The 61,735-nt window shown below is 46.4% G+C and overlaps 2 protein-coding genes across 5 annotated transcripts in view; one reads left to right on the top strand and one right to left on the bottom strand.

Annotated features, from left to right (window-relative positions):
• Positions 1 to 1,143: 1,143 nt before the first annotated feature.
• On the bottom strand, positions 1,144 to 40,293 carry LOC105697567 (RNA-binding protein fusilli). 2 transcript variants are annotated; one of them, XM_012420973.2, is made up of 12 exons: positions 39,771 to 40,285; positions 27,254 to 27,448; positions 25,888 to 26,116; positions 20,320 to 20,409; positions 18,154 to 18,208; positions 17,663 to 17,773; positions 15,804 to 16,074; positions 15,302 to 15,517; positions 14,975 to 15,199; positions 14,676 to 14,877; positions 4,568 to 4,800; positions 1,144 to 4,083 (listed from the first exon to the last, which is right to left on the bottom strand). In XM_012420973.2, exons 1-12 carry the CDS (start codon positions 39,918 to 39,920, stop codon positions 3,940 to 3,942), a joined length of 2,121 nt encoding a protein of 706 aa, XP_012276396.1. In that variant the 5' UTR covers positions 39,921 to 40,285; the 3' UTR covers positions 1,144 to 3,939. The 2 variants fall into 2 exon arrangements, with proteins under 2 accessions (XP_012276396.1, XP_023288059.1); XM_023432291.1 differs by lacking the exons at positions 1,144 to 4,083; positions 4,568 to 4,800 and having other exon boundaries at positions 8,828 to 14,877; positions 39,771 to 40,293.
• Positions 40,294 to 55,746: 15,453 nt separating this feature from the next.
• The window catches only part of LOC105697651, a 9,228-nt gene continuing 3,239 nt past the window's right edge, over positions 55,747 to 61,735 (top strand). Inside the window, exons 1-4 of one of the 3 annotated variants that reach the window (XM_012421158.2) lie at positions 55,747 to 56,334; positions 56,410 to 59,401; positions 59,636 to 60,992; positions 61,321 to 61,735. The exon at positions 61,321 to 61,735 is cut by the window's right edge and continues 3,239 nt beyond it. In XM_012421158.2, coding sequence (XP_012276581.1) covers positions 56,570 to 59,401; positions 59,636 to 60,992; positions 61,321 to 61,735 — 4,604 coding nt within the window. In that variant the 5' untranslated portion in view covers positions 55,747 to 56,334; positions 56,410 to 56,569. Of the gene's footprint in view, positions 56,335 to 56,409; positions 60,993 to 61,320 lie in introns of all 3 variants that reach the window. The other 2 variants (XM_012421157.2, XM_012421156.2) reach the window with 2 other exon arrangements.

Genomic DNA, 61,735 nt, shown 5'->3' with positions numbered 1-61,735 from the left:
GGACCAGAAGATAAATCAATGTAGTCACGTGTATACTCTAATTACAGGAATTTCCCGTGGTACTTGCCGCAATTACCAATAGTTCTATTTTGCATCTCTGGTACTTGATGGGTGTATATTGTCAATCGTGATCCTGCCCGTGAGCAATCTCCCAACTCATCTCTGTTACAGCCGCGCTTTCACGAACTATCCTCTCTACCTTCGCGTTATATCGGCATATAAACACGAGATATAATTACCTATAGACCATTTCTAATGTTTAATTATGTTATGCCAATATTAATATTAATATATTAAATATTGTTTTGAAAATCGCAAGCCACGAGGCTTATCTGAATTACCCACTGACTTCCACTACTGTTAATCTCTTTACCGAATTACAAGAAAGNATTTTTATTAAATAGCGCGATATTGTCACGTATTTGAAATTAGACCAGGTCTGCGAAAATTGCCAATTTATTTTAGCTAACTACACTCGCTACGAAATATATTAATATATGCGTGTATATTATTTTTTTTTTATGTATAACCGCATACACGTGTGTATGCTCATTATGTATTTTTGGCCGGACACGACAATCAAGAAGACACCTTGCTAAGACTTGACGGACCCTGACGTCTAACGGTGACGATACAATTCATTTTTTTAATTAGAACATTTTTATGTAAAAAACAAAATCATTCGGAGCATTCTCTAAATTTTAGAAAGGTATCGTCCCAATGCACTTTGACAACGGCAACAATCGGCCATTCTGGTTTACCACGATACACGTAGATAAACGTAGAACGATCAGAGCTCTTATCTCTTCTAGATTCTTGAATTTACAGTTTTCATAAGTATGCAAATGTCATTTGTTATCCAAGATTCATATCCTACAAAGACTCTGTAGACACAGTTTGGCTGGCAGTTATGTGTGATAGCACAAGGTACACAAATAAGTCGAACATTGCTAAAAATCCAATATTCCGATTAACATTGTTGCCGCCACGAGCGAAAACTATTTCACTTCATTTTCTCATTCACATATTGTTTAAAACAAGAAAAAAAAACACCTATATATACATTTTATCTGTATACCGTATTACACGTCTCATTGCAGTGACTTTAAAACAGTCTTACTTTCGTTTTCCAAAACAAAGTAATTACTTTCTTAAAATGTTTTAATTCGTAATTTGGTTTGAACTGGCGTAAACCATTGACTAATAAATATTTAGTTTGAACTAAGTTAAGCTAAAACCACGATATGAAGGATTCGGTTGGAAAACGTATCTGTACGTAGTAATAGAGAATATGCATAAAGACCTTATTGTTAAATCGTGAAACTGAAGTGCAATGGTATTAAAAAAAAAAAAAAAAGGAACACGTAAGTAGCGCCGACAATTCGAGGATATAAAAAAAAATGTCGATGATAAGCCAATTGGCTCTAAATCAACGGCACCAATAAGGAACTGAATTCTTTAGGCCATACCATGAAGAGTCTTGAAATTTATGAAATATATAATTATATGAAATATCGGTTGTGACCTATCGGTAGATTTTTATGGAATGGCAATATAGTTTCACAAGAGTGGTTGTAAGCTAGATAACAGCTATATTCCGAAAACACTTTAGCAACGCTCTCTGTAGGCAGTTTGTATAATGGTCATCGAACATATGTCGAAGAGTTCTGCTATTAAGAAATTGTAAAATTCTTCGGAACACTGAAACCTTCTACGTAACTAACGCGGCACATCGAGGCATTTTTCGCCTGATTCCTTTTATTGCACGGGTCGTTATTACACGATTGCATATTGCACCTATCGGCTGCGATTGCGTTAAACAGAACAAACTATGATAGAGCTATGACAACCCGGTGATAAAACGATCATCGCAATTGTCGCGATTCATCGGAATCCAGGATCGCTGTTAACACGTTTGCTTTTTTTTTTTCCTTAGAAACGTTAAAGTAAAGGTCCTAAACTTTATGGTAAACGTTTAGATACATGCATGTATATGTATAAGATTAATTTACTGTAACAACTAGGAAATCACGGATCTCGTAAACGAGCAAGCACGCATGCGCACATTCGCACTAAGTATGCACTGTGTTGCATTTAGAGTACTTAGGATCTGCATCGTCTTAATTGCACTTCAGTAGGGACCGTATTAATAATTAACAAGAGTCGTAAAATAAGTACAGTTGCGTCGTCCTTGTCTTACCGCATGTTCCCGTTTACTTCTCAATTCCGAAGAAAATGGCAGAGAGAATTGAATATATTTTCAAATCGAGAACTCGCGGTGAGATAAGAGCATAGAAAACGTAAAATAAACGTTCGTAAGCTCTCGATTGGACTGGATACGATTCGAGAACAATTCAGAGAGAAACGGTCAGAGTAAATTTTTAACAATAGAGAAGTTCAATTAACCGTTCACGGTCTTCCGATAAAATTCGTTGCACGTTGCTCAGCGACGTAATTATTAACGTAGTATACAAGGTATCCTAACGATATGTTTAATTAGCTCGAAATAGAAGGGTCCTATTACGGAACGGAGGAATGCACGGAAGACTTTCGTAATATTTGCTGTTTCAAAGTATCTGCCTCTAAACATCTAAATTATACATAGTAACTCGTTATTATGCCTTTAGCAAGAGAAAGGGGGAAAAAAGGGAAGAATTGCTCGCGATCACTCTTACGATTAAGATAGAAGAGACAAGGGGCTAAAATATCGCAACAATCATCTGCGACAGTCGAGTACGTGCTTTGCCTTTGGCCTTATACAAGTCAATGTACGGGCCGACAATCAAAGGTGAATAGTACCGTCGAAGTATGTATATGAATATATATATTATCTCTTTCACGCCTATTCGATTCAATTAAATAAAACTAACGAAGATTCGTTAAAACATGCTCAACTTTCACACGTACTATTAACAATAAGTGAAATAGTTCCTACGTGCGTATATAATAATATATTACTACTATTAGAATCTGTTAGAACTGACGGCACGAGGCCGCTCTATGTATAGTACTTGAACTTTGGAGACATTTTGTCTTTCTACATTAATGCAAAAAGTGCACGATAAAAAAAGCCTCGACCGCAGCTTGAACGTTTCCCAAAGCGTACTCCCGCTAAGTACTCGAAAAATCTCCTACATAATAGTGGTATCGGCTCAACTTGACTAAAACCCACGTCGAGTCATTTTTTACCGTGCCCTCTTGGTATTCCTTAGGCCCTACTTTCGCTCTCTTCATTCCCATCGATCACTCTAATTCTAAAAGCAAAATATCACTTGTGCTTCCACATCGCAAAAATTCACAAAAATTTCCTTCAATAAGTCAAAAAAAAATCCGGGCTACACTTGTGAAGCAATTTGTCATATGTAAAAAAAGGAGTCGCAGGGACACCGCGTCGTCTCAACGGCGATCCGTTATTGGAGCACGACGTCCATCGTGTTATCGAGAGCGTTAACCACGCTGTAAACATCCTAAATTGGTCCTAGATCGACGGGAAACGCAAAACGGCACTTCGTTCGTTAGAGAACAACAGCGTCGACTTCGAGACTTGCGATTTGGCTCTGTGTCTCAAGACTAGAAGAACGCGACGTGGCACGTCGAAGACAACGAGTGTTCCCATCGGATGACGAAGAGCGGCTCTGCTTTCTCTTTTGCGAGAGAAAAATAATAATAATATTAATAATAATAAAAAAACAACAAGGATCGACGAGGAAGACTCCACGTGGCCGATCAGCTGATCGACGTTTGACAGCTCGCCGACCTACTGGGCGATCAGCTGATCGCCGCTTCCGAGTCTTCCGCAGGGCGCGAATCGAGTCCGCTAGACCGCGCGAGAGGAGGAAATAAATATCACTTGAGGTTTCTATTTCAGGCGAGGCAAGGTTATTCGCTCGGGAAATTAAGAGACCCGACATGAGGCCGAAGTTCAGGGATCCGCTGGGCTCAGACCATGAAGAGTTCGACGAATTGGTTGCAGGGCGCCTGTATGGCCGGCAGTGGCATCCTCTTGTCAACCTCTGCACGAGGAACGAGTCCATCGATTCGAGGTTCTGGCAATGCGAGCTGCAGGCACTCCGGTGGGGTCAACTATGAAATATGCAAAACGCAGGAGTAAATAAAAACACAGCTATACTCAGCAGATAAATCGCATGCGTGTTTTCACCTAAGTCAACGTTAGTGGTCCTTCCAACGTGATATAACAACATATACATATAAAACGTAAAGACATTTATAAAACTTCAGTACGTGATTATGAAGGCCCTAAGGAAGAACATGGTGCTCATGAAATTTCATTAAAAAAAGGAAATATGTATTCTTGGTTCTAGTCTGGGACAAAGAAAATTTTTAATCAAACATGAAATCTCATGAACACTACGTTCTCTTTTAGGGCCTCCATAATCATATGCTGCAGTTTCGATCGATTCGGTGCATCTAGTTTGGGGAAAAGTTATATAAATATTTTTACGGCTTATATATGTGGAATGACTCTTTCATATCACCTTAATATAGGAACGAAAGGAGTATCGCTAATTTTAAGTAGACGTTAATTTCTATTTTGCAGCAAGTGTACCTTAAACGTGCCGTCTTCGAAACTGACCAGGGCGGCCTGCTGGGGCATCGGCGTCATTCCTCCCACATTGGCAGGACTGTAATAATTCGTAGGGCTGACAGGCGGTGACGGATAATGCCAATAAAATATCGGCGGGTATGCAGGGGCAAATTGGGGCGGTCCTCTTGGCAGCATCGTCGGAGGTGGCGGGAACATGGCTCCCGAGCCGAAGGGCGGCGGCATCATGGTGCTCCCTAAGGAAAGAGACCGTCGTTAGAAAACCCATCGGGGAAGATCCTTCCGTTCGGTCGGGTCCTTCGTGCAAGAGCTAAGAGTTCCTTAACGACAAGGAGTCTTCGCGGTCTCGAAAATTCGAATCCCAGCGAAGCCGGAGGATCGCGTTAAAACAAATCCAGAAGCGATGTCTCGTTATTTTCTAGTTACACAGAAATAATTCGGTAACGTTGCAATCGATGAAACGTCAAGAAAATCTCCAGATTCGTATTTAAATAATTTCAAGTGGTTTATCAAAAGAGATTGTCAATGAGAGTAATTTTCTTCCGGGAGAAATTTGACCCTTGCATCTCTGAAATTTAACAATTCCGTGCGATCGAGCAGCTTCAATGGAATCCGAGTTTTTTGAATCCGCGAAGTTTCCTTGAGCTAGCTGGATGCCTTCCAAAAAAAAAAAAAAACAAACAAACACAAATCAAAAGTTCAAACTACACCGAGGCCTCTCGTCGAGACGGAGGAAGGACGTCTTCGTGAATCTTTAGCTAGCAAAAAAAGAGAGGGAGAGTTCGGTTAGAACAAACGGGAAGAAAGGGAAGAAGCCAGGACGCAGGTCCTCTTCTTTCCTTTCTCGCCCGGTGGGAAGCATTTGCAGAAAAGACACCGCGGCTCTTCCCGATGGATCCTCCAGAATGAAACGTGAAAACCCCACGCTAATGTATCGCTCGGCCATCCCGCAGAAAGCTAATCCTTTGCATATACGTGTGAAGACCATCAGCCAATTAACCGATGTCACCCCAAATGATATCTATGTACAAATAAAACAAAAAAGGTCTACTCGCTATGCTAAAATGCCACCATGGCTCTGCGAACTCGCGCTGCGGTTTCGATTCGAGGCTTGTTCCTTAAAAAAATGTATACCCAACATTTTCGAAAGAGCCATCGCGTCCTTAACCATTTCTTTTTTTTTTCAATGAAAAATTCACATTTCCTTTTTTAGGGGAGTTTATAAACTTTTTTCTTTTTAATATTTCCCCTGAAATCGTCCTTCGCAACGAGACTTCGCAGATCCGGCGTCAGTGCACAATTGTCCGAAAATGGATTGTCTCTTCGATGGTTTTTCTTTAGATTGAAGTGGACAAAACGAGCTCCTTTCAGATTAGGTCCGAATCGTTGACGATTTCATAGAGAATCGTGCACCAACGTCGGTATAGGAATAATGATTGGACTTGGCCTACCTGGAAGCACAGAAGTTAGTATTGTACGTAGGTCCCGCTACCATACCACGATCGACACTGCACCATATTGTAAACATAATAAATAATAATACTCCGTATGCACCGCACCACTTATGCGATTCCGCCCCCTCATCCGCCAAGTCACCATGTGATAAAGACCACTGTTACACACACCCTCGTCCATTCGCTCCTTCTCTTTCTCACCGTAATCGACCTCGCACATCAGAGTTGGACCTCGTCCGATCAAATTTGCATTTCCCCTCATACTTAAAAAAAAAAAAAAATTCAAATTGAAATGCTCGAGGCTAAAAAAAGAGATGTTAACCCTGGAACGCTCCAAAATATTAAAATTCCTCGTTGAAAATTCTGCCCAATCGGAGTAACGTCATTAAAAAAAAATTGTACTTAAAAATAGTCAAATTGAAGTTGTCGATTATGAAAAAATAAATAAATAAATAAAAAGTCAGTTCCGGAGTACTCCAGGGTTTCAGAGTTCGTCAAGGAAAATTTCGAAAATATATTAAACGTATTTGAACCTCGAAAATGATTAATTTTCAATTTTAGTCCGAATTACTAGACTTCATTACAATTAATGGTCCAACTCTGTCTTACATACATACTCGCACACTCGCTCTCTTTCTTTCTCTCTCTTTCCCTTTCTCTCGGCGTGATGTCACAGTAAGCTTGTCCAAAAAGTGTGTATCAGCATGTAACAGCCCCTAGTTCTTTTTCTCGTCCGGGTTACTAGCAGACCAGTGGTACCATCGTACCACTGCGGTGTCCATGGAACATACTCTCAACGTCCTCTTCGTCGTCGTCTTACAGGACTTCTCTGCGTTAATCGACTGCAGTGGTACGTCGGGGTATCGTTAATTTCGTGCTGGGAGGTTTTTCGAACTAGGAACACACTGGGGTTATTAAGTCGTATTTCCATTAACCAGGCACACACCAGAAATCCCGAGTATGTGAGGAGAGGAAAAGGCCATCGAGACAACGAGGCTGTCGGAATCGACCTCGGATTCGTTCGCATCGCTTCTACGCTGCAAACTCAAAGGTACAAAGCTTAAAAAAAAAAAAGAAAAAAAAAAGAATCCCAAAGAAATTGCATTCGTTCACTCGCAGCGAGTACACTTTAAATGTTTCCATTGATATCGAATAATTCCAGGGAGAATTTCATCGCCACGTTAGTCAGTATTAAATTGGATGTATTGTAGAAGCTACACGAACGGAGCTATCTTCTGGAGAACGCAGCATTAATGGATAACCATGAGTTAGCAAATGCGCAAAAGAAAATGGCAAAATGCGAATGAGGCTGCCTCGATAACGAAGCAATCGACATCGGCCAGAAATTCGTTCGTATCGCTTTCACATAATGACCAGCATATATCAAGGAATTAAAGAGCCGCAATTAGCACGTGATTTTTTTTATAAACTTTTAAGTGTACTCGTCGAGTGAGATTGATCACTAATTGCCGATAACGATTCGTATCCCGGTTTAAATTTCATTATCAACGTTCATTTTTGCACCTTTCGCCGCAGAAGCGAGACGGGCGAAATTGTCCCTTGGTGGGTGTAGCATGACTAGATAATTATTAATTACCAAATGGCTCGTAAAAATGAATACTCTCTATGAAAGTCTGTCCCGAACTTGGCATGCCGTCCTGATTGACCGGGGGTTTAAAAAGGGGAAAAAAAAAAGAAAAAAAAAAGTGGTGAGAGAACCTAATTATCTCGCATGACCCGAAAATAATTTCCGACGTGCCGCCTTTTAAGACCACCTCCCCACCTTCGGTAATTCGCTAAGTTATTCCTCGGGGCGGTGTAATTATTAGAGGTAAAAAGAGTAAAAAAGGTGTACGTTTCATTATAAAGCTCCAGGTGTCCTGGGCACATCTATGGATGGCGATGCCACAAAATGTGTCTCATTACGTGTAAGTGGGCTAAAAGGTAACAGAAAAGATAGAGGGAGATATTAACCACCAGACACGAGGAGCGTTACACGAATTCTCGTGAGCTTGCTGCGATTACTGCCAAGCCGGTGGGGGTCCGGTTAAAAATTACTAAAAAATTACGCTAAAGGTTCGGACCAGAGGCGAAGGAACACTTCCGGTTCCTTCGTCCCCGTCAGATCGCTAAATCAATCCCATCGTTTGCAGTTAAACGATGAGACACCCATTAGCTTCGATTTTATACTCCAAGCATCGACGCGGGTATCTCTGGGCTCTTGAGAACATTTTTCTTTCCCGACAATTGGTTATCAATAATTTTTTTTTATAATAAGGCAAGGAACGTGAAGATGTCCAAAGAGGTGGAAACGACAAAGGAAGGATCTCGGTTGACTGCGCTCAATTGCAATTCATATTTTTGTATGATTTTAGTAATGCTGGGTAATAAACGATAATTTGACAAGACATTTTTTACATCGCTATTTCTATTTGTATATCAGTAGTTGCGAATTAAAATGAATACCAAATAAATCCAAAAAAAGAAAACCGCTAAAGTACTTCGATCTCACGTGTGAAGATTCTCGATTTTCTGCTTCAACTAGTCGGTCATACCGTAAAAGGATATATTACTTTTTAACGACGTAACGGTTGGCAATTAAAGGCAGACAATACTTTAAGTGAAACTTTTCCATTAAATTTACGGTTATCCATTCCCGATTTTGTACGGCCCGTAACTCGTTACGTTATCACCGACCGCCTCTAACGAAATCCCTGAAAGTCACATACTTCAAAATTAGACTGCAAATAATCATCTCAGTGTAAATTACCGAGAGGCGAATACAAAACGCGAATAAGTAGGTGTGAAGGAGTCCGAAAATGTTTGAAGGAGGAAAAACGGAATTTCGAATGCATGAAATAATGCAAAAGAGTACAGCGCAACGAGAACTCATCCAATTCGCTTACGATTTGTTTTCTTATTAATGAGCAATGATTCTAAATAAAAAAAAAAAAGAAGACGGGCGAATTACAAGACGGAAAGAGAAAGGAGAGAGAACGCAATTAGAGAGTTAAGAGCCACGACACACAGGATGTTTCCACGCATCTCTTCTCGCTTATTATTTTTTTTTCTTATCACTCGCACCAAAGATACCAACGAGATGCGCAGAGTAAGAACTCGCGAAGGACATATAGAGACAAGGATGTTGCGATGACCGTACTTTTTGTAATAAGCTCCTTGCCGAGACGACACTCGTCATCATCGTCGATCAATCTAGGATTATCGACTCGAAGAATATCAAACCCGACAGACGTTCGGGTAAAAAAAAGTAACGAGGCTAAAGGTAATACAAAACACGAGGCATGCACTTAACAAAAAAACGTGAAAAGCCAGTACACTTCCGTATCCGGTATGTACCGAGTCCCATGCAGTAAAAACCTCTCATTAGATCCCGAGGATCCCCATCGCAACGTATGTGCAACGTGTCCGATCGATCTCACCGAATGATAGAACTGAATGATAAGAGAGAAAGCGAGGGAAGAGAGAGGGAAACGACAAAGAGAGATCATGGCAAAAAGTACGACCACCGTGCGTAGGTAATATCAGGGTATACGTGTACAAGACGATTCGCAAAACCCGATGAATTTGGATACCTCTAAATACACCGAATACTTTGATAGAACGTTCAATTAATAATAATAAAAGAAATTAATTAAAATCCGTCGCGTGATACAAGAAAAATGAATGTGAGCCCCTTCGACAGGGAATCAGGTGCAGTTACAAAATTATTCTTCCGGAATGTTCATGGTAAACACGTTAACTATAGAAAACCTTGTTTAGTTAAATGACAGAAATGTTGATAATTAACGTCCAAATTCGAGATAATGCGAGTCGTCCCGTCCACGTACGAGTCCACCAAACCCAACAAGCGCAAAAGATCTCCACTAGACACGAGTACATTTATTAAACATGATTATTGAATATTAATATAAATCATCATCATCCTACGATATACAGGTAGTATACTGCGATAAAAAAATAAGGTATGCATGTGAGGGTATACACCCGGCGTGTGTGTATGCACGAGTACCACTGTCCCCCTCTTTTTCATTACGATTTTTTTTTTTCCATTATCCGTTCGTTCACTAGTTTCGGAGCACTAATGGAGGCGTCCCTAATTCCTAGTAACGATCGCATCGAGGAGCATTTTACGAGGAAATACTAATGTCAGAGACGGGAGGGGGGTAAATGCAAGAAGTACAAATGTAAATGCAGGAAACCGTACCATAATCACGCATCGTGTACTTTTCTCGGTTAACTTTCGCTTGCACAGTGGGTAGAAATAAACGGGGGAAAAAAAAAAGAAGAAAATTAGGCCTTGAGGGTACAGAAGAGAAGGAGACGTCGAGTTCCACGATTAACGAAGTAATTTGAGAAAATGTGGGATTCGGGGAAACCGTGGAGTCTCGTGTGAAACTCTCTTGTAAGAGAGATAACCGAGAATCGAGCTGAATTTTTCGGAGCACAACCAGCGAGATACAACTAAACGTAACGAGGTAATTACTAAGCGAGAGACATTATCACTAGATGTAATGAGCTGCTACATTGTTTTAAGTTGTTAGCCACCGTATAAAAAAAAAAACAAAGCGACGAGAAACGTGAAGTCTTAATGGGTTTTTAATGCCATTAAAATTTAGGACTACAGAAGCGACTATTGCATGTAGAGCCTAATCGGAGACTTATGTAAACGCTAATGTAAACCCTAATTTTATTGCCAAATGGCAGATCTTTTTGTTTAGTAAAAAAAAAAAAAAAAAGAAAAAACAGATATAGTTTCTGAGAGAGGACTGAGAAAAAATAGCTAACGAAAAGTAACCGTGTTTTTTTTCTTCTTATCAGGTTTAACGTTATTTCGTGGCACAGCGAAAGTCAACTCGATGCACTTTGCATCGAACACGCTCGATTAGGGTAATCGATAATTATTGTCTTAGCGTGTTTATATACACTGTGAGTAATTTGTGCGCAGTACTTAGCGGTGATTTTGCGCCTGGGTTAAGTAACAGGTTGCTTCGCGAAGAAACGAGTGATCACTCCGAAAAAAAACTCGGCTAAAGTTCAAGTACTCTCTTACAGCCATTTCGACGCAGTTTCTTCAAATTTGCGCAACGATCATTGCTAATATTGATCCAAAATATCTGGCGATTAATGCCGATTGCATTTGGCAAAAAGAAAAAAAAAAAGAAATGAGACAATCGGAATGCTGTAATGTTCGACAAAAGGAACATGAACGTTTTTTATTTTCACCTAGTTCAACGAAATGAAATTCCTCATTTTGAGCGGATTTTATAGATTATGTATTTGCCTATGTGCATCCCTCTAATCGGAATTGTGAGACTGTAAAGTGTCGACACAAATTCTCTCTTCCGTCTAAGGCACGTACTTTGAGCAATTAATAATGATATGTTAAAAACTGAGTACTTCGCAGCAGCGACCACGAAAAGTGGATAAGTCGATCACTGGTTACTATTTATAATTTAAACAGGAGCCAACTTTGTAAAGTGGTTGACTGATCGATATTGAAGTGTTATTCACATTTAAACGTTACTTCGCTGGAAGACATCACTCTAAAGTATGAATTTTTCTCGAATGGAGGGTTATTCGGTACTTGCAAGAAAGAATTAAGGGATACATGGTACACTCGCAAGAAAGTTAATAACATTTAAGTAACGATGTCTACTAAAGAGACAAAAAAAAATTAAATAAACCACTATTAATGGAGAATAATTCCTTGAACGTAACTACAATTGATATCGTGTGTTTCTCAACGAACAACCGCGTGTAAAGGTCTACTACAACTTTCCTAAAAAGCAACGCCAATTATTTTGACATTAGAACAAGTGAGAACTATAATCAGAAAATCACAGCTGACACTTTTTACCCGTGCTTTCCTGATCTCTTAAATCATAGAATAATCCAAAATTCACCAGAAAAAGAAAAAAGAAAAAATGGCAAGAACTGAAAATCTCTGTAATTGTTTTGCGTTCAATCGTTCGGTATCTTTGCTCGATTAATTAACTTGCGTTGCGTTACTTAGCAGGAAACAATATAATGGGCGAGGTCAAGGTATGCAAAAGAGCGGCGATTTTCGGGAGGAGACGACACCAGGGACGGAGTAAGAAAATCGTGGCACTAGGCTTAAAAAGAGAGCCAAAAACTCGACCACTGAGCGACATAAGTGGGTCGCATCCTTTCCCCTATTTTCTCGCGCGTTTTCCTGCAACCTTGGTCCATCGATCTCGCCGACACGTCTGGATATTAATCACAACCCCAAGAAATAGCGACATTCGTTAAGAATAAAAAGAAGGAGAAATAAAATAAAAGTAGGGTTACTCGCATCAGGTGCTCGTAAAAGAGGTGACTTAATTTCCACAACTTTCGGGTCTAATCATCACGATTAAGTCAAGAAGTCTCGAAAGAGTCGCACTATAGCTGTCGAATTAAGCGAATTAAGTATCGGAGCACTGCAGAAAATATACCGATTGAAAAAAGTGAAAAAGAAAGTATCCGCAAAATATTGCCGAGTCCTGTCGATCGAAACGTACGCGCAATCAAAAGCGACGTTATCGCTTCGTCCTCGTCACAGGGAATGCGGCAAATCGAGGGAGGAATGTTCCGAAGATCGAACGTTAATTCCCGTGGACTCGCAATTCTGCGGCTAATAAAAAAACGGGAAGAGAACCGTCCACGAAGACAGAGTCGACTGGAAGAATTCGAATTCTCGGAGCTTTAGACCCGCCGATAGTCACCGAGCCTAACAACATCGATAAACTGGATGGAATTTCCACGACTTAACGCTACTAAAATATATATATATCTATATATATATATAATATGTATATACGCCTAGCAAAATATATAAATCATTTTATGAAAACTCTCTCGGTATATATCATAATTATTATTTACACCGTTAACTAACGCGGGAAGTCGGGGACCGCGAATATAAATCGGCCCGGACTTCCAAGGCACTTTCGGCGCTGTCAATTAGTCCCATTGTAACGTCTTCTCATCGACGATGATCGAACGATGTCCATAAAAATTGGTCCGTCGCGATAAGTCGAAGAGGACACGAGCGCTCGTACATTCTATATTACAAGTTACATGATTTGCGGTAAAAGTCCGTTTTACTCGTGTATGGATTACAAAAAAAAAAAAGAAGAAAAACAGTAGTACCTTTGTCTACAGTTACTGGACTGTCAACAATGTAACAATCGGTCCTAAGTACTTTTCTCTATCACCGCGGCAAATTAGTTTCGAGGCAGAAACTCAAAGGCACTGGCCCAATGGCGGGCAAAGGGTAGAAAAAATAACCAAGGATGTAAACGAAGAACATTGGTTCCTCCTAGAGACAACTATGGAATGTACGATGAATCGATCCCGTCGCACCCTATCAACGGAGCGTCGCCATTTCGGAATCCCTGGATCACTTTAACGAAAGCCGAAGCACGCCCATCACGAATCGCTTTCCACTCGAAGACTTTCGCAAACCGCCTGTTCCCTTAGCACTCTGCAAACTACTAGAAACGTCATATGATATACAAACTGCCAGTCAAAGAAATCATCCCTGATCAGCAAGCTGCGCAACGAAGGTACCAAGATCAGCGCGTTAACCAATTCCCACGAGTCCGCCAAACAACCCGATCGACGGTATCCACCATGAACGGGTTACCCCTCGGAACTCTAAACGCCATATCGTTACAGTCTAATTTCTATACAACAATGCCGAATCCCCGGACACGAGTGTGGGTTCCTTAAGAGACCTTGAATTTTCCCATGAGGCACTAGAGGTGTAGGCAGTGAACTCGTGAAAGAGATGACCCCACAAGCGAGCGCCCTCGACAGTCCACGAAAGCGAAGGAATTCCCCGGAAAGGGTCCTCCGATCGGGAAGCTACATCCACGGGTTCTCTCTCGGGACCCTCGAAACGCTCAGTGGAAGCGAAAGGCACCATGGGTCCGATCACATTTGGGGATAGAACTGGGCCGGATAGGGCAGGCCGGGAGTGGCGGCCTGGCCGGTGGGAAAGGCGGCAGGAGTTTGCCAGGCGGGCCGCTTGGGAGCGCTGCCGGCGGCCTCCGCAGGGAAGGCGCCGTTCCAGGTGCGTTTGAGGCCCATCAGGGTGGCCGGGTTGAGAGGGGCCTGCACCAGCGGTGGGAGCAGGGCGTGGGGCGGGGGCGCCCTCAGGATGGGGATCCGCGAGGGCATGTTGAAGAGGAGGAAGGGTGCGGAGGTGGCCTGGGCGTGGTGGTGGTGGTGGAGGGCCGCGGCGGCGGCGGCGGCTGCGGCACCCGGGGGGGCCTGGACCGTATACGCGGCGGATAACTGCTGAGGAGACGCGGACGGCAACGCGAGGGCCTTGCTGGTGGCCCCGGCATTCGGGGAGGTCGGAGAGGTCGCGGTCGGTGCGGCCCCGGAGGCCAGCGCCATGAGCCAGAAATCCTGATTCCTGATGGCCTGGGCCTGGGCCTGGGCCTGGACCAGCGCGTGGATGTCCCAGAGGGGCTGCTGCACCGCCGGGACCGCGACGGGCGCGACGGGGGCCGCGGCCGGCGGCGCATGCGCGGCCTGGGCCGCGTGGGCCGCTTGGGCCGCGTGAGCCGCGTGGGCCGCGTGGGCCGCGTGGGCCAAAGCCGCTGGCGTTTGCGTGGTCAACGTACCGGGTGAGTGGAGCGATTTCGTCGCCGGCGGCACCACCGCCCCCGTCATCACCAGGTTCATGTCTTCGCCGCTGCACTGGAACACCTCGATGTACCGATGCTTCTTCCCGAAGATCATGTACCGGTGGTGCCGCTGCGACGCGCACGCGCCCGCCGACGCCTCGCTGTTCATCTGGATGAACGCTTCGCCCGACGGTTGACCCTGAAAAACGACGAATTCGTTAGAATTCTTCAATTACCGACCAGACATGGGGGAGGATGTCGTTTATGAATGGCATTACCAGGGCTTGGATACCGACCTGAGCGTTGTACACCATGTGGACCCCCTGATACACGATGTTCTTCGAGTGCTCGCCCATGAAGTCCAGGATGTGCTCGACCAGCGCCTCGTAGGGCAGCCCGCGTAACCGCACGCAGTCTTTGCGGGTGCCGGACATGATCACGTGCTGAGGGAGCATCGGAAGAGGCAAGGGTGGGTGCGCCGGGGGCGGATGTTCCACGACCACCATGGACCTGTTCAAGACCTGGAAGACGACGTACTCTCGATAGTCGCATCCCTTCAGCCTTAAGAAATACTCCTTCGGCCGTGGTAACTTAGCAAAACGTCGGAGATAAACGAAACCTACCTGCTGCACCTCGGCCGTCGTGCTGCGGAAGAGTTCGATGTACCGGCTGCCGATGCAGTCGCGATGCTTGCTGAGCGCCTTCATCGCGTCGTCGTCCTTTGCAAAGAGGACGAAGGCATCCCCTGTGGCTCTGCCGTCCGGTTTCTTCACAAAGAGGACTCCGTCTTCGCCGTCCAACACGTGACACGGCGAGTCGCCGGACAGGAAGAAATCAAGCTGCAACGTGCAAAATCATCGAATCACCATGGTGAAAAAAAAAAAAGAAAAATCCGAAACCTCTTCCCCTCCTCTCGAACAATGAAACGGACGTGGAGCAACGGTGCGGGGTCTATAATTATAGCTAGAAAAAAATCGGAACAGACGCTTGCGGACTCGGCACTATCTAAAGCGGGGGTCTGCAAGGCGTCTACGCCCGAGAGATATCTCTCGTCTGGTCGCGTTTACAAAGTGCACAATCAATAAGGAGGTCTCTGTGTGTCAGTTAACAACAAAAGCAACCGACCACTTGCTTGGCGACGCAGTCGTAAGGGAGTCCTCGCATCCTGACGATGACTTGGGCCCCTCTCGAGAGGAAGGCCTGAGCTTCCCCGCTGGTGCCACCGGCGACGTTGATGAAGTCCTTGCCGGAAGCTTTGTAGACCTCGATGTACCGGGCCCCGATGTGGTGCTTATGCCTCGCCAAAGCCATGTCTCTGTGTTCCTTGCTGACGAAACGCACTAATGCCTCGCCGTTACGCCTGCCCATCGGGCTCAAACACAGCGCCACGCCTCCCCTGCGAAACAACGGCAACCAGGACCGAACGACGTGTCATTACGTTTTCATACAACTCTTGGAGACATTTTTTCCAGCTACTTAGACCCTAGCTACCAGGAAAACGCGCCGCTATCGCCGTGGCCCCGCGTGTCCTCGACTATGTAGGAGATATACCGCGAACAAGAAGCGTGCAACAATTATCTGCGGTCGTGGAAAATTCATGAACGGGAGCTTTCGCGGTAACGGCGCCGATAATAAAAAAGGGGAGCTCGCGAAGCTTTAAGGCGACGCGAAAGTGGCATCCGGGGATCGTTAACCGTTCGCGAAACTTTTCTCCGAGTTAGGTGTACCGAATCGTTTCAGACTTCACTACGCGAATACGCGAAGTTTCGAACAGAGTTGACATTTCACGGGGGTCGGGGCCTTTGTTATAGTCTTTGTATTTAGGTTGTAAAGTTTGAAACCATTCGGCACACTCAGTTTGGAGTTTCGCGAGCGAGATATCTCTTCGACCTACGCTTTCGCGTCGTCTTGAGGTTCTTCATTTCCCGGGTCAAGTTTTAAGGCGCGTCTCGCGTTCTCGTAGGGCGACCAGGATGTTGAATTCTCGCCGGGTTCCCGAGTCCCGTGGAACCTTCGGGGGGTTTCCACGTTGTCTTTAAGGTTTCGTATAATGACGCCTTATTAAGGTTCCGGTCCCAGGCTCGAGCGATCGAGGCGTGAGAGACCGACGAGCCCGGAGATAGGGAGCTTCTCCGCTCGCGAAGAAAGCTGCGAGCGTCGAATTCCAGCCAATCGAGCGACACCCCGAGGTTCGTTCCATGACCCTAGATAGCGCCTATCACCGCGGCCCGGAGCGATGACGGCCTCGCTTTGCCAAGACGTCCTAGGAAAACTTCTCGAAATGGTGTTTACACCCGGCCACTTGTTTCCAGGCGGCTTTATGCGGGGATATCGAGCGTTACGTCACTTCAACATTAATATGACGGTGCACGAGGAAACGACGTAAAATCCCGTAAAAGGAATCGGCTCGATAGCGGAGACCATTAAGAGGAAAATCGATAACGGAATCACCTGCTTGAACATTAGTCCATATTCTAAAATTCTTAATATTCCTAATATAAGTCCATGGAGACGTTTTATGTCCGTCAGTGCACGAATGCGTCACGGACGCGGCACGGAGGTGTCCGAAGCGACCGTTTACAGAACCGACGACACTCGATCTCGACATCTGAAGTACCGATAAAGAGCTTATTTTTCTTTTCTTTTTCTTTTCTCACTGCAATCGCGTTCACGACGTTCGAGGTCGTAAGCGGGGTTTCACCGATTTTTCTCTTTCCGCACGGAAACTCGGGCCGGCGGTATCGCGCTACTCCGATAAGGCGAAGTAACCCTGCCCGGTTTGGAGTTTCCACCACGTGTCGCCGCTTCTGTTCGCCAAATCCGGAACTGGGTTTACTCAGGTGGTCGGCAAGCCATTACCTCGTGCACACCGGGGACCAAGTAACGTGGGCACGAGTACCAATTGGATTAGTACCGGGCACTCGAAGGCGTACGAATGGGCACGGTAAATCACGACGAACAAGGCCGAGGGGCCCTCTACTCACTTGACGACATTCAGTCCTCGGAAAAACTTGGCGATGTCCTGGTCGGACGACTGCCAAGGAAGCCCGCGAGCCCTCACTACGCAGTCATTGTCCACTTCCTCGTCCTTCGAGCTGGAAGTGACAAAAATCTCTGATTATTCGACTTATCGCGCCAACGGTAGAAAAAGGATCGGTACAGATATAAATGACATCTATTACAGGGCGGAGACCCCGGAGGATTTTTTTTTTTACCTCGCCGCGATCCTCCAGATAATGTCTATATCTCTACTGCAGGGAATAATTGCATGTCCAGGAAATCTTGTCAGACATCTATTGATAAAGGAAGACTAAAGGTCGCGGTTTGACTCCTGCTATACAAGCAATGGGTGAGCTTAGATTTTCCGTTGCATCGCTTATCTTACGTTTGAGATTAGACATGGAATAAAAAAGCCCCCTTTTCGGCATCTCCATTTTTTTCAAGCTTTCAGTTTCCATAAATAAGTTAGACTCACCATATCCCCGGCTCCAAGACGAGATTTACGACTTCCGGATTTTGGAAAATGTGACCTGAAACACAAAACCAAGGAGAATTGAGCGTCTCCCCGCAATCCGCAATATTTGGAAGTCATCGGCGGGAGATCGAAGTTTATACAAATTATCGTTTCCTCCTTCCTTGCATTCGGTATCGCCGATACCTCTTATGGACGTGTCCCAAACACGCACGTGAAAAATCCACGTAGAGTTACGTGCACACCGAGGAGCGCACCCCGCGAGGCGTGCTTACGTTTTCACGTAACCGTATCTCCTCCATCCTGTCTCCGCTTTCTTAAAACAGTCTCTTTTATTGTCACCCAACGTGCCGTTGCCATTCCAGGCCGGCGAAAACGTAAGCATAAAAAGTCGCATCGATCTGCGAGCCAAGCAAAATGCATGCAGTGCACCGTGGCCAACTCTCCAGGAATTTCGTGTGGTGCAACGTTCCCCGTTCCACCTGCGATGCAGCCCACGTCGTCAATTCTTTGCCCCGACAATAAAAAGCCCTATTCCGCGGTATATTATTCATATAGATATTTTTTAAATTTAAGATATAAGTTGGAACCGAAAAAGAAAAAAAAATTCCAAGTAGCGCAACGTTCCCCGTTGCACCGGCGATGCAGCCCACGCCGTCAATTCTTTCCCTCGATACTAAAGAGCCCTATTCCGCGGTATATTATTCATACAAATATTTTTTTGAATTTAAGATATAAGTTGGGACCGAAAAAAAAATACCCGCCGTATGTATCCACCGCGGCAAATGAATATAAAAAAAATCTAATTCACGATATCACGGTTCAAGTTTCATTTGACACCAAGACCTGCCGTATCTACGTACTTGTCGTCGTATCACCCGTCGACATCGGCGAATCAATTGTTACGATCGACAATCGAGGTAGCTCCCGAACGGCCACGATAAACAGGTGTATTTTGAAAACACAGTGATAAGCACGGGGACTCGCAAAGCCAGCCAAGGAAAAGGCAATCCTGAGAAGTGAAAAAGTTCAGCAAACACGCCTTTGTCACGTACTGCACATCTCTTAAGTCGACAAACTTTGGCAAACCTCGAGGCGACGTATGCGAGACAACATTTTCACCGGTTTTTCTTCTTTTAATAATTATTATCAACCCTAGACTTTCATTCGAGTCGTTAAAGGTCTCGGTAAAAAATAATTCCTAACAGTATTCTACCTCCTTGTACACGTGAAATCGATTTTTCTTTTCAATATAAAAAGGGCATCAAACTGCATTTCATCGAAAAAGTAGACTGACGTTGCACGTCCGCGATTCTTTTCTCCTCCTTCGAGATCGTATCTCACGACTATCATAGATCAACTTTCTACCCCTCGGCGATTGACGTTGGCACGGTTTAAATAATGATAAATAAAAGAAGGGGAAAAAAAAGGAAGAATATTACTCCAAGGCTTCGCAAGAGTTGAGTAATTATTTTTTACTCTCACGAGCCGGATTCAACGAATATTCGATAAACTTATCCTTTCAGCGATCTAAATTGAAATTCCACCGTAACGTTGCATAAAGCTAGGGAAGGTTTATTTTCATCTCAACCTTTCATTGCAAGAAATTTCTGGTAATTAAAAGTGAAAGCTATTATTTCTTTTTTTTTTCGAGTGAATTTCTTTTTTTTACTTCATTGCCTCAAGGTGTGCAAATGTTCCATCCTCGAAAGTTTTCCCCTCCAGTACTCGCGAATAGACATTCAAATGACACGTCGGTGTTTAAAATAATCATCACCCGGCTGTAATGTAAAACCTCATGAATAAAGGTTGACTATCACTGTGATAAGAGGTGCAATGCGGCTCTACTTATAATATTATACGACCTGACCCGTCTTCGTAAGTCAGCCTTTGCATTTGTAAATGCGTGTGCCGTCACTACGCAGGTAATGTATACACGTACAGAGGTCTTTCCATACAATTAACAATGATGTCCAGGATCTGAAATGTACGCGTAGAGAAATACGTTTCCACACTAGTTGCTTGATAACGACACTGCTGATTTCGTAATGAGGAAGAGAAAGAAAAGAAAATAAAAAAAAAAAATAAAAAGAAGAAGCAGTTCCTTTAAGCACTAAAAACGCATCAATTCTCCATTCGAGCGCGACTACAATAATTCAACCAACTTACCATCTTTAATCATCCTCTGGATGACATTAACCATGTCCTGTACTTCCTTGACGTGATAATCATTTTCGGTGTCAGATGTGAATCCAAAGTCTGTTCAACGATAGTTAAGGAACACCTAGATACATATATACGTTAAGACACTAGGTGCATGGCGTACGGGAGATTTAAAAATTTCGGGGGGCCATCGGAAAATTTCCTAACATCAAGGCAGATAAGAACCGAAGAGTAACATTCTTCCCGAAGACTTCCGGCCGATCGGGGGGGCCTCGGTCTACATACCGGTGTTAAAAGTTCTCCAAGTCTAGCCGACAGGCAAGGCCAAAGGCAAACGCGAGGAGCGCGCACCGAGTCGGGGCCTTATCAGCTCCTATAAATCGTCCGTCATTTTTCCTAGGGTCTATAAATCGCGCAATCGGCCGCGATACGGAAAGGAGTTAGGCTCGGAGCCGGACTTTCCGTTGGCGCCGCGGCCGAGTTTGAGCCCGCCTCCGTTTAGGGTATTTTTCGAAGAGCGGAATAATTGAATAACTGCATAATCGACCCGTTCCATGGCAATTCGAGGGGGTAGAAAGGGAGGTGCAGAGCGGGGAAGCGCGATTTGACAGTCATCGAGCCATCGAGCCGCCAGCCAGTGACCTTTACTCTTCTACTGAGCGATAAGCGAGGCCCAATGGGATCCGCTCGGTCCAACGGAATGGGCCAATGGGGCCGGCCGGCCCAACGGAATGGGCCAATCACGGTCGGCCGTTACCGGGCCGCGGCCTCCGGCCCGATCGGGTCCGCTCTTTCATGTCGCGCGATAATACCAACATTTTTGCAGCCCGCGGAGCATGTCGGACGGTCACGTCACAATATCGACTCCTCGAAAGGGACCCTCGACGTTCTCACGACGTATCTGTTTCCTACTTCTTCGGAATCCCGGCGACGTTGAATAAGGACAGAGCGGCGCAAAACCGACGTTTTCGCTAGCTTCGCGGACAGTCCCCGGTAATCACGGAATAGAAATATCAATTATCGGCAATGTGTGCCGTCATAATGACCGCGGTTAATGACTATATCCAGCGGTACCGGGACGAGGAAAAGTCCGCTCCTTTGTGAGAGTAAACCGCTTCTTTTTTTTTTTTTACCGCGATCGGTAATTACGGCGTTACGTTTTAATAGCCTGCTAATTCATATATAAAGTGATTTTAACTTTCCTTCTTCTTCATTTTCCTCCGTTTTCTTTTCGCTTCTACGACAGTCGCGTGTAGGTAAATTTCGCAACATCACTCGCCCGATTGGCACCGCTCTTAGCGTTCAAATGATCGCGGCAAATTTCGAGGGAAAGAGAAATCGCGAGTACGCAAATTCTGCCCGGCGATTCGATCGTTAGACGTCGATCTGACCTTAATCGGCCGAGGAGACCAAATGCCAAAGAAAACTTATCGAGTCACATGCATCGCAAGTTCGTGCACCCCAAGGCCGGGGTCGTCGAGATGCGAGATAAGTTCCCCAGCTGGAACTTTTTCGAATCTCGACCGGGTGATTCCTTCGATCTTAATGAACGCAAGGGAGCCGCTGAAGGTTTTTAAATTCACCGCCCTTTCAACGTCCGAATTTTTAACTAGGTAAAAAAAAATCTCGTTTCCTCCATGCCACTTGACCACTTATGTTCTAACATTTAATTGCATCCCACGTGACTCGTTGACCATAAAAAAAAATACCGTCAAACCTCGTTCCCGGTAAGTTGCTCGCAATCAAACCCGTATACTCTAAACTAAGATTTTTTTGTATCACCCGATCGACACCGAAACATGTCAATCTCACGGCAGGGAAACCGTGGAACAATGGCGACCGACTCGTGAGTCTCGTTCGCGATATCGCAACCGTTTCCACCGGCAATCCGGCTGCGAGGCTTTCGGTTCCGGACACGTCGAACCATATATCACCTGCAACAGGTGTCCCTCGGATAGTCGGATCGAAGGAGAGTGAATACGGCACGAGCGCGGATTATCGGAGGAATTCTGCTCCACCAGATGCCAGGCCGATCAATCGAGCCCCGAGGCAAATGAATCTTTTCGAATTATCCTTAGAATTCTTATCGGCGAGGGAAAAATGAGCCGCGTCGATGCTTAGATATGTTCTCGGAGAAAGACTCCCAGTCCGCACGGCTTATCCACGTGCCGAGTAAACAATTACCGAATATTTACGGGACGGAACTATTGGATTAGCTTATCTAGAGGGGGGGGTCTAGATACATCTTCAGATAAAACCTCCGATTCATCTTGAGCCAAAAGCAGCCGAAAACGCTACCGTAGTTTGCGTTCACAACACCTTACTACGGGTATAAAAATAAATCATAAATGAACTATGGAATAAAAGGAACTGAACATTTATCCAGGAAAAGTGTAAACCCAGAAGAAGGTAAATAAGTCAAAATCCCCTGCACGAGTGGGTGCACCTACGAGGCCCATCGCGTTCTCCTGAAACAACCCACATAGAGGCTTCCTTATAGTCTCCAAGTTAAATACCTCAAGCTAAATATATTTTATCTCGGGTCGTCCTTCCCGAGTGGGAGGACGAGAACGGTGACGGGTCCCCGGAAAGATCGAAGGGCCCCTCTCGACCTTGCGTCCGAATATGCATACCTCGGGTGTGTCGGCAAGGGCGTCGCGTCGTGGCAGCGTCTGGGGCCCCAACCTCAAACAAAACCGGCCGTAGATGAGCTTTCGGATGCGCCAAGGGGCCGGGGCGATGCGAAAAACGTTCCGTGGCCACCGGCGGGCCTGCTCGCGTGCTCCCCTTAACTCCGCGTGTTATAATGCGGCATAGTGCTCCCGGTAAGGCACGCAGCCGAGAATGCCGATACGAGAGGGCCGCGCGTGTGTGGCCGACTGACCGTGTCGGCACGGAGTCGCGCGCGCGTGTGAGTACGGAGCGTGGACGTCACCGGCGTCGACTGCCGCGCCATGCACCGCGCAGCTCCAGGCGCGCGCATGCGCGCGAGCGAGCCGCCTGCCTGGCAGACCAATGGGAGCGCCGCGTCCTCCCCCACCCCCCGGCCCGCGGCGGCGCACGCTTTCGTTCCCCCCGGGTCCGCTCGACCAAGCCGGCGCGCCACTGCGGTATTTTTTCCAGGGACGGTGGAACTCGTTGCTAACCTCAAACCTGCCCGGGGGCCCTTGCACTATTTCACGACACTTTTCGCCCTTTTTCTCCGGCTATTGTCAGACGTCCAGCTCGCACGGAGGAGACGTTACGCCGAGGACAATGACGTTTTGAAATCGCTAAGGGGGGGCTCAGAGACTCGGGGCACCTTTTAATTAAATTCCAGAGAATGGAGGAATAATTAGGTTTCCAGGCCACGGATCCCTCGATAGATGGAATCGGGGGGTGAAACTACGTGAAGTTCACGTTTTTGGGGGCTTTATTCCTTCCCACCGAGTAGGACGCATGCGCAGGTTTCGTGGAACGTCTTTCGTGATTAATGGAAACACCTGCGGCAGTCTTTCTGCCTTTTTCTTTCTCGTTTCCTAGTTATTTTCTTTTTTTTTTCCCCTCTTCCTCCTCGTGAAGCCTCTGCAGGGTCGCGGGTCATTTGGAATATGCCTACACCGGTTTCCTGGTTAAGTTGCGCAATGCCACGTAGAAGGAATTGCCCGCCGAGATGGCGCGAGCGGTCTCGCAGTGAAAAAGTTCAGCTTCTTTGAAAACCTATCATCGAGGTCAAGGTTCCCCTAGTCGGGAGATCTAGTATCGACGGAACGCGCGACTTCTACTTCGTTATGAAAAGCTCCCAATTAGCATAAATTCTTAACGCGATATTTTCCACGCCCAGTCAATTATAACCCGATTATGCGATGCTCATCGGAGGGACTCTGTACGTCCGTGAAAAGGATTCCTCCTGCACTCCTTGAAACTGTCAACAATTTTTTTTTCAAACGTTAATATATTCCCTCTGGGTACGACATAACGCAGGTACGCGATCAAATGAAAACCCCTGCCCCCCAAGGTACAGAAGTGTATGGAAGAATCGTAACCTGAGCCGTCTTCGGCCAGTGAATCTCAAAGTTGCCGAAATCCAGGGGGAAAAAAAAATAACTGGAATGCGAAGAAATTCGGGACGAAACGACGGGAGAAAAAAATGATGTCGAGTAAATGCAGACCTCAATTATTCCTTTTATCTGAGGTGTACAACCTCGGGGGTTCAATTGTTGGGATAAATAGCTCCATGAAAGGGATATATAATTGTATCCTCGGGAAGGCGATAAAGGTAATTATATTCGGCCCAATCAATTCAGCCCGGTCCAGCTGAGTATTGATTTACGCGTTGTTTAAGCAGAATATACGCTCCAAGTGACGTCGCGACTCGAGGCAATTTTCTTTTTTTTTCGTCCAAAGTAAGCCTCGAGATGGCATTATATACCTCCAGGAAAAGAACCGCCTTGCGACAGCTTTGCGATTATAATGAGCTTGAGAAACACTGACATCGCTGACCCGTAACACACATGGAAAGGTACCTCCTCGTGTGCACTCGCGAGCACACGAGGCCCCCGGTCGCTGCACAAACTTTAAGGCCGCGTCTACAACGAACGACTAGCCTAATCTCTTCGCCCTCGGAGCCACTTCTTTTGACCTGGCATGCAACGATACCTCTATCAGGAGACGCGAGATACACTTATCGGTGTAAATTTGGAGAGCCCGGTCGAGCATGTTTTCTCGCCTCGAGACAAATTTCCGAACGCGTTAATTCATCCCCCAGATTCCACCAGATTTCGCGAACAATTCCAATCCACCTCGAATCACATCGACCGAAATTGACTCAAGTCGCAGGAAAGCAATCCAGTCGTTTAAACGGGACCTAGATAGAAAGAAGAAAATTTCAAGGCTGAAAAATTACTGTCGTCCAATCGTTAATTTTTTTTTTTATCCAATTTGACTAAAGACCTGGTAAACGGCCCGTCTGTACCTTAAGGGGTGGACAATGGAAATATCTAAGCCACTTGGCAAAGGAAATCCGTTTCGAATGATTACGCAACGAACCATACACGTTGATGGACAATGGAAATGGGAAAAAAGTAAGAGGTACGGGAAAAGGAAAAAAATCATCCGAGCCCGGGATACTTTACATCACGTGAATGGGACGCGTGATAACGCGATAACCGACTATCCACCTCCTTTGGCAAAGTGCGCCGTTGTCTGGCCTGGATTTGCAGGTAACGATGCATGCGTGCATCTAAGAAATACAGCCAGCTGAAGGAAGTTTAAAAATCCTAGCGCAATCTCCTGGAATCGTGAAAATTAAAAGTCCTGAAGTTAGGAATCCGATACTCGAGTCCACTCTCACCATCCCGAGAGCCACACTTTCCGATCCCTGCACCAGGGTAAGCTCAAATCGGGCTTTAAAATATCCAAATTGCGAAAATCGCAGGTATGACCGATTGTTAGTACCTCGTCCCGGGTAATCACGCGTAATCACGCGTAATCACGCGAAGGCCCTTTGATTTTACACGTTATTACGCTCAACGATACGCGCCTGTAGAAGATACGACCACGGTGGAACGACGTACGCTACATAGAAAAGGATACATTGAGTCATCTCCTGGATGCTCCGAGTGGAGAGCTCGTCATGGGCGGAATAGCAGGTGGCGAACTCCTTGCGAAGATCGTGGAAGAGGGTGTAATGCGTCGGCAGCTCGATGTCCTTGTTGCAGGACTCGGGGTGGAGGCACTGCCTCAAGGGTGCCTGGCCGTCGACGATGAACCTCGGTGAACATCCGCTGGGAATGTACGAGAGGGACGACCACCACGTCTCGAACTGCAAATGAAAAGAATCCCATCAGAAGATATTCCTTAATTTATAAAATCTATAAAATTGCCCTCCGAAATACGATAAATACCCAGACAGGGTGCTACGACCTCCAAAACTCACCGCGTACCTTTAACCATTGTTACCTGAATCTATTTTAATTCCCGGCCAATAACCAAGAGGTATAGACACTAAACTACCTCATTACGAACTAAGAATTTCAGGAACATCATCAAGGTACTTAAAAGCGACCAAACTCGTTAACCTGTGCCCAACCCCATTATACAGGTCCCTGCAGCTGGAAATTCGGATCGACCTAATGATCAGGCCCGTATCGAGTAATTGTTATCGCATGTCGGTAAAGTCGTCGTACTTGTCACCCGCATGTCGACTGAATTTAAGCGACGACACCTCTCTTCGGGATCAACGATCCCGACAATGGAGGCCCACATGCGGCAACAATGGCCCCGTGCAGGTGACTCAATTTCGGAATCATTTAATATACACCATACGATCGGGGGAGAGATCTTGCAGGGGTGTCATCGATAGGCTATAGTTAAAATGAACCGCTTCGTCGGTTTCAATGACACAACGTGGCGCCATATAGTGCCGAGTCGACGTACCAAGTGCATTCGTGCCACTGATAACATTGACATCCTGATGCCCGCTCAAGACGGCGAGCAACCCGCCATACATCGGTGTATCTCCAAAACCCATCCACCCCAGGGTCCCCTCAAACAGCCAGGAGTGAATTTAACAATGGTCACAAGAAATTGCATAACCCTCGTTCATAAGTCCGCGTACCAGAAATTGCAGGGAATGAGGTAAACCGTGACGAGCAAGAGCGACCACGTTAAACACACTCCGGCTCGATTTAGAGGGAATATTCACCGTCGTTGCGTCCTAGTAGGACAAAATGGCGCAACAGTCGCCACGGTAGGTGAACCCGGCATTACGACGTAGAGTGGATAGAGAGGAGGCAGGCAGGTTACGCCGTTTTCGTCGAGAGCCGAGTAGAAAGGGGAGAAAGAGGAATTGCGTAAAAGGCACCGGGAACGCGACCGGGTTCTCGCGGCTCTGGATCCCGACTCGTGGATATATATTAACGAAAAAGATGAAAATTTCAGGTATGAGATGTTCTGGTACCTGGTGGATGGCTTGCTGAAGGGGGATCCCGTGTTCCCTCAGGACCTCCTCGGTGAGGGCCGGCGCATGCGCGAGGGCCATCTCGCTGACGACCCCGCTGCTTCCCGCGACGACCGGATTTTCACTTCCGGCGTTGCCCTCTCCCTCGCCGTCCATGACCATTGGTCGCACGATGTACTGCTGCCGGCCCATAACCTGCAAGCAAACGGCCGTGGATTAAACGAATTCTACGTCGGGCAGACGGGCGACTTCCTCGCCGACCAAAGGTCCCTCTCGAAAATGATTCCTCTCAACGTTGAGCGTCACTTTTAATGCCATGTTTTAACGCAACGGGATATATACGCAATCCTTGACGCCGAGTCTTTCAACGCCAAGTATTCTCTCCTCCTAATTGCAGGTGCAGGTTATCTGAACAGTTGCAGTGCATACAGCCGAGGCGTCGACGAAAGCCCACCGTCTGAGGAGAGACAAAAAGCTCCGATTATCATTGCCGTCTTATCTTTGTACCTTGCGTCACGGTTTGGCGACGACGCCACGATTTGACTATTAATATCGGGATTTCTGGATGTATCGCGATCGAGGTAAAGAATGATTGATAATGAATTTCTTCCTTTTTTCCTTTTTTTTTTTTTGAGAACCTTGGAGGTGTGAAAATGTCAGGGATTTGCCGTGCATCCGCTGCTACGACTGATCGGGTTTATCTCGAACCAGCAAAAACTGGACTTCCGCGTTGACGGAAACGGCCGACATGCAAGGCAAGGTGACTTTTCCAGCCGACTGATTGCTAATCACGCAGAAGCGACCGAAAGACTTAAGTTCAACAGTCACGAGCCACTACACGGGACCCTACTTCACGTAATATATATATTCAGCCCGCCAGGGTCACCTCTCTTATCCTGTCCCTATCTCACCTGAGCAATGACGAATGGAAAAAGTCGCGTTTTCGAGTTTAAAATGAGCATTTTTCATAATTTTTCAAAATCATCGGTTCCTCAGCCCGATTAATTAGAGGGATACTCCATAAGACAGTCCAACCGACCCTCGTTCCCTGTTATCATAAAAACAACTTGAGTCAACGGAAATTAAGATTTTTCTTTCTTTTTTTTTTAATAAATATACCATTTCGATAATCTCTATAATTTCGAGAGCCATTTTCTCCTTTTTTTTTCCGTCACTTTCGATAAGACCGATGCACGTGTCGCCAACTAAGAAATAATGCACGGTAATTTCGGAGTTAATTGCGATCGTTATCAGGCAACTCCTCCACGTTGAAAACGATTATAGATGAAAATAGCTGTCGAATTTTCTCGCCTCGACGATACGTCGGTTCGTGATTGACGAGCTCTCGGTAACGATTTTCCCGGCAATGAAATTCCCTCGATTACGAAGTCGAGTTATTTCAAGGGAGGCAATTAACTCAGGCCAATCGGGGGCCGATGGCTTCGACGAAGGTAAGGAGGATCGTTTCAAAGAGTACTTCATAATCGACATTTCCCAGGGTAACAGAAATCCCAGGCGACCGTAACGAATGGCCTTCGCCGATCAGTCGTATTTCGCGATCCTAGAATTCGATAACCCGAAGGAACGTTTAATTTAATTCTCGGCAATTATTAAATAATAAATAAAAAGCAAACCGCATTCTGCCCCGGAGGCGGCATTAACCCTTTGCGCTCGAGCTGGCCGGCGCCTCGGTATGCCAACCGAACGGAATTTATTTGCCGCAAACGACGTTAAAATTTTTTTTCCCCTCAAAATATCGTAACACATAACACGGAGAACAGATGCACACGTGTCGAAAATGCGTTGGAAAAAAAAAAGAAAAAATTCGGGTCATTAAAATCGTCGTTATGGATTTTTCTTCTTTTTTTTTCAGATACGTCGAAGGAACGTTTTCTCGGGCGAGGCGAGTTTCCTCGCGCTCGCCGCGAGGCAAACTGCGGCAAATTGCGGCAAAAAGGTTATCATTAATAAATCCACCGACGAGGGAAGAATTTAGAAGCTCGTATTTGCACGAAAAGGAGAGTACGGGCCCCGAATTAGCATGTAACGAGTGCGTAACGAGGGCCGCGGCACTTACGGCCGAAGCTCGAGGAGCTTTTCCACGGGTGGCGTTCACTTTCCGAATGGCTGTAAAAATAAGGATAAACATTCTTCCTCGTTGTTATTGTACGTGGGCACGCTCGCGGATACTTTATGTATGCAGCCGGTTATTATGCAGGCATTGCCTTAACGAGACAAGTGCAGTAAAAGCGCCGGCACGGATTTGCGTTCCGTCAAAAACGCGCGGCGGGATCGTAAAGCGCGCCCCATCGATAACATCGAGCAAATTCGGCGATACAGCCGGTGCATGACAATTATCGGCGGGATATCTCGCAACGAATTTGCAGGAATAAAAGAAGAAGAAAAAAAAAAAGGAAGAAGAAATTTCTAAAGTTACTCCGAGCAAAACTTTCCCATCAGCGAATCGCGACCGCGAGGCAACGCAGAAATGCACTCTCCCCGACCGAATTGCGTTTACGGGTTTAACCTTCGGCCAAAGTTTAAGTCGAGTCCAACGTGTAGGCATATCATTAGTTCGAGCATTAGTTTGCATAAATTTCATCGACTCCTATCTTGCCGTCTAAAGTCACCTGAAGCGCGGCTTCCACGGCGAGCTCCCTCATCGGCGTTAAAAAGCGGACTAAGAATCTAACATCGTCTCGATTAAAATCCTCTGTAACGCCACGTGACTATGAAATCACAGATACACGACGTACACCCCCGTCTATCTATATCACACAATCATCCTTTGATTTTCCTGACAAAACGCCTAATGTAGTACCTTATAGTTCGGTCATGCAAATTGTACGTGACATTTGATCTGAGCATGAAAACAAAAATCGGGTCGCACAGGGCTGACATTTTATCCGGGCATGAAGAAAATAAAATCGTATACATATAGAGAGCTAAAAGTGAGAGTTTGCAGAAATCCAAGATGGCGGCGCAATCGTCGGAGACGCCCGTCCCTCGCCTCGATTTTTCGCCACTCGTATAGAATGACTTTCGAGCGAGAAATACTCAAACACCCTATCGATGACCCTCATTGTATGCAGCAGAGTCGGATAACAATTACGTGGTTGCATAAAAAGGTACGTGCGAGTGCAATCGTAGCACGTGGTGTGCGCCCCTCTTTCCCTTCCGATAAGTCCCGATACGCGCATCGGGCATTTCCTTCCCCCCCGCGAAGGCGACCTAACCTCCGTTGTCGAGCGACACGCGAATGGTACACGAAAATACACGCAAGTGCGTATCAGGGCGACGCAGGAGCGATATCTGAACGACGTACCAGAGTGCGTCCTGTGCGTGACGCTCTCTGGGAGAGTCACCTGTGACCTGCATGACAATTGGCACGTCATCGTTCCGATCGTGACTCGGGTCAAATTACCCATTGTACGAACCACCGAGGAAAGTTTCATGGGTTTCTCGACTCGCCCCCCTGCGACCTCTTATCTATAACCTGGGAATACAATGCGCCGATTGCCTTGCGAGAAGTTTCTTGAATATTCTAAAAAAAAAAAATTAATTCAAGAAAAATCTGAAAAAGCGACACACGAGCTCGTAGGGTCGAGGAATATATAAAAAAGTATGTAGGAGAAAGACTAACTCAAGTGGCTATTGACCGAAAATCAGACGCGCGACGCGTCATGAAATACGCAAACCAACCGCGACGCGTCGCGCATACTTAATTCCTCCTCATGACCGAAATTAATTACCTGCGTTACTCGCGCGGGTATATCAAGCTCTAATCTCTATGTGAGGTATCGCGAAATTATTTTACCGGGATTTACTTCGTGTCACGGTCTCTCTCTCTCTCTCCCTCTCGTAATATCTACACGATTCTCGAAGCGAGGTGCATCGATGCTCTCATTGCTGAGCAAGATCCCCCTATCCTTATCCAGGCCGATGATTACGAGGCAATCTCGCCGGGCAATATCGCGGGTCTAATTCGCGCCATCGATTCGCACGAGATTGCGGCTCCATCCTTCTCCAACAATTATATGAAAGGTCACTCCGAGATCCGCGACCATATTCCCGAGTCCTCAAATAACGCGACTCGCGGGATGATAAGTGCAGAATAATGCAGATTATACCCACTCTACGTGGTAGGTATTAAAAGAAAAACGAAGGAAGAAGAATTAAAAAAATTAAAATAAAAAAGAGAACATAACGTCCCATCGCCTATCGCTGTAGTCTGGAATTCGATTTAACCGTTTGAGTCCTAGGGGGTATTGAAAAAACACTGTCGAAGAATCCCGAACAGCGCAACCGCGCTTTCTCTAAATGAGTACGAGGAGACCCAAGCAGCGCGATAGCGCTTTGTTTATTTAATGTCGATGGATCCCACTCGGCGCGATAGCGTTTCTTGAATTGTAAGATGTATTATTTACACCCTTGCGTTACGATTTAAATTCCAATAGCGCGTGCCATAAACAACAAAAGTGTCGGTCATACATCGGCCCATTTCACGGTTTGGCTGAATGTAACTTCTCATACGGTTTGTTTACATTTGGCCCGATTGACATACCGCGTCTCTCACACGTTTTGTTCACGTTTGGCCCGATTGATTTACCACGTCTCTCACACGATATTGTAAGTTAAGAGGTTAAAAGAAGGAGCTGTGTAATGTACTTGGGTCAGTGAATCTGAGCGACTTTGACAATCGGTGACGCACCGTCAGTTGTCCACAACGCTCGAAATGTGCTGGGTTTTCTCGAAATAAAATCTGAACAGCGCAATCGCGCTGCCTGGGACTCGAACGGTTAATAAGGTATGCAAATTTACCCCTCGGGGGAAAGAATATATCAATTTCATGAATATCATCCTCTAAATATTCAAGTAGACGAGTTACACGTTATCCTGCTATTCAAATAAACCGATTACCTGTCGCTTTCGCGTTGACAATGTGTGCACCCCGTCTTCCACGTCACTCTTTCCGCCACTCACCGACTTATCCTTATCACCGGGAAACCGATTTATAAAATATATCCCTATTATCGAATTATTTTTATTAATCGATCCCGCGGGACGGGCAAGTGCCTTGGTGGCCGAAAATTCGGCGCGAGAACGCGCCTCCGGGTAACGAGCGGCCTTAAATTTAACGGCGTCTCATCGTGCCCCATTAATTATGAATTTATCTCCATTGATTACGATACACGTCAGGTGAAGGGGGGGCAGGTCGTCGCGGCGACGATCTCGCGTTTTTCCCCGTCGTAGGTCTTTTTCTTGTCATTTTTCCCCGCAGATACGCGTTCTTATATCTGACATTAAGGCGCCTTGCCGTTGCCTGCGTGTAACGAGCCGCTTTAACACGCAACGAGTCCCCAAGACTGGACAACAAAAAATGCAATGGATAGGTGTCCAACGACGCGAGGTTAATAGATCAAGGTAGTTCGGTACGACCGAGCTTCGCCATTGAGTCGAGTCGTTGCCAACGGAAATCGCTATCAATCGCGTCGACCTCAACGTTTCTTTACCGGCCAATCTCCAATTACATAAATAGAAAATCACTTCGTACTTAAAAAATGAACATAAAAGTGTAATTAATGTTTAAGGAACAAAGACATATGAATAAAATAGGGCACGACACGTGGGAAGTCGTCTCGATAGAAGCATTACGATCCCTTGTTGGATAAGAACGGTATCGGAAATAATTATTCTCTTCTCCTCGTAATCCAAAAATGAATATAAAAATGTAACGTATGTTTTAGGAACAAAGATGTATAAATAAGATAGGCACGACACGTCCTAAGTCGTTTGGTCGAAGTGTTACAATTCCTCGCTGGATACAAGGTGCGGGATCGGAAATAATTCCCATGGTAAAGTTCACCAAAACCCGTGCTCATTGTGCGAGCCGATTTGTATGGTAACGCGTAGGCGTGTAAAACAGCTTTTATGAATTAACGGCTTTTGAAAGAAGGGGTTCCTCCGCATTGTCCCGAGTAAAGTGTTGGTAGCCATCGAAAGTTACAGCGCATTGCGTGGCCTCATAACGTTCCTGCCCATAATGAAGACCAAAATGGCGCGCAATGGCCTCTGCTACACACCTCGACTCGAGGAGGACGTGAAAATAATTTCTTCGATCCACCACTACAGATCGTCTCCCCGTAGATCCACCATTCACTAAAGAGACTAAAACAAGAATGCAGTTACGATGTCCCTTTAATTTTTCCTCTACGCAGTACCGACGAGTGTACGATTCCTCCGCGCATTTACGCGTCTCCAAAGTGCAAGGAGAAAAAAGAAAAGAAAGAAACTAACGAGAAAAAGTAAAAAAAAAAATGCCCAGCGACGAACATTGGTCGTTAATATTTTTCAATGCTCTTAAACGAACGTGCGATATGTTAAAGATTAATCGCGCAGTCGTTTCGCGTCGAGCGAGCTTTTAAGAAAAAGACTTTTGCTAAATTTGGAAAGACTCGGTGATAAAAAAGAAAAAAGCGGGCCCTCAGAATGCCAGTGCGCACGTCCTCATAAATTGCAGATTTTGTCGACGTGAGCCAAGGTAAAAGACTGTTGTAAAAATGACGACGAGATTGGAGGTCATCAGCTGACGAGAGCGAGAGGCCGAGGACGTCTCGTGTTCCCTCTAAAAATGCTCCTTATTCATTTCTGGACTTTCCATGCAAAGATATGCAGAAGCTTATACGCGAATATAGAGACCTGTCCGTCACATTTCCCCCATATTTCCACGGAAGGCAGAAAAATGCCCACGGGATGCAACAACAAATATCTCGAAGCACCATCGACCACAGTTTCAGGTCCCACTAATTTAATAATTTCACGTTAATTAATTAATCATTCCATTTCCCTCGAAGACAAAAATCCAGGGAAATCCTCCAAGCACTGTCTAGCAGTTCCTCAACCCATCACGATTTATAATATTTACAGAGGAGGCGATAAACGCCGTTCATAATTCACGTTTCGCCGAGGTAGCAACGCATTATCGCCTCGATTTGGCCTAATCGGATGATGCCTTAATCGGGGTACGATAATCTCATAAGTATAATCTGTCGAAACGCCTAATCGGACGGGACTGCAAGTCCCGCGAGGGCGATACAAAGCCCGACAAAGTTTCTCGGCCATTAGCACGTACTTTTCCGAGATACGTCCACGGCCGAAAATCCACTCGCTGGTCGTTTGTTGTGCGTAAACGCGTCCGGCCGTATCAGAAGAGCGGCATTATTTTCCACAGCTGGTAGGTCAACCTCGTCAAGGTCTACCCAGTACCGGGGAAAAGGCACATGGAAAGAAAGTGGAACGCAGGTACATGACCCATGTACTACCATCCGTGGTAAATGGAAAATTTCTCCCCGTAGGAACGCTCCTCGTACCTGACGTTCCTTCCAACCGCGAGAGTTAACAACAATCCCGGCAAACAATTTCCAAGAAGTATCATCTTCACCTCGAAGTCGACTTACGATCAAAATCCCTCCCAAGGAGCGAAAGCGATAATTTAATAATTTCTGGAGGGATATATTTAATTAATTTGGGATTTAATCCGGGAAGTATAAAAGGTGTAACGTCAACGCTGATGTACGAAATGTCACGAATAAAGGACACGTGAATATTTTCCGCATACTTCGGAATTCCTACCACTTGTTGCACGGCCCGGTCACGCACGTTGGAGAAGCTGTTTGTTGATACAAGTACTTGTTGATAAAATACATGGAGCGTTTGCACATTATACCAGATAACGCGCGTCTTTCATGTTCCTGCCGAGATGGGCCGAGCGAAGCGATCGAGACAATTCGGAAATCGAAAATCATCCCAGCCGGGAAATTCGCAGGTTTCGAGATATAAACGAAGCGAAGGTAATTCTTCGTCAAAGTCGAATTCACGACTCGCTAGAAATATTCATTTCCTCCATCGGGAATATTTATTTCGGGCGGGGTAAGCACGTGTATCCTTTCTCGTTCCTTCTGTCGACCCATCCAAGGTCAAATACAGGTAAACATTCGACGAAATACCGAGCGAGACTTTGCCTTACTGCCTCGATGACATCTCAAAATTATCACCTGCTCTAATTTCGTCCGACGATTCAATCTCGATCGCCGCGATATCGACCGTTGATTTCCACAGGCGACTTTAAAAAAACTCCGATACCCAGGATTTACGCCAGAGTCGGGTAAACCCGTTAAAAAAGCTATCCCCTAACCCTCCCCGAAGCACGGCAACAAACAATATCACCGTGGAGCACCATCTGACTAATAATAGGATCCGTTCCCACCGAGCGTGACGTCTTCTTATCAGTCCTCAATTTTTCATCGGCGTTTCTCCGCTTTTTACCCGACCCCGGAAAAATATACCGCCTTCGAGGGCCGGTCTCGAAACGTAAGATAAGAAGAATCACTTCGAATCTTAACAACGACCGGTTGCACGAAAACCGAGAGAACAGGCGCCGACCACGAGGTCGTTTACACCGTTACAAAAATGTGCAATAAATTCATGAAACGCGTACCATAAGTTTCATCGAAACCTGCTTAATCCATCATTTCGCCGTATCATTTTACAAGTAAAAGAAAAGAAAAAAAAATAATTCCCCAACAAAGCTTCGTAAAATTCGAAACTTGCTCATTTCGCGATGGTTACAAAAATGTATATACCGTTACGAAAACGGTTACAAAAGTATATATACCGTCATAAATATGTGTAATAAATTCATGAAACGCGTACCATAAGTTTCTTCGAAACTTGGCTAATCCATCATTTCGCCATATCATTTTACAAATTAAAAGAACAAAATTCCCCGACAAAGCTTCGTGAAATTCGAAACTTGTTTATTTTGCGATGGTTTTAACCTTAAAAGCGAAAGTTTAAAAATCATCGGGGGTGATTTTTCACTTTATCGAAACTTTCTGCCTAAATCGGACCAGGTTTAGACAATTTTAAACCGCATAGCCGAGTCGAAGCGTCGACTCGGTCGATTCGAAAGCAGCCTTCGCCTCGGCTTAGGATCGCCGCGGTGAGATTCCTTGCTGGGAAAACGATTTCTCACCTGGCCGAGCTCTCGGCGCTTACGAGAGTGCTCGAGACCGAAGGCTGCCGATGAAAAGATGGAAAACACGGGAGATGCCGGCCATTTTAAATGCTCCGAGCGCGCCCGCTAATCGTCGCGTCACTCTACGAACGAAGAGAATTGAGAAGAAAAAGCAGAAAAAAAAAGGAAAACCGTGCAAAAATAAAGAAAATGAATCTATAAATTGTCAGTGCTTTTGATTGCTCTTAAGTGCTTGTAAAGCCTCGAAAGTCTGAACACAGCGTATGTCGTCGACTCATGCTTTACCCAATATAGCCTGCGGTCTCCTTCCTCTTCCTCGTACATTTCTTTTCATTTTTTCTTTCAAAAATATAGGACACATATCGTCATTCCCAGAATATAAATATACTCCGTACTTCACTTTAACGTCCTTCGAAAAGTTACAAAATCACAGCGTGCGGAAAAACCGGGGAATAATTATTTCTCAAGATATCTCCAATTTTCAGGGGCATTGTTTCTACGATCGTTCCAATGCGACATCCAAGTCGAAATTTCGATCCTGCTCGGGAGCTTTAATTCGAGGCAATAATAATAAATAATTATTAAATTGAGATCCAACATTAGACCTCAATGGTGGCAGATATTTCCATTTCTTCAGCTTATAGTCCTTCGGTAGGATTGAATAAAATATGACGTATAAGGATCGAAAGGAGGATTCAAAAGAGTGAAACAAGGCGAAAAGAGTAATTCAGGGCAAATGGAGGGTCAAAATTTCGAGTCGGGCAACGAAGCCACGATCGGAGAGGATTTTCGACGAAGTCGAAATGGCCCCGGTGCTTTTTCGGGGCCGAAAAACAGGGAAACGGGTTTTGTCAAATAAAAAAAACAGGTTTTTAATCACAGACTCTGTGCCGTTCCATCGGAGTTGTGTCTGGGAACGAGGGGCTGAAGGGGGAGACCAGTGGATTCGTAAGGCAGGAAGATTACCTCTCGATTACGAAAGAGTGTCACGCACGGGGGAGGAGAGAGGAGGACGGAGGATCAGGGGGACGGGCGGATGGAGAGAGAAAGACGGTGGCCCGAGGCCGGCGGGGAGCGGGCGGAAAAGTTGACGGAAAAAGAGACACAGAAACAAACGGACAGGCCGAGATGACCGACGGACTTGGTTTTCGCATTGGGCACGTCTGAGAGATAAAAAAAAATACGCTCTCCTCGACGTAGAAATAAATGACGATCTCAAGTGACGTAGATGGACATTCATCCGCCGCCGAAAAGACGCACTTTCGGTAGACGACCACGAGGGTAGTTTTATTAGTTTGAAAGAAATAAGAAAAATACGCTTTCCTTGACGTTGAAATAAATGACAATTTCGAGGAACATAGAGAGAAATTCGTCCGCCGCGAAAAGTCGCATTTTCGGAAAATGTCTACGAAGTAGTTATCAGTTTGTGAAAAAAATAAAATAAAAAAAGAATCTACGAGCACAACGGTAGTTAACAGTTTCGTTACTCTCAAAGCCTTCCATTTCCCTTTTCCTGCCACTTGGCCGAGAGCTGTTAAACTTCTTCCTGGTTCGAGCGCGGCGCCATTGTTACGTGCAATAAAGGTAATCCACACTTCAATGGCGCGCCGCTCTTTAGAGGGGATTACTATTTTCAGGCAAATCACCGGTCCAAGGGTTTGTTTCCCACCCCGAAATCGCTCCTTTGTGATATTACTTTGATTTTACGGGGAAAGAAAAATCGAAGTAACGGACTCGGCGTACGGGTGCAAGAGAGACACCTCGGGGAAATAGAAGACTCCAGTTTGGGCTCCCTCCGAGAATTTCCCTAGCAGGTAACGAGGGAACTACCTGGGAATGAATCAACAGGTGAATCGGCGCAGGGCGACCATTTCACAGGCCTCGAATAATTCCGCTACTTTCGCGATAAATATCACTGGCAAAGCCAATTTTACTACATCAGTACATTGTGGGTTTTCGCACGCATTAAAGGAAATGCGAAAATAATTGCTCCCCCCTTGGAATCATAGAATAATCGTGTTCCTCTACCCTCAGGAGAAAAAAAAAGTATCGTCGAACGGTACCACTATTTTCTCTTTTCACTTGCAAACTTTACAAGGTACCTTATCGTGATTATAAATGCATCGCCAATTATTCAAGCACTAACGGGAGTCTGTACAATCAGCATTTTCGAGTATTTACTCGGACACCCCGAGACCTCGAATAAACCTTCGTCCTCATCGCAGCTGATAAACTAGATACGGCTAAATATTCGAATCCTCCGCGATGAAATCTTATCTTTGAATCAAACCTCTCGTACCGTTTATAGTACCGCGCTACCGTGCAACTAGTCCCGGAAGTTGAGCAGGCACGTTAAAAGAGAATGTTTAATCAACCCCCAGGTGTACTCAGGTGGTCTTCACGAAATATCTCTTATTGCACCTCGACCTAACCTCAAAGTGGACAAGGAACTCCTTCGGAGAAAATTTGAGACTTCCCCGGAAATAATTCCGGATTTCGGAGCACTGAAATATTAAAGCAATACTTGAATTTATAAGATTCACGAACGCGGAACCGTGAAAAAAATCGTTCTTAAGTAACTCTTAAACTGTTTTCCGTTTCCCTTCTTTTTTTTTTGTTTTTAAGGACAATGGCAAGAACCCTCGATTGGAGCGAGAGGCGCGCGACGTGCGGGAACTCGACCCGGACGCACCTGGTCCGAGATATAAGTGAGGTTAGGAACGTTCCCCCGACTTCCATGGAACCGTTCCCGACGGTTACATCAAAACCCTCGTTCCACGCGAAACCATCGAAAGAAAACCCCCAAAACTCGATTGGAAGTGATTATTAATATAGGAAGTCCAAAATACCGTTTATAATTCAGTTTGAAAACCATTCCATTCGATTCAAACATTCGTATTCGTTCTTACTCCATTCTAACGTTCGCGGCCGTTCATCCTCCATTCCAATTCTGCCCGTTCTAAATTTCACTTTTCTTCGTATAACTTAGTGCGTTAAAACAATCGCTTAATTTTAAACAAGAAACGACTGTCGGCGTTACTTTGGGACACCGAGTAATATTCCTTTCCCAGGGCGTCGATAAAAATCGCGGGGAAAAACAAAATACCTGGAACGTTCGAAAGTTCTTTGGCATTACACCGATAAAAATGCCCTGGTAATTTACACACTCACTCATTGGTTATTCTGATGCCACGTTAAATCACAGTAAAATCATATTCAGCATCTGAGTAAAATTACAGAAAATTACGATGTAACATTACATTAAATTCGAGTAAACCTGCTCCAATATGGTAAATACACAATGTTAGGTGGATTCAAACATTTTCCAATTTGTAATTCTTCCATTTTACCTTTCCCTATATAAAACTCAGGTTACGAGGTGTGTAAAAATGTATGTAAATTTCCATAGCAATTTTTATCAGCGTAGGTCGCGACGGTCGGCAGGAAGCGGTTTCCGCCCGGGAGAATTTTATTCGATACCTTGTTCTGCGCGGTGTCAAGGACGACGTATACGAGGAGGGTGATCTCCTCCTCGTCGGATCCGAGCGCGTTGCCCTGGAGTCCGGCGGTGGCGACATAGAGGGCGACCAGGTGGCCGGGGTTCCTGGGGGGCCCGGCGAGGATCTGCATGTCGGCTCTGGGGTGGCGCGTCTAGGTTAGGTCTCCAGTCGGAGGATGCACGGCACCGGCGCAGGCGCGGCGCTCAAGGCGACATCGCTCGCCAGAGGTGAGATCGCTCGCCAAAGGTGAGCCCGCTCGCGGAGAGGTTAGGGAGGGCGCGTCCTCGGGCGCGCAAGGTGCGAGAGGAAGATGGCGGCGGCCGTCCAGGGTCCGTCGACGTCGGGGGACGCGCACCGGCGCCGAGCCGACGGCGACGAGCCAACGAGCACCCTGGAGCACACACCCGCGAGCGCGCGCGCTCTCTCGCGAACGCACCGGCGCGACGGAGAGCCGTTTTCCGCAGCCGAGGATCCGCTCCCGAGATCGCACACTCGACACTGCCGCGAGACCGTCGGGCCCGAGTGCGCGAGTGCGCGCGCCGCCGATTGGCCGCCCCCCGAACCCGTTGGCTCACCTGCCCGCCGCGGCCGGCTGCGATTGGCCGCTCTCACCTCGCCGCCGCCGCCGCCGCCCGCCGCGAGGGCGCGAGCGAGACGCCGCTAGCGGGCCCGCCTCTGGCGCGGCGAGAGCGACGGAGAGGGAGAGAGAGAGCGGCCGAGCATGCGGGCCCGACTCCGGGAAATGGGAAACGCGCCGATTTTTGCGCCGCCGATCGCCGAACCGGAGACGCGGCTGAGATTTATCGTTAGAGCACATTTCGGCGCGCGGCCCCGGAGAGATTTGCCCGTTGTTTCGAACGAAACGGGGAAAGGCTGGTTGCTCGTAGGAGGGGAAAGGCGAGGGGCGAGCGAGCCAGGTGCCGAAGACGCTCCACTCGCGGTCCCGTAACGGCCGACGATTCGCGCCCGCCGCTTTTCGGCAATTTCTTCAATGGGAACGGGAAAGTCGAGCGAGATTCCGAGATAGGGCCGATGCCACACCCTGGAGACGCTGCCATTGAAAATTATACCCCGGGAAGACCGGATCCGCGAATCGAGATATACCGAGTGGCCTCGATCGCGGAAGATTACTCCCGGAGAGGGGAAATCGAACGAGCGGATGCCGCCGTGATCGTCGCTCAGGAATATAAATCTCATATCCCGGTGTATTTATAGGATGTAACGGAGTTTTTAAGGCGTTCGGAATTAAGGTGTCGTACTTATGTTCCGTGGTTTATTTCCAGGTATCTGGAATCCTGCTGCGGAGCTCCCTGCTGATGTAACCACGGAACGAATCTCGCTTCTAGAATGCAGTGGAGCGATCTACGTGATTTTCTCACGAGAAGGAGACGCGACTGCCAGTTCGGGCAATGGAGAGTCTCAGGATACGTGACCAACGATAATCCATTATGATATGGAAATGCAGTTCCGAGTTATCGGCGTCTCAGGGAAGACCGATGTTGGATGGAAACCGGGAATCTGCGATGCGTCGATTGGGAAAGGATTTAACCGTACGATGGGATTTCATTTTAGCGGTTTGTAGCCCCTTGGCGTATACTTATGGACCTATCGTTTATTACGTTCCCTGGTAACGGAAGATCGGACGTACATCCACCTGCCCTGGACGGATAGCATCAGGGAGCTGAACCGAAGCGCAGCGAAAGCAAAAGAAGCGCCGCTTTGCGCTTCGCGCTGGAGCGCAGGGAATACTTATCGGACCAGTTTGGAGTGAGCCTAGAAAAGCCGTTCCAAGCCAGCCGGACGGGATGGCACTCTTCGAAGACTCAACCAACTGTGGGACGAGGGAGAAAAGGAAAAAGGTACGCTGTTTGCAGAAATGGCTCCACTTATCGCGGTATCGGAAAACACCTCGGCGTTAATTGAAACGGACCCCGGAAGATACATCTTGGCCTGGGACGCGTCGAAGATAACGCATACGTTATGTGGTAAATAGGTGGAATTTTTCAATATGCAGTGCAGGTGATATCCGTGATACGTAAATCAATCGCATGCCCGCGATCATGACCTGTCCGGGGATGTATATAATCAAGGTACATGGTTTTTTCAGGGGAACATTTGCGGAGAGGAATGCCGCCGGTCGTCGGGATCTCAAAATCGAAAAGTGAAACTACCCAGGTAAGGGGAAAAGAGAGTATACGAGAAAAGAGAGTCGCTAAAGTACCGGAGAAAGGAGTGCTCCGACTCGTTGAACCGCTCTCCTCGGTTCCCTCGGCAGTGCTCCGACGAACGTTCGGCGTGCTCGATTTCACGAAAGTTATAATTTCATCCCGTGGTCGACGGGTTTCTTAATAAACATGTAAATCGAACGTCGGAGTGTCGAGTCGAGAGGCTTTTGAAATTTGATCGAAGGCCCGGGCAAGAGAGACTTCGCGAGAAAGTCGTTCGGAGAGGCTGCGGTCGAATTTTAACGAGTACGTTTGCGAAGCGACGAAAGATGTTCTTTATGTACGCGGTATGATGGGATTTTAAGATCTAGCGTTTTTAAGCGTCCAGGGAATCGTTTATACGGGAGCTTCCAGGACGACATCTCTCTTGTTTGGTCGAACTTTCCGACCGAAAGTGAATTCTAGTCTCACGGCCTAAATGCCGCAGGTGCGTAGTAGCCAGGCCGGAAGTTTAGGGCAGGCGATGAATCGCACCCTGTGAACGGCACCGGTCCCACGTTGCTTTGAAAATGTCGGAGTATGACGATTAGACATCTTTTTACAACGAATCGACCTTATAATGTTGTTCACGTTGTCGGAAAAATGGTATTTGTGTCAGGTACCTTCTCACGTGTTGGGACTCCTCGAGGCGTCAAGGTGTTTTCCTACTGACTGTTGTAAATATATGTTAGGCGCGATAGCGGGCGACTGAAATATCGCGGATATCGCAAAAGGTGGAAAAATGGAACTCGGTAAGAAAAGAGAAAGAGAGAGAGATACCGCGTCAAAGCACTTCGGTAGCGACTCAGGTGGCGAAGACCTTCCTCTCGGCGGGTCCCGTTCCCTCGACGCCAAGTCCGCTGGCCCGATTCCTCCCTTCCTAGGGAATTCCGCAGCGCGAAGAGAAAGGGCTTCTTCGTTTATTTAAAAATCGATCCATTGCGATCCCCGATGCTGGCAATGCCTTCTTCGTTCCTTTCCTGGCCAATCTCCATAGATATCTGATCGAATTCGTTCCCCTCTATAACGACTTGGGAAAAGGAAAGGATTTAACATCGAAGCTGTAAAAACACCCGGTTATTTCGTAACTTCTTTCACGGGTTAAAGGGAAGTACCCTGATATGATTCTCGCAATTTAGGTGAGATTCATTCCTTATTTCCCTATTATTTCCCATTTCTGATTGTTCTCCTTCCTCGGCAGTGGAGGAGGTGGAGGAAGTTACGGCCCTGAAAATCAATTATTAATAAATGCAATTAGGTAATTTTATAAGAGTACATTTATACGTCGAGAAGCGATTACACGTTTTCGCAGATGCAGAGATTATAGTCGAGTGATATTTCTGTCGCGGTATGTAGATAATGTTTTTAAGAAGTTTTCGAGAATTGCAATCTAAATCGGCGCTTTAAAGACGTTGAGGAAGATGCGCGCCTAGACTGAGAAACTGGAGTTCTATTTAGACGCGATATCTCGGAGTCCTTATGTTATATTTTTATTTAGCTACTTCCGAACGGCGGTAGGCTCTATATTATCAGCGGACCTTGATAGGAATCAAAGAGCTCCGACGTCACGCCAGGTAACGCCAGACCCTCCACTCCGATTACGGTGTTTCCTCGCTCAACGCGCGGTAACATTTACCACCGACTGCGTTTACTGCGTGCCGAATGGAGACCCCGGGGAATTAAATTAATACGAATTACTTGCTTCGTAAACTTTCGACAGAGACGCATCCACCGAGGTAAAGCGGAAACCGTGGAAATGAGAGAAAAAAAAAAGAAAGAAAGAAAATATTCCGCCAGACATTCCTTGCGAAGTAGTTCCGACGAGGAAGTAAATGAAATAAACATTTCTGGAAGGTAAAGAAGTACCTCGGCGTTCGATTTAATATTAATCGATAGGTCGAGCTTGAATTCAATTAGCGATTGAATATTTTTCAATCTTACAGGGATCGCGAGCTGGTTCGGTGGGAAAAAAGAATCGACGGAGAAAACACGAGACGGACAAGTGTTCCAGGAGAAACCGTTGTAACGCGAGGTACGAAAAAGCGCGATAGAATGGAAAGGCGCAGTCATTGGACGGCTCGGAGGGTCTAAGGGAAAGGTAGGAAATCAAAGAGGCCCGACGTCACGCCAGGTAGCGTGGACCCTCCATTCGGCCCGACGCCACGACGCCGGTTTTCTTGTCACGTAGCGTGCGGTAAAGCTTTTCGCTCTTGGCATGCCTCGACGGCGGGTTCTTTACATTTTTGTTAACCTCCCGGCTCGTAAACAAAAGACGATCGCAAGAAACGAGCGCTGAGAAAAATCGGAAATACGTCTAACCGAGGAATCGCGGTTACGTTGCGTCGACGCTGATTTATGGATCGTCAAATTAATGTAAATGATATTTATAGGTAGGACGCGCATTATTAATTACCTCAAGTAAGTGTGCGGGTATTCACGCAATTCGATATGTACCGTGTGCACACGTGACACGAGGCAAATATTACGTCACGTGGGTGCAAAGATGCAGCCGCGGTGAACCCGAAACGCGCCATGTGCATCGGTGACGTATCTTCGAAACGACGCCACGTACGGAATGCGTTTCAGTGATAAATATTGTGCGGTGATTAAGTAAAAAAAGAGAGAAAGATTTACATAGGCAGGTTAGAGCCTTTGTAACGTTATGGCCGTGCCCTCGAGATAAATCCTAGAGAGGCGTGCGCGTTTATGCATACTTCACGTTTACTTTAATCCCCTCTTATAATTCCAAAGGCACAATGCAACGGCAGAAATCACGGGTCAAATCTCGGAATGAATTACGATTAAATTACAGCCCGCTAGATTGTGTTTTTGCGCGGCGCGACGACGTTTGGCCATCTCGCAACCCGTAAACGACGTAGTTGCTGCTCTGCCCCCGATTCATCCCTTCCTAGGGAACCTCCCCGGGAGAAGGGAGAACCGGCAGAGGTAGACGCCTTCGTTCCTTTTTTCTCTCTCTCTCTTTTCTTTTCTTTTCTTTTTTTTTCATGAGAACTTCATTGCGAACCGCGATGCGCACGACCCGCTGACGATTTTGCGCGCTTAACGGTGCAGCGATGCACCCAGAGGTACAGCCCGTGGCATTAGCGATTTTCCATTTTCCCCGTCTGCACGATATCCATCGCTTGAATTCTCTACAACATTGCCTAGTAAATTCGCGATTATAACCGCATTTCAAGTGACATCTCCAAATACATATGCAATTTGCTTCGGACGGTGCCTTCCATAAGTACCTTTCGTATGCTAGATGAAAGTACATAAGCGAGAGCGGATCTCGTGGATGCGCAGATGAGGTTACATCGTTTTACGTACTATTTAATAGGGATATATAGCGAGGTGTATTTTTAGGTTTAAAGGATTTCCTGCGCCGCTGGCCAGCTCGGGTTGTTTCGCTCCAAGGACCCCGGTTAGGTGGACGGACGAGAGAAAGGGAGACAGACGGCGGTCCGGAGAGGCGCACCGTTGGCAGGTAAAGAGGGAGATAAAGAGTACTACAATGCGGTCGTACCGTTACCCGTGGGATTAACTTTATTTTCTAGAAACCACTGGCGAGGTTTCATTCAGCGACTCGCACGTCTCTCTCCACGCGCACCCGGGATCCCCGGCGAGCCTCGTCCCTTGGAGCATCGCCAAGAAGGTGTCCCTCCACCTCGCTACATTCGACGGCCATTCAACGGCCTTGCGACATCCGCTTGCGGAGGATGCGAAATCGCGATCGCCGAAAGCCGGTGCGACGACCTCCTCGATACGTTGCAAATCTAACGTCCACCCCGCGTGCCGCCCACTTTCGGGGGTCCTGATAACCCAAAGCATTTGCTGATAACCTTGGCCTCACCACACCTCGGTCGTCGAGTGCATAAGAATCGCATCGGTGCATTCCGTGCGTTTGTGTGTGCCCTGGAACCTCGTTTGCGGGTTCTAAGGAACCCACGCGATGCACCTGGAAGGGAAACCGTTTAGTTGAATTTATGGTATTTTTATTGGTTTACTTACATGTTATTTATTTAACGGTGGATTCGAGCCCGGGGTGGACGTTTTATAAACGCGTCCACCCGGTGTCCGAGAATCCGTGTTGGTTGCAATATTAATATGACGTATTTGTCAACCTTCCTAGATTGCGTTGAAAATGGATTTTTCCACGTTTCTCGGATCCTCTTCGGCCGTGTGCAGGATAAACTCGTTAAGAGGTGCTCATTTCCATTCATATAACAGGATCAACTTGAACTTCGAACGCTGCGGTCGTTTTATTGGTAGAAGGCTCGCGGAGTCCGCTATTATCAAAGGCTGGTTCTCATCCCACGTGCAAGGATACCGGGAGGACCTAGAAAAATGTGCACATCCTAGGAATAAATTCGTTATAAACATCCATCGTCGACTACTAAAAATATTACAATTCCAACCAAGCGAGGGGAGTAAACCCTTCAAGTACCGAGGAGATTTCCATATTTTATCATGAATGTATCAAAAAACGAGCGACTCGCGTATCACTGTTCCATCGGGCTGAAAAGAACGCAGACAGAAGTAAGACGGGTGACACGGTCTCGAGAGTCCGAAGAATCAGGTGGAGGACGACTAGGAAGCCAAGGATGAAGCCGGAAGGGTGATGGCCACGAAGAAGACGAAGACGACGGCGCGAGAACGTCGACCCTTAAGGCGCGTCCACACGGAGGGTGCGAGAGTCGCTCGCTTTCCGACCGGGTGAGCGGAAGCGAATCCTCCAGGGTACTCCTTTATGAGTCGGTTAATTACTCTGAAATGGATTATAACGGCATTACCGAGCTATACATCACGTCTGCTTCAGGGTGGCCCACTCTGCTTACGCGTTTACTTTTTGGCGCGGGTTATATTTTCCGAGACTGTACACCTGGCCGCATTCACTGACCAGGGGGGGGCCGAGTGGAGGGTCTGCGCCAGCGACCGGTGTAAAAGTATTCCGTTGCGCCGGAGGAGTGAGAGGTCGCGAGCGCGCGCTGTGATTGGTCGGTCACCTGTTGCCTACCGGACTCGGCGCGCGCCGATTGGTCGGCGCCAGCGGGCTGCGGCGGCGCGGCGAGTGAGACAAGTGCACGCGTTTCGCGCTCCGCGACCGACGCGGACCGAGCGCCGCGGAGTGGAGAGAAAGAGAGAGAGGGAGCCCGCGAAGGGAAGGGAGGCTGTGCGGATACGATTTTTGACTCGGCCTCCTTCGCTCCTCTCCTCCTTGTCACGCTTTCCCGTGGGCTCCTCGCTCCCTCTCTCTCGGTCGACCTTTTTCGACGAGACCTTCGCGCGCACGCTTTTCTCTCTCCTGGCCCCAAGAAATACTCCTGCCGGAAGGTGTACTCTGCACTTCCGGTTGATCATTGAGCAGGGGCGGCGGGGGATTCCCCGGATTTCGGTATTTGCGTATTTGCAGGTCTATTATGCGAGGAAAATTCTTGCGAGTCGAGGCGCCGCTTCGATGCCGTGCGAGGTCTTAATGGGTGCATTCCTGGCCACGCTGGGCTATAATAATCTGTGACGTCATAAACGGGTCCGGTAGTTTCCGTTTACCGTATCAAAGTTCCCGAGATCCGTGGTATGACTAAAGTGCGGCTATAATCGAGATGAGACACTTTTTTCCGTTCTAACTGCTCGTGAATGCCGATTCTCGAGAATTGCTGTTTGGAGAAGAAACGAAGAAACTGCAGTTAGGAGTTTGGGAGTGATTGCATTTTGGAAGTAATTGCGGACGTCGGGTTGTGGGATCGTTTACAACTAATGGGATTGCGGTGATTATGGACTATCGGGGTTGGAAAGGGAGATCTGATAACAACGGCTTCTGATTATGCCTGAATGTAAACGACCCCGGAAACGTCAAATTCGATTCCAATAGTTCCTCCCATTTTCATTTGGACGGAGAACCCATTTGTTAGGTATGATTCATAATTGTTCGTAATTCATCGGTCTCTTTTCATCTCTCTTTTTACGCTAAATCTGCAGCCTCTTTGACCCGCTTTCGAGTCCGTGTTTTTTCTTTTATCCACAGATTGTCTCCTGATTAGTTGCTTTCTCTGCTCCACTCGTAAACATTGATCAACCTGGTCGGGGACACGGATAGATATACCGATGGATCGATAAATCATTTCGTTGGACCACTCTCCATGACGCAGGATCAATCGTTGAGCCTCGTCGGACATCTGCTCGAAGGAACCGTTTCGGAGCAATTACCTGGATATAAAGGAGTCCTTAATTAGAAATAATCTCTCGAAGCCGTACGACCTCAACCCTTTTTGTTCACTAATTGTTTACGTATTGTTCCTTAGGTGACCGTATACACGATTGTCAATGCTCCGCCATTACTTGCGACCTATACACGCCGTGCAAATGCTTTCTTCCCCTACTCTCCTTACCTCCCACCTGAGTTTCCAACGAGGCGACAGGTGTCCAATGCTGGCATTACGTAGGAATGTATCGAGAACAGTTATCCTGCGGCCCGAAGGACCTTTCCGAAGTAAAGGGTTCCACTCAAACCCAACATGGCCGATGGAGTGGAACCTTCCGCTCGAGTACGAGCTCCCAGGTCAAGGAACTTTATCGGCACCCTGCTCCACACGTAGCCTGGAAGACAAAAAAAAATATGTATTGTCAAGCAGAGTCAACAAAAATCACGGGACAATTTCGGGACGGTCCGATCGACGCTTCGGATTATCTGCGACTATCTGTCGGAGGGGGAAAAAAGCGAGGCCGAAAGATATCGACGCAGACGCTGTTACGTAAGAAGGGAATGCGGCCCCGGAGTGGGGTCCACTCGGGACCGTGACGAGATCTAAGAGCTCGGCATGTCTTTTTTGGACCTTTTGTTTTGGCAGCCTCGATGGCTGCCGTGATCCACAATGGCGGCCCACCAAGCTACCTCGGGCCCCTAGAATGACGCCGCTCGTTCACTCGCTCCCTATTTGACCGTCACTCTTGATACATAACACAAGACATACTCGGGAGGCGTATGGCCACCGATAGTCCGTGACAAAATTCTAAGAATCCCCGACTCCATGGAAAAGCGGCCGCTCAAAGTCTCGCGAGAACCGCTAATGACGTCCTGGTCTTCGGCCGAGCTCCTGAAAGAGAGAGATTTTAATTGAACGCTCGATTTTTAACGAGAATTTAGAGAATTCCAATGTATTCCTGGATGTTGGTTTTGTTACGTGTTACGTTTATACGCTGGTGAACGTTCCGGGCAGGCACTTTCCCAGAAGGAGACCAGCAGGTCAGAGATGTCGGACAGGGTTGGTTCACCTGCGGCGTGGTTGGCTCCACCTGTTTTGTTCGAAATTATGGGGAAAGCACTCCCTGCGAGATAGACCCCCGTGATTTATGGTGCACTAACTGCGCCGACCTGCAAGGAAGTAAGGTCGAAGTCATTTGCGCCGTTTTTACGTCCACACTTTCACGTTTCTTAGGTTTGGATGGTTTGTATGCCGTGTTTTTCGACCTGGGAAATGTAATTTAGGTTTAATAGATACTTAATGCAGGCAGGGATACGCATACCTCGTGAACGCCGTCATTTTCAAGCCTTAGATGTAGCTTATGTAATGTAATGTTATGTAAATATGACTTGGTACTTACAACCTTAAGTCTTAACGAGGACCGTTAACATGTTCTCGCTCGAGATTAAGCGTAATCGCTTAAGTGAGCCTTAATTCTAGTAGGATGGGAAATCGATTGCCAAGTCACATCACAAAAGAATATCGACAGGGCTCGACATTTAACCGGCAGCGGGAGCGGAAGACATCGTGTTTTCTCACATATAATTAGCAGAGCCCTCTCGTTATTTGCCAGCATCGTCACGCACCTGTGTATCCATTTCTGAAATTTCAATTAGACTACAGGAAATGCGCCCCGGCGAGACTTTCGGTTTATCGCAAACAATGCGCCCGGAAAAAAAAAAAAAGTAGACTTCGATAAGACAGACGCGAAAAATCACGCAACCGCCGTAGGAAGTAGCCGATATCGTAATCGTTACCTAGTAATGTATTTTTTTTTTCTGTCCGCATTTTCATACCGCATACGTTGATACATATAAATAGTTTCCCTCTTAACACACAATCCACTTAGCATATGCATGCGGAGCTTATTAAAATAAAGTCACCGCGTTTAGAGCGCCTCGATTAAGCGTCAGCATTTTTCCCACCACTGAAATTAATAAAATTATCATAATCAATCGCGCTTATAATCGGCTCGATAAATTCGATTTCTGCGTAGCCGCTTTTAGACTACCTTCATTTAAAAGGATTATGAAATCGCGATGACGAGTCATGACGTTTGCATTTTTTAGCGGTATTTCGTAAATGTCATGATTTCGGCATTTCGCGTAACGGTATGAAATGTCCTTAAAAAGCTCGCGCTGATTCTTTGGGTCGGAGATATTGTAAATCGACTAGTTTTAAATTCCAGTTTAATATTATCCTCCGGTGACGCGAGGTTTAAACTCGGTGAATATGTTTAGTCTTTTCGCCGCGAATAATTCTGACCACTAAACATTCAAGGAAACCGTAAATACTTGCGAAAGCTGTTACGTAGGAGCGCAAGGTAAAAAGGACCTCATCGACAAAGAAGAAGGACAAGATGACGATCATCCAATGGCTGTCATCTCCGTCGGTATGCGCACGCGTGACGTGAGTCTCTAAGGTAAAAAAGGAGGGAAGAAAAACCTCTCGACAGGCCTGCAAACAAAAATAATGGAGTCGAAGCAAGAGCGATTTGAATTTCCAATGAACGAAGAAACGCGTCGTCGAATAGAAAGCGGGGAAGAGGAAACTCACCCATAGTTCTAATTTAATAGTGGCGGCATGTCGTCATATTTCACGGGGAAAATTGCGTCCAAGTTTAAATTTCGTGCCGTGATATTTCACCATTCAGCGTTTAACAGTCGCTAAGCGACACTTTGTGTAAAAAGGAAGTTTCCAGCGAAGTTCAAACTTACTAGTTAACCCTGTACCATCCGATGTTTTCTTTCATGCCCTGAAAAAGAAAATGCACATATCATGAAATTAGCAAACATGCTAATTGATGCAGATTAACGATTAATTTACAATTTATGAACCGACTTCTTGGTTACAATGAAGTTATAATAATAAGGTTTTATGTAAGAATTTGGAAGGAGAAATAAACTTAAGTAATTTACATGTACGGACATGTGACTAAACAGTTACAGGGCGTTATGGAGCGTTAAATACTGAGGGTGAAAGGGTATCTCGGTGAAGAGTTAAAAACAAAAAAAGAAAAAAATAGAAAAATCGGAGAAAAATTCGTCAGACGTCCTTCACACATATACGTGAACAGATGCACATGCAATTAATGTTAAAGAGATTTACAACGGGAGGACGCGGTTGTACTCTACTAATCGATGCTGAGCGGGTCTCACAATGCAAGTGGCAGCTTTACAACCTGGTAATGCGATAAATGGCCGGGCACTCATGAATGTAAATATCCATTCTTCGCGAGCGGATCTGCAAAACGGACAGCTTAATCTGCAAAGCGCTTAATTTCCAATTTACTAAAATATTAAATATTCACCCTCGACCCTGAGGCTCTAAAAATGTCTTCCATTAAATTGCGGGTCTTGCACCGTTGTTGCTGGTATCCGCGTTGATCTCAACCAGGTCGAAACCTTTAGCATGTAAAATATTGTCCCGTTTAATGATGATCATTGCTAGATGTCCCATGGTTTGGATAATTCGACAGAGCAACCAAAAAACGGAGTGTCGCTGCTGATCGAATCCAGGTTGCTCTCGGTTGCAGCGTTGCGGCTCGTCTCCACGTTGATTTCAAGAAGGGTCCAAGCATCAAGCATCGAAAACATCTCCCCGTTTAACGGTTTCAGATGCAGACACCAAGATCCCGCGATGACCAGATCACCTCAGCCGATCATCTCGGATCATCGCCGGATGTCCCGCGGTTTGGCTAACTCGATCGAGCAACCAGAAAGCGGAGCGTTGCCGTTCGTCGAATCCGGGTTGCTCTCGGTCAGTTGCAGGACTCGAATATCCGGTTTGGAAGTGCTCGCAGCTTCATGACGCGTTACGTAAGGTGGTCATGCCGTGTCGATTGCGTTCGTACCTTCTCCTGGTCCGCGTCGGAGAGAGGCCAGGAGAAGGAAAGGTACCCACTTACGAATTCGCGAAATGACTCTTCGGGTGGAACCAAAAGTGTTTTTTTACGATTACGCATTTGCAGGCAAATCGCTCCCCTCGACGTGGCCGTTCGGTTCCCAAGGACGTGCACCAGGACCCATGGGAACGGGCGGTCCAGCTGACCAGATCGGGAATCAACGGACCGGTGGAGGATCGGTAATAGATTTGCGGTTACTTCTATCACAGGAATACTTGGAGAGAATGCCGGACGAGAGATCCTTCTTCGACGGTCATGGGGTATGAACATTCGGTCATGGCTGACCGTTCTTCTCCATGGATCCGAGGGATTATTTCGGGCCTGGCATGGCGTCCTCGCTGGAGAGGAGGTCCTTTTTAAAGAGCCGACAGCCAGTTAATGTCGAGGTCATCGGCCACCTTCGAAGACCCTGTAAAAGCCGGATAAGTATGTTAACGAGTTGCAGCCAATAACGCGGCCGGTACTCCCCTGGCCGCGGAAAAGTGAAATCGCAGATTCGACCTTATCGGTTAATCATTTATCGCGAAGGCGCATCCGATTTGACTTCTAAGCTCATTAGGGAAGGCCGAGCTTTCAAAGCTCTAGGTATCGGACCGGTCTTCAGGAATTTCTCCGGGAGGAGGGGAGCGACTGGTCGGAAGACTCGGCTCGATTCATGAATTCAAGAAGTGGAGGAATCCTCGAAAGCTCGGCCTCTACGATTGGGATCTGCCGTGGATGTGGGGAAATTCCTTAGGGGAAATTACGTCGCCTTAAATGACCCTCGGGATGATCGTATCGAGGAAACCCGGATATTTTAAGGGCCCCAGGGGGCGGCTCGTAACGAGTATGCCCGTTGAAACTGGACAAGGATTTTTATCCAACGAGAATTCGGGAATGAAAAAAGCTCCGCATCTCTCGATGCATGAAATATTCCGCAGGATTCTATTTTCTTCCACGGAGCGGCGGTCGAGACTAGACTTGGAAAGGCGAGGATTCGAGCGAGCGTCGTTCCCAGACGACTCCAGGCGCATTTGGCGATTCATTCCCAAGGCAGACTCGAGGATTTCATAATCGGCCATCGAGTGACTCGGGACAAATCGGCGATGGGTAATGCCTCGAAAGGCGGCGGCTATATCTCGGCGCGAATCGCGGGAGAGGCGGGCAAAGGAGGAGGCAGGAAGCCAGGATCTACGAAGAAGAGAGCGGGTCCTGTCGCGGAGGAGGGTATTACACTTCGGGCTGTAGGCAACGACGAGGACGAAGAAGTCGACGGAGTCGAGGAAGACGAAGTCGAAGAAGACGAGGAGGACGAAGAAGAAGAGGCGGCGAACGAGCGGCCTCGGTCGTGTATAAGAGATAGTGGTCGCTGACCCGCTCGGAACGTTGACTCCATGTAGTCAATCCCCTCTTTATATTTTGTTCCTCTCTGGCTTGCCTTACCTTACCTTATCTTGCCTCACCTTGCCGGTCTCGAGCCGGTACGCGGCCTAGCCTATCTTACGATCTACCTTCTCCGAGACTCCCCTCTCTCTTGGCCTCTCTTTCTCGCTCTCTTCACCCCCTCCGCGTCGCGCTTTCGGGCTGGGACCAAGTTTACCAGCGAATTACGCCTCGGACCCGAGTCAATTAGCGAATGCCTCCTATCGCCCGAAATTATTCTCGGCGGTGAACGTGGAGAGAAGTCCGGAGAGAGCCTCCTTGTCGCTCTCTTTATCCTTCCCCCGCGGGCTTTCGCGTTATGTCCTGCGGGAGCGGGTCTACATAGGAACCGTTCGCCTTCCTTTCGTCCTCCTTCTTTCTCCTTTTTCCTTTTAATTCGGGGAGATCTTATTTATGTACCTCGTGTCGCCCGAGGCTGTGTTACTTTTTGGATCTGCATGCTGGAATATATGTACCCCTGGTTACGACCAAATTCTCGTTATGTTGGATATACAGATATGCAGAGGGTATTTGGATTCTCGCGTTTACCTTAATGTCGCATTTTGATCGTCGACGCGGCAAGGATTCTATTTTTTGCTGCCTGTGGAAAATCACGGGCAACGGTTCATTGGATGCAATCACTGGTGTGGAGCTGTGCCTGTGGTCTGCGAACGATGGAGAAATAAATGTATATTTTACAGTTGCAAACGAGTGATTAGCCTACTCGGGTCGAGAAGCAATCTCGAAGAGGAATTCCCTCGGGGACACGATTTACGGATTTATTGCCTCAGATGGACTATTTACCGAACGTTTTGTAATTAAATATACGCAAAACTTGCCCACGCCTAGGAGTGGAGCAAGACTCATTCCGTTACAATGTTAATTCGAACTGAACCTTGCCGGACTGCTTCGGCCCCGAAATAAACGTTAACGTAATATGGAATGAAGTTATTGGTACTCGTGAGGTATTTATTGGAGAATATAATATCCGTGAACATTACTTACTCTGCAAAAGCTTTTGTACATTTCCTAAACACGACTAATATTACCTTTCTTTCGTATCGCAAAGCTCGAAATCCTGTTTTAAATGTCTACATCAAATATTTCAATTCATGAAGTACAGTTTTATCAAGGAGTCAAATGAGAAACTAATATCATTTATTCGAGGAGGCTTCTATTAGTGAAGTTTCATACCTTGTGTCTGAAAATTTCGCGGCTTGCATGGCGCACTTGTTTTTCCAATATGGCCGCCATCAGCCAATCAAGAAAAACCGTTGTTTAAAATCATTACAAGCGCCCTCTTTTCTCAGCTCCTTATGGAGGAATTAGGTTCAAGGAGCTAAGTGGCATTATACAGATTGTTGAGAGAATTTGTTTTTCAGTATAAATCAAGTTGTAATTTTATAAGGAGGTTCTAATGGTGTCTCAATTCATGGACCGTAGATAGCAGAAGAGCGTTCACATATTTCATATTTTGGATACGGTGCCACAGAAATGTTCTCGAATCAGCAGGTAACATCAGAACCTGTCGTGTATTTAGGAGTGGTTTATACTAATATGGATCAATTTCAGCGCGTCGCTGCTAGGTGGCGGGCTCATCGGAATATCGTGCAGAGATGAGTTGGGAGATTGCTCACGGGCAGGATCGTGCGATCTCATCCTGTGCTGCCCTCTGGTTTCGTACGTTAGCTTTCACCGTTTTTTGCCCCCAAGGGTGGCGCAAAGAATTTCTGATAGGGCTCGCGCACTCGCAATGGCGGTACCATCTACCAGTCGCCGTTGGCGGCTCACGTACTCGTGATGGTAATACCATGCGGCAGTTGACGGTGGTGGCTTACCTACGCTTACCAACACTGTTCGGTTTTTACGGTAAGGGAAGAACACCCGTGACGCTCCATTTGACGTTATCTTCTTATCTACTACTATTCCGTACATTGTTGAGAGTGCCGGAGGGTTGCCGAAGAGTGCTGGAGAGTTGCCGGTGAGTGCCGGAGAGAGCTGGAGAGTGCCGCAGTGAGCCGGAGAGTGCTGGAGAGTTGCCGGAGAGTGCCGAAGGTGTTGCGTCAACTGCCGCATGGTATTACCATCACGAGTACGTGAGCCGCCAACAGCGACTGGTAGATGGTACCGCCATCGCGAGTGCGCGAGCTCCTATCAGAAATTCGTTGCGCCGCCCTTGGGGGCAAAAAACGGTGAAAGCTAACGTACGAAACCAGAGGGCAGCACAGGATGCGATCGCACGATCCTGCCCGTGAGCAATCTCCCAACTCATCTCTGGTTCCTGTGATCCTCGGTAGAGCCGTTTAGCGAATGGGGTGGAATGTGAAGAACGTATTACGTGCAACGTTTGAATTAAAACCAACGAAATATTTTTCAGAGACCGACGGCTTTTTCATTCGTGAAGAGGGGAGGCTCCGTAGATAGACGTGACTTTTTCAGCCGGTTTCGAGCTTTTCAACTTCCGGTAACAGGGGTAACAGGTGTTAAGTGCACTAGCCGTCGACATTCTCCACTAGGGGGCAGCACAGGATGCGATAACGCGACCCTGCCCGTGAGCAATCTCCCAACGCATCTCTGCTTGTATCATGGTGCCACCAAAATAGTTCGTAGTATTCTTCCGTGATTGCGACTTTTTGTATGGCGTCGTGTTTGATTGTTCAAGATTATTTGAGGACAGTTTGCCGCATATACGTGAAAACCGGACTACTTGAAAGTGATAGGTCAAAATTTGGGAGCTAAGAATCGCTGTGACCAATTCAGGAATCGTGAGCGGACGGTGGAATGAAAGTTGAGGTTAGATCGCTTGACGCGATGTATCGCTACAAAAGCACGCCTATGCCACATTCTTATGTGCTTTTCTGGTTTCAGGTATATATTGTTTTGTAAACGTCATCTCTAACGGTCTGGTACAATGTAAAATACGGAATATTTTGATGCGAGCTAACATAGCTATCCGCAACAATGAGCAAGATCAAGTGATGGTCTCGACCGCGTTTGTTGTTCGGATATTCACGAGGACGTTATCAAAATGTCTCGTACAACTCCTCTGCTTAAACCTAGAAAATCCAGGAATGTCTCTGCATTGATGTCAGGTAATCAGTCGATCGAAAGCTCTCTTCAATCTGCAAGTTCCGATAACCAGTTCGAGCAGCATAGGGATATCGAGAATGCAATAACCAAAACTTGTTCCAAACAAGTAACTAGTGATAAATATGAAAAGTGTACATTGCCCAGTGTCGATAATACAGTAGATCCTGCTGATAGTAAAAAGGGAAACTTGACTCAGAATTTGACGAGTCAGATCGAGAATGCTCAGGTAATGACCGAAAGTTGCACAGCTTCAGATGATTTCCCATTGAGCGACGGTTCAGGCAATTTCGCATTGAAGGAATCATTGGGAGTAAACTTAGTCGATCAGATTCCAAAAAACGAATCCTCTGTTCCCTATAAAAGAAATTCAAATGAAACATCTAAATTATTAAAGCATGACGATAATGAGGAATCAATTGAAGACGTCCAAAAACTTGTTAAAACACCAAACTTATCAGCAGAGGATGAATCGAATATAAGATTGATTAAACAGGCTGATTCGTCAGCGGTTGAGGAGCTAGAAAGACATTTGGATAAGATTCATTCAAAGCCCATTTCAGAATTATCGTCCAACGTTACCGAAGAAAAAACTAATGAGTTAACGAAAAAATATGATATTGAGCAATTGCAATTGAATGTATGTTCACCTGTTGTGAGACTTGAACGCATTGATGTTTTTCAACAAATGAATAAGAAAACCAGTAGTCCTAGTGATAATAGTAAAATAAAGCCATTAAAAGAGCAAATGAACGAACCTGTTTCAAAAACTTTAATGTCCATAAATAGCAATGCACTGAATTCAGTTCAACCATTGTCATTGATTGAATCAGGATTATCTGGGGAAGTGTCGGAAAGTTTGACATCTGGCGAGGTGTGTAAGCCATCGCACAACCTTTGCAGTCAAGGCAATTTATCACTTGTCCCAGTATCGGAGAAAGCTACAAGCATATTTCCAAATATTTTGACTGCAGAAATAAAGAACACCTGCGATTCAAGTAACTGGAAAGCAGATTGTGTAGCATGTAAAGAAATTTTTATGGACAGGCTTGAGCTGCACAAACATGCGACTCTTTCACATCCTGATACCCAGATACTATTCTGTGATGTATGTGGTGAAACATTCCTTCATAAGAAGGTTCTTCAAGAACATAAGAAAGTAGTGCACGATGTTGGAAATCCAGAAGAAGAGGAAATTCTTACTAAACAAGAACAAATCGAGGGTCTTCTGAAGAAACAAAAACGAATCATGACACCAAGCATAATACCAACCTTGGACACCTGTACTGATTTATTAATGGATGCAGAACCTATTCCAGTGTCGTCTTTAAATTCTTCCAACGTAACAAACAATTTAAGATCGACCACTTTTTCAATGGATAGACATTGCGAGGGGATTAAGACGGTCAAACATACTTCCTCATTAAGTTCTGTAAAAATGACAAATTTGGCGAGCAAGTTAACAAATAAGCTGCAACAAAGTAAGTCAAATCCAAGCAAGGTTCAAATGCATAGAAATGTCTCACGGAAAAGACCAGTTTTGTCGAATAAGAATTTATTCCATGAGAAGTACCCATTAAGGCTGAAGCCTAAATTTAAAGTAAGTGATATTAAATCGATCAAACCTGAAGTTAAAGCAGAGGAAGCTTCACAACCAAAACCTGAACCAGAAGTTCGCCGTAAGAGGGGGAGACCACGTAAAATTCGACCGGAAGACAATACTCAGACAAAGCAACCGGAGAGCAATATTCAGTTAAAGGAGCCAGATGTAAAACTTGAATCTGTTAGTAAAGTTGATGATATAGAAGTTGATAATAATTTAAGTGACTTGGCTATAATAGCGTCAACATCTGTTGCTTCATCGTTTTCCGCAACAGGCTTTATGAGACTAAAGAGGATAAAACGGTTAGTAGTTCCCTTAACAAGAATCGATGATCTGTACAACGCTTCGCTATCGAAAGAGGAAGGTAACGTCGTACATAAGGAAACAAAAGATAAACTTCAAAAAAGCAAGGATGACGCACCTAATATAGAAGCGATGGAGAATTCGACAGGTATCGGTGATGTCGAAGCATCTGAAATTGTTACGAGCAAGGAGAAGGCAATCACCAGACTGGAAAATTTAACTACTAAATCAGTAAAACAAGATAAAGTAAAAAAATTGACAAGATTTGCAGCCAGAAAAGTTATTTTGGAATCTACCGAGAATAAAATCAACAAAGCAGGACCCAGTGGAAAACAAAGAGGGTCGAAAGATGATACGAATAATGAACTTGGTGAAGCTACACCAAACGAAGGACCCGAAGAGACGGGTCCAGGGTTCAAAGAAAATTTGCAAAATGTAACGAAACCTGCAGAGAACCTTGATCCAGGTCAAAAAGCAAAATCTGCAAGAAAACCCAGTTTACAGTCCAAACCGAAGTCTGACAGCAAGGTAGATTTACAAAGTGCTGTAGGAGTTGAAGAAAAGTGCGCGGAAAAATCTGAAACCCAAGAATCTCATTCCCAAGAGTTGCCCAAAATGGAGCAGCATAAAGTAAAGAAGCCCAATTCACCGAGTTTGAACCCCAAAGAAAATTCAGATTCACCGAAAACGCTCGAAGGGAAATTAGATTCGCAACGTACGAAGAAGTCTGAACAAAGGTCAAACTCAACAATTACGAGCAAATCCGGAGAAAATTCAAACTTGTCGAGTTCCGAGGTAGCTTCAAAAACTATTCAGCAGGGAGAGTGCAATGACGAGGTGATAGAGCTCACCCTCGAGAAGGGCCAAGTGAGTAATCCCGATATAAAGAACTCCATGAAATCCGCTCGAAAGAGAAGATTCAAACTCTCGGATTTTCGCTACGACGGCCCTTCGACGGCGAAGGTAGTTGCAAAACACCTGGTGCCCACGACTGACACGACAAAATCCATAGTGCAGAATTTGAAAGAAGGAACCTCTCCGAAAACTGCCGACGAGGCAGAGAATTCAGGTTCCAACCCTATCAAACTATGTTGTTTTCAGGCCATCGCACCTGCAGGCGGCAACGCAGGTGCAGCGAAAACGAAGCAAACCGCCCAGAAGACCTCATACAGCAAATCGCTTTGCGATCTGTGCAGAGCGATGGAATACTTGAAAAAAACCATCCCATGTCCTTTTACGTCCGGGATCCAGAGAGCAGGTCGGAGCGTTAAGTGTCCTCTCTGCAACCTGCACTTTATATCGCTGTACTTCCTCGAGATGCACATCGAGAACATGCACTCGGGCATCTGCACCTGCAAGCCGAAGCACGTCGAGCAGTACCCGTCCAAACCGGCCCCGAAGAAAAATTTCGCACTAGGCAAGGAATTCCCGTTCGTCTGTCGCTACTGTCCCAGGAAGTTCGACTTCATGGTGGAGTTCAATAGACACATCGTGTTGGAGCACAACGACACCGTGAACCTGGCGATCAACCCCAGGCTGAACCCCTTGAACGACGAGGTGAAACGGCCAGCATCGCCGGATACGAAGAATCCTGCGAAAAGGAGCAAGACTTTGGCGGAGGCGCTGGATCCCTCCGAGGTCCCGAGGATTCAGAAGGCCGGAGAGAGTGCGGACACCCCCTTGAAATGTTACAGGAAGGGTTCGACCAAGCTGTTGAAGTCGACGTCGTCTAAGGTCAAATCCTCTAAGGAAGACAATTCGCTGTCCTGTGCGAATACCGGGAATTCCGACGTGGACTTATACGACAAGGTCTGCGGCATATGCAACATCCGGTTCATGCGGCTGAAGGACTACGAGGACCACGTTAACTCGGAGCACGACGACAAGACATTGCCGTTCCCCACGAATTTCTGCACGTTTGACAATCTGTCTTCTTCTGACGGGCCAGAGAAGATGGCCAAGCTGTTGGACGCCCGTGATGCGAGTAAATTTTTCGAAAGGCCGGGAGACCTCGTTGGGTCCATCGTAGGGATCCAGGATTCCGTCCTGAGGCTGCAGAGTCTGAAGACGAACTCTAAGGATGGCGTTGGCTTGGAGGTCACCCCCTTGAAAGTGGGCAAAGTTGTCTCGGCGTTGAGCAAAGGGAGCGAAGGGTTGTATGCGACTGCGAGCTTGCAGGGGGCCAGCATAGCAAAGTCAGTCCACAAAGTTTACTCCTGTTCGGTCTGTAAAGACGTCTTCTTGGACGCAAAGACCCTCTCGAAGCACCAGTCGGATGCGCATCCTGCCGACAACTCGTTTGTCTGCGATATTTGCTTAAAGGACTGTAAGCAGCAGTCGGCATTCCTGGTACACAAGTTTAAGCACAGAGAGCCCAGATTGCCACCCGTTACGTCTCTTGCGAGTACCGGGGATACTTTACATTTGTCCGAGAAGAAAGACGATTTTCCTAAGCAGGGTATGTATGTAGTTTCATCTAGGAAAATCCCAAGCAATGAACCTTGATTAGCCTTTCGTTGATTCGGTTGCTCTGGATAGATCGATCGTGTCGCAAAGTATTCTCCTAATTTTATCTGGAATATTTTGTGACGTCTTCGCTGGTAAGGAAAATGTTGAAAGTACGGACTAATTCGTGCAAGGCGAGGAAAGATTTCGGTTGAGTTAGGTGTGGCATTCTGGATGTAAGAGAATGAAACTGGATAAATGGAGACTTATTAGGGGATCGATCGTTGATCGCGAAATATGTATTTCCGGGCGTGTTTCTAATGTCGGGAATTCTGTTTCAGCAGAGAGTCCTCCGAAGCCGAAGATGCTCCCATGCGTAGAGACGAGTCCTCGCAAGGAAAAAGAAGACTCCGGGAAGAAGCTTAGTCCAACGAAAAAGAACGATCCCTCCACTTCGCCGCAGGTGAACGAAGCAGCGAGCAAGAATTCGAAGGAGAGCGTTAAGAACGAGGCAGAGGGATCGAAGAAACCGAAAGCTTCCTCTGCTTCTTCCGAAAATGATAGCGGGATCAGTCAGGATAATTTAGCGGACCTTGACTGCGGAGTCAGAATAAATAAGGAAGAGCCTAACGAGTCCGCGCAGCAAGTCGTTAGTCAAGAACTGAATTTAATCAAGGAGGAGACGGCTTCGATTAAGGAGGAGAAAGTCGATAAGAAGGAAAAGAAAACGATGGAATGTGCAGTGGTGAGGAAACC

This window comes from Orussus abietinus, unplaced genomic scaffold, assembly GCF_000612105.2.
Source record: "Orussus abietinus isolate OABI.00-Male unplaced genomic scaffold, Oabi_2.0 scaffold64, whole genome shotgun sequence".
Lineage (NCBI taxonomy): Eukaryota > Metazoa > Arthropoda > Insecta > Hymenoptera > Orussidae > Orussus > Orussus abietinus.
This window is presented reverse-complemented; position numbering and strand designations above follow the sequence as displayed.

Excerpts from the sequence above, each read along its gene's own strand:
- LOC105697567 (XM_023432291.1), bottom strand. The coding sequence starts at position 39,920 with ATGCAGATCCTCGCCGGGCCCCCCAGGAACCCCGGCCACCTGGTCGCC. Across the intron at positions 26,117-27,253 it reads TTCAGCAAGCCATCCACCAG|TTCGAGACGTGGTGGTCGTC; the intron begins GTACCAGAACAT and ends TTTCATTTGCAG. Across the intron at positions 15,518-15,803 it reads ACTGCGTCGCCAAGCAAGTG|CTTGATTTCTTCCTGTCCGG; the intron begins GTCGGTTGCTTT and ends TGCACGTTGCAG.